General features: G+C 36.1%; 4 protein-coding genes and 1 long non-coding RNA gene across 6 annotated transcripts in view; 3 read left to right on the top strand and 2 right to left on the bottom strand.

Annotated features, from left to right (window-relative positions):
* RAP (RAP domain-containing protein) overlaps window positions 1-796 on the top strand; it is a 5250-nt gene extending 4454 nt beyond the window's left edge. Inside the window, exon 3 of the mRNA XM_028260788.2 lies at window positions 419-796. Within this exon, the coding sequence (XP_028116589.2) occupies window positions 419-487 (69 nt within the window). The 3' untranslated portion in view covers window positions 488-796. The remainder of the gene's footprint in view (window positions 1-418) is intronic.
* A 26284-nt stretch (window positions 797-27080) lies between these two features.
* On the bottom strand, window positions 27081-28709 carry LOC114314295 (protein FAR1-RELATED SEQUENCE 5-like). Its single transcript, XM_028260772.2, has one exon. It carries the CDS (start codon window positions 28707-28709, stop codon window positions 27081-27083), a length of 1629 nt encoding a protein of 542 aa, XP_028116573.2.
* Window positions 28710-29683: 974 nt separating this feature from the next.
* LOC114314315 (Late embryogenesis abundant protein, group 2) lies at window positions 29684-35290 on the top strand. Of its 2 annotated transcripts, none has more exons than XM_082872643.1 (3): window positions 29684-30005; window positions 31526-32472; window positions 35018-35290. In XM_082872643.1, the coding sequence occupies exons 2-3, from the start codon at window positions 31528-31530 to the stop codon at window positions 35081-35083; spliced, it is 1011 nt and encodes a 336-aa protein (XP_082728769.1). In that variant the 5' UTR covers window positions 29684-30005; window positions 31526-31527; the 3' UTR covers window positions 35084-35290. The 2 variants fall into 2 exon arrangements, with proteins under 2 accessions (XP_082728769.1, XP_082728770.1); XM_082872644.1 differs by having other exon boundaries at window positions 29704-30005; window positions 35012-35290.
* A 5264-nt stretch (window positions 35291-40554) lies between these two features.
* Window positions 40555-42599, top strand: LOC114314317 (uncharacterized). The gene is made up of 2 exons (XR_003647436.2): window positions 40555-41321; window positions 41583-42599. It is a non-coding gene; the product is annotated as an uncharacterized LOC114314317 (long non-coding RNA).
* A 1172-nt stretch (window positions 42600-43771) lies between these two features.
* LOC114314316 (ankyrin repeat protein SKIP35) lies at window positions 43772-48570 on the bottom strand. Its single transcript, XM_082872645.1, has 4 exons — window positions 48429-48570; window positions 47195-48231; window positions 45964-46396; window positions 43772-44940 (listed from the first exon to the last, which is right to left on the bottom strand). Exons 2-4 carry the CDS (start codon window positions 47782-47784, stop codon window positions 44122-44124), a joined length of 1842 nt encoding a protein of 613 aa, XP_082728771.1. The 5' UTR covers window positions 47785-48231; window positions 48429-48570; the 3' UTR covers window positions 43772-44121.
* Between the last annotated feature and the right edge of the window lie 23519 nt (window positions 48571-72089).

Here is a 72089-nt window from a genome sequence, read left to right on the forward strand (position 1 = left end):
TCATTATGAATAATCGACTCAAGATATCAAAAATGATCACTCTGAGTATCTTGCCATCATATTTTACTCTATCTTCATCCCTAATTCTAATATTGCTAAAGTTTCACGCTATATATTATGTCGTCATCCTACTTAACCTAAACTGTTTAGATTCTAAATTCTCTCCACGGTTCTAACTTAAAGTTTACTCTTGTTTCGTTGACTAAACTATATCGTTTGCAAATAATTATGGTATATCCTCTTGAATGTTCTTAATTTATTTTTTTCTCTCAAAATTCTTACACTAGTCATGGCTTCATCATGTGGTCTGTCTCTCTGTCTCTCTCCTTTTTTTATTTATTTAATAACTTATAAACATAATTTCAGAAATAAGGATAAGAAACTGATATGAAGCCCTTTTTTGTTATGTCTTTTGCAGTGGGAGGAAGTTCAAGGTGGGTTTGAGCAGCTAGAGTACCTAAGAAAAATTCTTAAAGATCACATATAGGAGAAGGCAGGGAGCACCAACACTTCATAAAAGTGAGAGAGGTGAAGTGGCAAGGGATATTGAGTTTGCAAAACCAAGGCATAGAAGGATTTGTGATGCACCTTTTCTTATGTTTGTTTTTTCCCCCTTCTTATAAGATCAATATACAACAGGTCTCCAGTTTTACCCACTCTTCATTCTTATAATGAAGTGCATCTGTATCTAGCACTTCACCCATAAGGCTGTGTTTGTGTCTAATTTGGGCAAAGATTTATTGCGACCCATAAAAAAAAAAAAGTATATAAATATAAATTAAACCTTTTTTCTTTTTTTTTTCTTCTATTTATCTCACATTTTCTTTCGCATTATAAGTTTCTGTCTAAATCTGACATCCAAACAAAACTTTAAAATTTTGATATTTTAAGTATATTATGTGGATAGGTGGATCTAACTATTTTTTAATAATATAAAGTTAAGGTGACCACATTATGGGTTGTTTTGGAAAGTTGATAAAAAGTTGGTTTTTGATTTTTTATCAAGTTTTTTGATTTTTTTGAAAGTGATTTGGGAAGTTGGTAAAAAGTTGGCTTTTTACTTTTTAGTTTAATATTTATTTATGGTGTTAAATCAAATTAAAATGATGAAAATACTCTTACCCAATATAAAAGATTTATTTTTTTATTTTATTTTCATAGGCCCTAATTTGTAATTTTAGGACTGCGTTTTTGGCACTTCCCAAAGGAATTTTGTTGCATTTTTGGTAGTCACGTTTTTAGATATTTTATCCAAAAACGTGACTTTTTACTATGTTCCCAAAATGACACTATATGTCACTATGGACAAATTCACTTTGATGTGCGCAAAATTTAATCAATTTGAAAATAAACACATAATTACATAATCGCTCGCACATCTTTTAACGATCCAAGTTAAAATATTTAAATATTGTTATACATAAGTAATCTTATTACACAAATTACACCTTGTCATCAATTTACTAAGAGGCAAAATTAACTTTAATTTCATGTACTTAGAATGTTTTTATCTAAATTTTCAAAATTTTGTATGTGAATTTTTTTTAAAGATTTAGATGTCAAATTGACATATACAAATTTGACATATCTAAAAAAAATGCTCCATCCGATATGTCAAATTTATTATTTAATTGTATAAACTTTAATTGTTTTTAAACTCTTTTATTGGTCTTTACTATTAAAATAATGAAAACAAAAACAATTGACATTTTCTTTTTGGTACGAGGAATTTGACATTGTTAAGACTATCTCTAATGATTACTTAAATTTATCATTAAATTTGGATTTAGTGCAAAATCACTAATTTTTCTGCTCTAACGGTTTTATCAAATAGGTATCAAATTCACAATTTTACTTTTCTTTTATCAAACTGAAAACCATATACCTTTCATCAAATCACTGTTCATAACCGTTTAATTTTCACCACCGAATGTCTTCTTAGATGACCACCTTAAGACAAAAATTACACTAACCAATTGACCTCCCGGTCGTCCACCCAGTCAACTCCCTAGATGACCACCTCAAGCCAAAAATTTGTGAAAAATTTACATTAGCTGGTCAAACAGCCAAATGCCTGCCCGATCAACCGATGATCTGATGAAGCTTAAAAAACCTCTGTTGAAGCACTTGATATTAAATGAAACTTTTATTCAAATTTGATAAAAAAAATTAATGTACTATTGGAGATACTTTAAGACGTGCCAAATTCACCTCACTTTTAAAAGATTCAAAAGGAGCACAACTAGATGTCAAATTTTGTTGTCAAAAGTGCCACCTTTTTTTTTTTATTGAAATAAATATTTCATTTAAGAAGGCTAAACGGCACTTACAAGAGTTCATCCAATCCAAAACTTACACCAAACAATGTTAAAATAAAGCAAGAAGCACTAAGGAAGAAAACTATGAAAATATTCAGATGTACATTTTGTTCTCGTGCTCGTACTGCGAAACAGAGCAGATCATAAAAGTTCAGCAGCAGAGCATGTCCGAGATAAATCATAGATTCCAACTACAATAAGGGTAAGCTTAACAAATCTGTATAGATGGACTATAAGAAACCAAACAAACCCAGAAATAGCAAACAAACAGTAGGAAAAGAAAATACAAAGGAAACAACTTGAGATTAAAACCAAACAACAAATCAAAAACAAACTCACAACCAAACAAAAATCGGCAGCGGCGTCGATGAATTTGGCAATGGAGAAGACGGCGAGGAAGAGGTGGTGAGGGTGGCGGGGAAGGCTTGGATCCGTGAAGGTCACTCCCAGAGTGAATGGGTAGGAGAAAGAAACACCTCACAAAGGAGGGAGAGGGTGGAGCCAAAGCCTTCAAGTTGTTGGAAAGTAAAGTAAGAAAAGGAAAAGAGCAAGAGAGGGGTAGGGAGAGGAGAGAGGAGGACGAAGGCCGCCGGAACCCCCTCCCCCACTGTTGGCAGCCACCAAGTCTGAAAACCCTAGAGGAAGAAAAGTTTAGAGAAAGAAGCTCTCAAACTAGAGAGAGAGAGAGAGAAAGAGTGCGACTCTCTTTACACCTCAAGTGCCACCTCAAAATTGACATTTCAGATAGAGATGCTCTTACCTCTCATGTCTTAGAATGTGTTTTATAATTACAATTAGATTAGATGAAATGTCTAATGTACATCTCAATTTACAAATCATAACAGAATTATGTATTTTTATATATATATTTAAATGGGAATGATTTAGAAATGTGTTAATTGATTTATACAATTAGATTTGTGCAAAATATCCTATAATTTGTAGAATTGTATTGATTCGTATCAATCTACACCGTTCAATCCATTAACCGAGAATTAAACTTTAAATTTTATAATCCGCATTCAAAACCGTGTTGCTCTGCTATAATTAATACATATATATTTTTTAACTTCTAATTAAATATCAAAGTAAAAATAAATATGATAAAAATTTAAAATGTTAAATTTATTACAAATTAATAGTTATACATATGAAACATATTATATAAAATTAGTTTATAATATATATATATATATATATATAAAATATTATAAATTCATATTATATTATACAAATATTTAATAATTAATTACAATATTCTTTAATCCATTCAAAATCACTCAAATTACAATTTATTAATTTATTATTCAATTTATAATTTTATTCTTCAATAATCCGAATCGCACCACAGACTTTGCATACAATACTCTTTATTCAATTTAATTTTGAATAAAATTAAGCGCAAAGAGGTCAACAAAGGGAGTTTGGATCCCCTCCTTGAGAAGCCTCCTCCACATCCTACTTGCAATAGCTGAGATCAGCCGTTGCACATCCAACGGCTGAGATAAAAAATAAAAAATAAAAAAAGAAATTGAAATTTTGGTCCATTCCCGCCCAAACAAAACACAACTCTGTATAGCCTCACATTCACGCTCACTCTCATTTTCACTCAGCCGCTCGTCCATCGAACCCACCCTCACGGGCAAACCAGCGACCCAGACGGCGAACCCACTCGTAACCCCGTAACGACCTTAGCTCCACCGCTCCAGCCCTAATATGCTACGCTTCGTGAACTATAGCTCCACCGCGACAACCACCATCGGTTGAGCAAAGAAATTCTTGACGAACCAGGTTGGTCTTCAAACGTCTGAAATTATTTTGTCAAGAATTATGTAATTGAGATTGAGATTTGGGTTTGGAATTGAGATTGAGAAGTTAGGGTTCTGTGATTTCAAAATTCGGGCTTTTAGATTTGGAATTTCAAAATTAGGGCTTTGATTTGAGATGCCAATGGCTAAAAATTTTCAGCTTTGATTTGGGTTTCTTCTTCTTCTTTTTTTTTTCATCTCTCTCCATATGTAATTACTTCTGTAATTTTCTGTCTTAAATTCTAAAGACAAGTAATTCATGGAAATATGATATGAAATATGAACAATCTGAATACCAATTCTTTAAATCAGTAGGCAATTTTTGACATATCAGTAGCCAATTCATGAAATATGCTCCCTGTTTTTGATGAAGCAGTAGTCATTTTTTGATAAATCAGTAGCTAATGAATGAGATATGCTCCCTGTATTTGAGGAATCAGTAGCCGATTTTTGATAAATCAGTAGCCAATTCATGAAATATGCTCCATGTTTTGGATGAATCAATAGCCAATTTTTTTATTATTTTTTTTTATTTTTTAGCTCATTACTTGATTGCCTCAAATTTGAACAATCTGAATAGCACTTGAACAATGTTGATGTTTACCACTCAAGTGACAATGTGGACCAATGGACTTGAGGTTGGATCATCACATCATAAAAAAAAAATTAATAACCAATGGTAATCACTTGTTCCTATGGGATGGAGCACTGATATCATATGAATGCATAATAGCTCGTTCATATCATATGAATGATCATATACAAACTGTGTTAGTATTGGTCATGGAAATATGGTTAGACATCTTCCTTAAGGCACATATGGGTGATCATCTGAAACTAGTTTGGACTTGGAAATGGGAACCATTTTGACTTAAGTTTAAGCAAGTTAAAGCCAAGTAGTAGAAATCAACTAGTTGTAGAAATGGTAACACTCATCTCAATCTCAAACTAGTTGTACAAATCAACCTATTTACGCAAGTTTAAGCCACGTGTTGACTTTGTTCGTTATGAAAATTACACTCCACTGCTGAAATGAAGTATAGAACAACTTCCATTAGCACCAAGTTAACCACACTTCATTGCTGAACTGCATTGTTAACAACAGTGTTGCTAATTCTGTTTTCAAGCTGAACTACACTTCAATGGTGAACTACATTCTGTTTTGAAGCTGAAATTCAATTGATGTACGCATAGTTACACATTGTTCCACTTCAATGCTGAACACACATTGTTCCACATTTTTCAAGCTAAACATAATTTACACTAGTTGTTCCACATTGTTCCATTTTCAGTGAAGATGTTTATAGTTTGCCTTAAATTCAAATAGGCATCACACTCTGTCCCTCTTCTCTACAGAACTGTCATTTAAAAAATGAACATGTATGCAGATTTAAAAAATGACTTCTTCTTCTAACATTAGCAACATCAGATTACAACTGAGGCTATGCAATTGTGAAAGAACCGCTGCTATACATATTGTAAGAACGAATAAGAATGGAAATCAAGGGCATTTGTTCTTTGTTTGCCCATCAAAATATGTAAGTTGTGTTGAAAAATTTCTTTCTTTAGTTGTCACCTTTTTTTATTTGTCTTATTCAACTAATTGATTCTCATGCATTGCAGAGTAACACTCCCACTCCCCATTGCAATTACTTCAAGTTCGTGGATGAATATGATGAAGACGTTACGTCCAGAATCCGTTCCAACAGTATAGCTGCTGATGGTATAACAGTAGAAGACTTTAACGATGTAAGGACGAGGCTTGATTACATGGAAAATCACTATGGTCGAAGGCTTCAAAGGATGGAAAATAATATCAAAGCGATGGTGTACTTCATTATATTTTCTATCATTTTGTATTTTATGATGTAATTTTTGTACTTTATTGTATTTTGGGAAACTGAATGGAAGTTTGTACCATTTTGGGTTTTATATACTTCATGATGTAACTTATGTTTATGGAATTAACGCAGTTATGTACTTCATTATGGAATGTTTATCTATAGAATGTTTATCTATGGAATGAACTCAGTGTTGAACTTAGTTATGTACTTCAATGTACTTCAACAATGTTGAATCCAATATGCAATGTTTATCTATGGAATGAACTCAATGTTGAACTTAGTTATGTACTTCAACAGTGTTGAATCCAATATGCAATGTTTATCTATGGAATGAACTCAGTGTTGAACTTAGTTATGTACTTCAATGTACTTCAACAGTGTTAAATCCAATATGCAATGTTTATCTATGAAATGAACTCAGTGTTGAACTTAGTTATGTATTTCAACAGTGTTGAATCCAATATGCAATGTTTATCTATGGAATGAACTCATTGTTGAACTTAGTTATGTACTTCAATGTACTTCAACAGTGTTGAATCCAATATGCAATGTTTATCTATGGAATGAACTTAGTGTTGAACTTAGTTATGTACTTCAATGTACTTCAACAATGTTGAATCCAATATGCAATGTTTATCTATGGAATGAACTCAGTTTTCAACTTAGTTATGTACTTCAATGTTTATCTGATTTCTGAACAGTGTTGATTTTTGGGAAACATTGGTTGAACTATGGAATGAACTGTGACAGAACCAATGTGATCTGATATACGCACTTGAACAGTGTTGATTTTTGGGAAACATTGCTGAATCCAATATGCACTTCAATGTTATGTATTAATGTTATCTGTTATTTATTATCTGTTATGGCTTCAATGTGATCTGATATCTGTTATGGAATGAACTATGGAATGAATTTACATTGGTTGAACATGTGGTATGCCAACAACATTTCTTAGTTAAGTTTATTATACCAGCAGATCCAGCATACCAGCAGAATTTACATTGGAATGAATTTATATGGATCTGATTTCTGAGAATGCCAGTAGCATTTCTTAGTTAAGTTTATTATACCAGAACCACATGACAGCAGATCCAGCATACCAGAACCACATGATAGAACCACCAGCAGAACATATAACAGAACCACTAGCAGCAGATCCAACAGAACTAGATAACAGCATACCAGATGATAAAATATAAATAAACCAGCATACCAGAAGCATATGTGTTCAATACAGAACCAGAACCAGAACAAATGAATAACATACCAGCAGAACCATGTGTGTTCAATACAAAACCACAACCAGCATACCAGAAGCAATACAAACATGGACACCAATACAAGTTAAATACAGTTGCAGTAGAATAAAAAAATTAACAGCATCACAACAGATGGGATAATGTTTCTAACAAATGAAAAAACTGAGTAAATGAAAATCAACTGTAAATTAACATCAACTGTAAATGAACATCAAGTGAAGTTTGCTCACATGGGTACATCTAAATTAAAACATTGGTCCATCAAAATTGACACATTGGTCCATGTAAATTAACACATTGGTCCATCTAAAATAACACAGTGGTCCATTATTCACACATTGCTTCACACATACAAGCCATTAACATTTGAACACACATTCCTCCACATCGCTTTCCAGCAACAGTTTGCTTCACAATTTCAAAGGCCATGACTTCACTTTCCAGCACAATTTTAGCATCAGTTTGCTTCTGTTTCTGCTTGTCCATAGCCTAAAAGGGAAAAAGATAGAATTTTGAGCAATTAAATACATGCTATCCCAGAATTTTCATCAATTAAAATCCCAGAATTTTCAGCAACTATAAATTAAAAAGATAGCAAGAACAAACCTGACTACACATTGGAATAGTTGATTCTTAAGAATATTGAAACCCAATGTCATATCCACATGAATCTTGAAGTAGTGACTGGAATGTTGGTTGAGCAGAATACTATTGAGGCATTGAATTTGGCAAATAATTTGGCACTACATACATCCCCCGCAAATTGTTCGCCTACAACAATTTCATATATTAGGCTTTGCAATTATCCACACAAAAAATACAATATTAAAGTAACACTTACATGATATGTGGGATACATCAATGGCAGAGGAATAGAATTACCACCCATGGGCAAAGATGGAGGAAGGGGATGAAGGGGATGAAGAGGTTGAAGAGGAGGAACATGTTAACGAACATAGATATCTCCTCTAACAGATAATGGAGAAGGTGCAACTGTTGAACTTGCAATAGATTGTAACGAAGCCAAGCTGTTAGCACGGGATTTTTTTTTTGGAGTTCGCTACCAACACCGCTTCGAATCCACCTTTTACCCTCCTTTTGCCCTTACTAGTTGCCACATTTTTCTTCAATCCTTTTGGTTGCACAACATGATTCACATCTTCGCAATCCACTTTAAAGCTTTGGGTGTCATCATCATTACCTACTTCATTTCCAACACCAAAATGAGCACTTAACTTGCCTTCAACATTTGCACCTAATATAGCAAGGTGTGCAATACAAAAATGATAAGTTTCTTCAGTTTCAGCAGCTCTACTTGCTAATGCTCTAAATGCGGTCATCAATGTCTTATACCGCGAGGCTTGTTGGAATTTCACATCTACTTGAATGTCATTTGTAACAACCCCCATTTCAACTTAGTCATACTTGCATACATTTATGTATGATCTTGTTTTGATATGTGCATTTGCAAATCTTGCCTTGTTTTGCTCGAGTGTTGCTTGCATGCTTTGTTCTTTCCTGGTGTGTTGCCGAGGCTATCTTGAGCCTAGACACCTTAGAACCTTTCCACACTTAGAACTATCTTGGAACCCCATCGGTTGACCTCCATCTTTACCCCGGCATATTGGTCAAGATGTCACCATCTAGGTCGAGGTACGCGTCGCCTAGGCCGAGATGTGCATCATCTAGGCCGAGATGTTAATATCTAGGCGTTCTAGATCCTTGATCCTCGCATTAGTGATTTTGTTCCTGGATTGGTATGACCTAGACCGAGGTGTGGCACATCTAGGCCAAGGTGTGGCACAGCTTAGTCCAGTGTTGTCCTTCCAAGCCGATGTCTTTGCCCCTTGATTGCCGGAGTCTTGTTGTTAGCCAATGTCGTTACTTGTCGGTGTGTTCTTACCGTCTAGCTTGTTGAATACACTTTGTCTTGGTCTTGTCTTGTCAAGTCAGTCACCTTTTTTAGTAGAGCCAATCAGCCGATGCCACGTGTCCCAGCAGAGGGATTAAGTCAGTGACTGTCGGGAGAAACAGATCATTTTGTAACAAATCTTGCTTTTAGAAACAGAAACTCTAGGAAGAAGGAGGAGAAGTTTTGAGTAAGAGAGTGAACTTCCAAGCTTGATCGTTGGAGCTTGAACCGTTAGATTTGAGTTTTGAGGTTAGAATCTTAATCTACTCTTGTTGTTCTTATTGATCATCTAGCTGCATTGCACGATCAAACCCGTTCTGCACGCCATTCATCGATTTAAAGTTGGTTTTAGAAAGAGAAAATGGTTTTCATGTGTTCTTGAAGAAAAGCCTCGTTTGATCCGAAAGTTTGCACTAAGACTCATGTTTTTGTGTTTGTTTTGATAAGATCCTCGAGTGTGGGTACCCAGGTCCATGTTTTTGAATTTATAACATGAAATCTCAGTTTTTGTAATAGCAAGTTTTGATCTTTACGTTCATCTCCCTCATGTTCATGTTCTTCATGTTTATCAAGAGGGAAACCCAGATTTTCCTGACTTCGCTTTTGAATGTGACCACCAAGGCCACACCGAGGCAAGGAGGTGTGGGACCTCAGCCTAGACCTGGTAGTTGCCCAGCATGTTTTTCCAAAGATAAGAAACTGTGTTTTGATTTGATTTGACTTAGTTTTTGAAGAATGCCGAGGTCATTTGCATGTATGCTAGACTTGTTTTGAGTAGTGCATTCAATAGACTTTGCCATGTGTTTGTAGGACTTGGACTTGCCTTGATCCCGACGTTTGCAAAACTATGTGAGTGGTATTTTTCATAAAGCTATGTTATATGTTTTGATAAAGACTTTGCTTTGCTTTGTTTTGAAAGTATTTGTTAAGCATGAATAATTGTCCCTATTTTGTATATCAAGCATTATCTTGTTTTGATGACCTTCTCGGAAAGTCCTTAGTGCCAGGGGACTATAATGCAACTGCACATCTTGTTTTGAAAGTCCCTTGTGCTGGAGGACTCTAAACTTTCGCAGCACATCTCGTCTTGAAAGTCCCTTGTGCTGGAGGACTCTAAACTTTCGCAGCACATCCTGTTTTAAAAGTCCCTTGTGCTGGAGGACTCTAAACTTTCGCAGTACATCCTGTTTGGAAAGTCCCTTGTGCTGGAGGACTCTAAACTTTCGCAGTACTCTCGTGTTAAAGGGCTACGGGCCTTTGTAACATAGGTCCCTTGTGCTAGAGGACTCTAAATTTTTGTAGCACCCTTATTTGAGATATCTCCCTTGTTTTGTCTTGTTTTGCCACTAACGGTTTACCGCGTGGATATGTTTGCCGGAATGTTATCATTTGTAATATGTTGATGCTAGTAAGCATCCCTTGAAGCTTTGAAGATTTGTTAAATGGACGAGGTCCATCCCCTGTTATATAAAGTTTTGACTTGTATTGTTTTGAAAGGACTTCGGCTATTATTCATGCAAACCCTTTATTATTTATACCATTCACTGAGTATCCAAGCTCACCCTCTATATATATATATATAGGTGATGAGCAAGAAGGCGGTGACGCCTAGATGTGATTCACGAGCTTGTTTTGGATTTTTGTCAAGCCGGCTTGACTTGTAATTATGTCGGTAGTCTTGAAAATTATGCTTCTCGACTTGTAATATTTGTATTTCACGCACGTCGGCTTGAGAAGCCTTTTGATCAAGATGTGTGTTTTGTATGTATGTTATGTCGGCAACGAGGATGTCGGCAACCTGGCAGACTATGTTCCTTGACCTGTAGTTTGTGCATTTTGTTTATGTCGGCTTGTGAAGCCCTTTGTTAAAATGTAATATTGTAACAACCCTCGTCACTGTTTACTGAATAACCACTGATTTCCGTTAAACTGAAACTGATTATGACTGATAAGTGAACTGAAACTGATTATGACTGATAAGTGAACTGAATAAATTACTGAACTGACTGACTGAAATTGAAACTGAATTGACTGAGTATACCTGTTTAATTATAATTCTATCTGTTTGCTTAATTGATTATCTGTTCGTGTCTTTGTGTTTAAATTGCGAATTGAAGGCCTTATCGGTGGCCGAATCTGAAATTGATTGATGTCCTATGATCGTTAGAATTAATGTGAATTTATGAAATATTTATCTGATAACTGATTTGGTATGATTAAATTAGATTAAAATGAGTTAAATTGCATCGTTACACTTATTTACAGTTTTGCCACTTAAGTGGCCTATCATCTAACCACTTGAGCCTCACACTTGACCATATAGCACACTTTATCAGCCTTTTTTCGTTGTTCTTGCCGACTTGAGAGAGAGAGAGGTAGTGAAAGCTTGAGTTCTTCACATTTGGCTTGAATCTTGAGGAATTGTAAGCTTAAGTGCATAATTAAGCCACTAGACTTGTAATTGAGGAACCTAGGTATGAATTTCATCCTCCTTATTGTGTATTTAAGTTCCTTCTAGCATGGATCATGGTAGTTTAAGGAGTTAAGTCAGGAATTGGTTCATTAATGTTGAATTGGCTTCATTTCATGCATGCATGTTTGAATTATTGAATTTTGAGTTGATTCCGTGAAGAATTGTCTCATGCATGCTCATGGTTATGTTAATTCCATGTTTTCATCTTGTTTTTGGAAGAATTGGCTCCTTAGAGAATCAAATTGAAGCTTTGAAATGGTTTTAATCCATGCATGTTTGCATGTCCTTCATATTCATGGAAATTGGTTTGAATTGGATTCATTTGAAACACCCTTGGGCTTTGATTTTACAAATTGAGCTTTGAATCATGTTAAAGTATGAGTTTTGATGTGTTTTTTGAAAAATTGTCCCAAGAGGATCAAAATTTATGGTTTAAAACTTGGTTTTGAGCTTGAGGTTCAAATCTGGAATTTCCAGAATTTGGACTCACGCTCGAGCGGGGTGACTGGCGCTCAAGCGTGGAAATCATGCTCCCAGCATTTTGTTCTGTTTTGAAGTCCGCTCGAGCGGAATAATTGACGCTCGAGCGGGACATTGTGTCTCATGCTCGAGTAGGTGTCGAGTGCCCAATCGAGCGTGATTTTCACACATCCAGCACTTTTGACTGTTTTGTAGAACGCTCGAGCGGGTAAGTATACGCTCGAGCGGAAACCTTTGTCTGCATGTTTGCTCGAGCGAAGTAACCTACGCTCGAGCGTGACCCCTGTTTTCTAAAAAGTCTAAAAATGCTTTTTCAAGTGCATCTTTGCATCCTCATCTCATCCTAGGCATTCTTAGGCCTAGTTTAAGACATCTTAATGAGGATATAGATGTAGAACACACCGAGGCAAATTAGGGATTAAGTTATTATCTTTCCCAACTGTGTAGCTTAGTGTGTGTTCAATCTGTAAACTATGTAGGGTTGGCTTTCCGAGGAGACGCTCTAGCTTACTGTAGCCCAGAACTCTATGAGTAACAACTGTGTAAAGATATGTTCAAATGATTATCTTCTGAACAACTGAACTGTACTGCTTTCTGAACTGTTACTGTTAATTGAACGAATGTATGTCCTATATTCTGAACTGGACCGTGGCATCCTTAGCAACTACTGTTTACTGATACTGTTACAGAGATCTCTGTCGATTCCCTCGTTGGAACCACTATTGTTACTGATTGATGGCCATCATTTACTGTTCGGTCTTTTAAGACCTACTGTTTACTGTACTGTTATAGCGATCCCGGGTTTACTCTTGTTGTACAGTGATCCGGACATGTGTCCGTGGATGTTGGTTGTTGTTTATTATCGTGTTTGCATCCTTTGTACTTTGTATATTGAGTTATGGGATGTGTTGGGCAGGTTTGTTACAGGTTGGTTGTGTTTGGGAGCCTAGTGTTGCTGCCCAGATTTTTGGTCCTTCGCTCGAGCGAGGAGTTTGTCGCTCGAGCGAGAGTAGTGTTGCACCTGGTTCTGGACCTGAGAGCTGTCTTTCTTGGCTCGAGCGAGCTTTCCTTCGCTCGAGCGGTCTGGGTTTTTCTTCGCTCGATCGAGAACTTCTTGGCTCGAGCGAGAGCTTTCTGTGTCTGGTCGCTCGAGCGACCAATCCTTCGCTCGAGCGAGCGTGTTTTATATCAGCGACAGCAGCGTCTAAAACATCACTTTTTCACTCTCTTTTTGATCCAAAACCCTTAATCCGAGCCCCTCTCTCTCTAAACTTGCACTCTCTCTAAGGTTTGATCTCCCTAGGGTGTTAATCTAGCCTAGGGCCTTTGTTAAAAAGATAGAGGGTGTTAAGAGCTTCGATTTAATCTGAAAAAGTTTGGATTTGGAGCAAGTTGATCTTCGAGTCTTCATCTCCTTTGTGGCTCAAACTTTGAGGTAGGGATATCCTACTCCTCTCTATGGGTTTTGTCTTTAAATTTTGGTATTTTGAGATGTTGGGCTTGGTTTGGTAATTTTGTGAAAGTTTGGGGCTTTTGTGTAATTTTACAAAAATTGGGGTTTTATTCATAATAAACCTAGATTGCATGTTTGGCATAGAAAAATGGAATGATTGTTGAATCATTGATGAAAATGGGACCTAAGGGTTGAAATGGTAATTATGGAAAATGGCCTAATTACATTGTTTAATTAATTGGGATAATTAATTGGGAGAAATGAGGAAATGAAATGTTGATTGAATATCCATTTGTGCATTTATTTTCTATTTAGAAATAACTGCTTTGGGCTATCGGTGGAGGATAGTCGTGATTGTTGTAGACAATGCATGATGATTAGGTAAACTGAAACTAATCAATGAAATGCGTCATGGAACTTGACGGTTGATAGAATACATTAACTGTATGTATTGGGTGATTGTATATAGAACCATTGTGTTTGTATACGTTATGTGTAGAGGAGGAGATAGGGGATGTACTCCGCGGTTTAGGGGAAGATAGGGGATGTACCTCTAAACCGGATAGGTATTGGGAGGAGATAGGGGATGAACTCCGTAGACACAGCTCATATGCTTGTCTAGAGAAGTGAAGATAGAGCTCATATGCTTATCTTTGTGAAGTGTGGATACAGCTTGTATGCTTATCTGTGGATATTGTTGATATACATATCTGTAGTAGAATGTGGATACAGCTTATATGCTTATCTGAGGATATTGTTGTTATACATATCTGTTGAGAACGTGGATATAGTTTTTATGCTTATCTGAATGTGAGATATAGTTTTTATACATATCTGTGGAAATGATGATAGAGCTAGCATGCTTATCTGTTGTTAAAGGGAAAAATGAAAAGTAATTGGGACTTGTAAGTCGTTGACATAAATAAGTTATTTATGTGATTGTATCAGTGTTGACCAACTATCAATTGCTAATGTTTTAGTCATTGTCCATGGTTGGTTTAGTGTATTTCTACTGGGCTGTGGCTCACCCTATATGGGAATATCATTTTCAGGTGCAGGAAGCATGCCACCTCCAAGGACATAGCTTGGGAGGCTAGAGGCGGACATAGTGTAGTTGTTTTACTTTTGATGTATTACATGTAACTTCAAGCCAAGGGCTTAATGTGTAAACGAGTTAGTACTCTTTTGTTGAAACCAAGTGTTAACTTGGAAAGCTGTAAGCCCGTAGGGCATTTTGTTTTGATGTTAACATGTAATACTTATGTAATGAAACTCAATGAAATAAAGGAATGTGGTTGGTTTATATGTAAATGCATGTCTTATCTGATGGGTTTAATGTTACTATTTTGAGGGCGTTACAACTTGGTATCAGAGCGTACCGGGTTCGAATACTTTGGGTACGTGGGAAGTGATTAGGATCACAATGGGTTTGTCTCGCTTGATAGAGACTTAAATGTGGTATCATATGCTATGGGCTTAAGTGATAACATGCTTATGTGACTATGTGGGTATGGGATTTAATTTCTGGGATATTGATTGGATCCTTGAGTTTCTGGGAGTCTTGTTGGAAAAGCACTTGATCAATGCTGTTTCTAACCGGAACTCTAGTAACGTCTCGGGACTATCATTATCCGGAAATGAAATTCGTAAGTGCTTATCTGTTTATGTGCTTATGTGGAGTGAATTACAGTGGTCCATGTATTAGGACGTGAGTGTTTAGTTTCGGCACATTTATGAATGTGCTAATGTTCTGTGTTGCCTTTATTAGGATGTCAGGACGACGAAGAGGTGCTAGGCGTGGTAGACCTGCGAGGCAGGAAGTACCGTTACCTGGTGAGATTCCGGCAGTACAGGAGGGGGTTGGGCAGGCCACTGTGGCTGAGCCAGTAGGTCAGCAGGCTATGGGTGCCTTGGCTAGAGAGATAGCGGGAGCTTTGGGTATTCTTAGAGCTGGGAACCAGGCAGCTGAGACAGGGCCTTCCTTCTTGAAGAGAGAGTTCTTTCGGTGTAATCCGGACGAGTTTATCGGGGATCCTAAAGAGCCGCTTAAGGCAGATGAATGGCTCGAACAGACAACGAAGTCGTTTGAGATGCTTGGCATCGAGGACGGAGCACTGAAAGTGACCTTGGCATCCTTCCAACTGAAGGGAGATGCGGGTCAATGGTGGAAGTACGAGAAAGCTCGTGTTGGTGGTACTTGGGAGGTGTTTGTGAATGCTTTTCAGGAGAGGTTTTTATCAGCAGCAGCTAGGGAGAAGCTGAGGGATCAGTTTAGCCGGCTTAATCAGCAGGGCTTGTCAGTGGCCGAGTTTGAGGCTACTTTTACCAGTCTGTCTAGGTTTGCACCTGAACTGGTGGCGTCTGAGGAACGCCGTTGCTATGAGTTTGAGCGGAAGTTGAGGCGGGGCCTCAAGTTGAGAATTGGTGGGTCTTATATTCGAGAGTATAGACACCTAGTGGACGCTGCAGCTCATATGGAGCTTATGATGCAGAAGGAGGATGAGGGTCAGAGAGGCTCCAAGAGGAGCCAGGATAGTCAGGGTGATGGCAGGAGACAGAAGGGTTATAACCCTCAGCAGTCTCAGGGTGCAGTCTCTAGATCGACCTTTCCAGTGCCGAGTGTAGGCTCGGGGAGAGGCAGTCAGGGGGAATTCACTTGTTACAAGTGTGGCCAGCTGGGTCACAAGGTTTCGGTTTGCCCGCAGAAGGGTGGGGGTCAGAAAGCTGCTTCTTCTTCAGCTAGACCGCTGAGTCAGAGTTTGGGCAGGGGGCAGCCCTTGACTTGTTATCAGTGTGGACAGCCTGGGCACATGAAGAGGTTTTGCCCACAGTTGAGTGCCACTTCGGGAGCGTCTGGTTCTAGGCAGACGCAGGGTTTTCAGCCAGCTCAGTCTGTGCAGGCCTCGAGGGCCAATCCGGGAGCTTCGTCATCCCAGTCTGTGCAGCAGTCTTTTGCTCCGAGAGGTGAGCAGGTAGACCAGGGGCCTACGGGGCGCGTGTATGCTGTTACCGCGCAGGATTTAGTACCAGCTCCATCAGTAGTGAGAGGTACTTTTCTGTTTTGCAACTCAGTTGCTAGTGTGTTGATAGACACGGGTGCATCTCATTCTTTTGTATCTGCTGCATTTGCATCTGTTTTGGAATTGGAGTTAGCACAGTTAGCATCTCCTATTTGTGTGGTATCGCCTTTGGGTGGTGAGTTGATTCTGAAACAGGGTGTTAGAGGATGTGATATAGAGGTCGCCGACTATAGGCTTCCTTTTCCGTTTGTTGTCATGCCCATGAAGGGTTTTGATGTTATTTTGGGTATGGACTGGCTATCGTCATACCGGGCTGTTATTGATTGCTACCGCCAGAGGGTTACGTTATGTACCTTGAGCGGGGAGTGGTTCCATTTCTTGGGAGACCGGGTTGGTAGTGTTTTGCCACCGGGGTATGATTCGCGAGGGCGAAGTGAGCTTAGTAGTCTACTTGCTAGCTATGAGAGTGGTGAGAGTGGTGAGACCCTGCATGTATTGCCGAGGGTGGTTTGTGAGTATTCGGATGTCTTTCCCGAAGATCTTGTTAGTTTGCCAACTCACCGAGAGATAGAGTTCTCTATTGATTTAGTGCCCGGCACGGCGCCGATTTCTATGGCACCTTACCGTTTTGCTCCAGCAGAGTTGGTTGAGTTGAAAGTTCAGCTCCAGGAATTGCTAGATAAGGGCTTTGTTCGCCCTAGTGTTTCACCGTGGGGAGCACCGGCCCTCTTTGTTAAAAAGAAAGATGGTGCCTTGAGATTGTGTATTGACTACCGGAAGTTGAATCGGGCTACGGTTAAGAATAAGTACCCTATGCCCCGTATAGATGATTTGTTTGACCAATTGAAGGGTTCCCGTTGTTTCTCTAAGATAGACTTGAGATCGGGTTACCACCAGTTGAGGGTCAGGGATGAGGATATTCCGAAAACGGCATTCCGTACGCGGTATGACCATTATGAGTTTCTGGTGATGCCATTTGGGCTTACCAATGCACCGGCAGTCTTTATGGACTTGATGAACCGGATTTTCCGGGAGTTCTTAGACCGATTTGTGGTCGTCTTCGTGGACGACATTCTTATCTATTCGCCTTCTGAGGAGGAGCACGAGGCACACTTGAGAGTGGTGCTTGAGTTACTTAGAGTCCATAGGCTGTATGCTAAGTTTGGGAAGTGCGAGTTCTGGCTGGGGGAAGTCAAATTCTTAAGCCACGTGGTATCCGGTGAAGGGGTGTCAGTTGATACATCCAAGGTTGAGGCAGTGCAAGATTGGGCACAACCTAAGAGTGTATTTGAGATCCGCAGTTTTCTGGGATTAGCTGGGTATTATCGTCGGTTTGTGAAAGATTTCTCCAGGTTAGCGTCACCATTGACTAGACTGACTCGGAAGGGAGTCAAGTTTGTGTGGAGTGAGACTTGTGAAAAGTCGTTCCAAGAACTGAAAGTTAGATTGACCACCGCTCCGGTGTTGATTATTCCAGAGAGAGGGTTGGGTTATGCCGTTTATTGTGATGCCTCACGAGAGGGTTTGGGTTGTGTGTTGATGCAAGAGGGGAAAGTGGTAGCTTATGGCTCACGTCAGTTGAAAATACACGAGAAGAATTACCCCACACACGACCTAGAGTTAGCAGCTGTGATCTTTGCCTTGAAAATCTAGAGGCACTACCTTTATGGTGAGAGGTTCGAGGTATTCTCGGATCATAAGAGTTTGAAGTATCTGTTTACACAGAGAGACTTGAATTTGAGGCAGAGGAGATGGATGGAGTTCATCTAGGATTATGATTTTGAGTTGCATTATCATCCGGGAAAGGCCAATGTTGTGGCCGATGCCCTTAGTAGGAAATCCATTAGTGATGTTGCTAGTATAGTCATCCGGGAATGGGAGATGTTGGGAGCACTTGGCGAGTTTGATTTGCTACTGGGCGAATCTGTCGAGGCTGCGGCCTTGTTTTCTGTTGTTGCGCAGCCTACACTTGTGATTAGAGTGTTAGAGGCACAGAGAGGTGACCTTGAGGTAGAATCCCTCCGAGAGAAGATCTCCAGTGGGAAAGTTGAGAAGGGTTTGACGGTGTATCCCGACCTGAGTGTGAGATACCGAGACCGTTTGTTTGTACCGGAGTCTTGTCGTGAGGAAGTACTCCGAGAGTTTCATCATTCGCGCCTTGCGGTGCATCCGGGAGGTACTAAGATGTATCAGGATTTGGGTCGCCAGTTTTGGTGGCGGGGTATGAAGAAAGATGTGGCTGTCTTCGTATCGAAATGCCTTACTTGCCAGCAAGTGAAGGCCGAGCATCAGAGGCCAGCGGGTTTGTTACAACCCTTGCCTATTGCCGAGTGGAAGTGGGAGCATGTCACTATGGACTTCGTTGTAGGTCTTCCGAGGACTCAGCGGGGTAGTGATGCTATTTGGGTGGTTATAGACCGGTTGACTAAGTCGGCGCACTTTATTCCTATGCGCGTGAAAGATTCGGTAGATCATCTTGCCGATTTGTATATTCGGGACATAGTGAGATTGCACGGGGTCCCAGTGACGATCGTCTCAGATAGAGATTCTCGTTTTACTGCTAGGTTGTGGCAGAGTTTGCAGAGTGCCTTGGGCACTAAGTTAACCTTTAGTACGGCTTATCATCCTCAGACTGACGGGCAGTCCGAGCGTACTATTCAGATCCTCGAGGATATGCTTCGGGGTTGTGTCCTGGATTTCAGTGGGACGTGGGAGAGGCACTTGCCATTGGTAGAGTTTGCCTACAACAACAGTTTTCAGTCTAGCATCGGTATGGCACCGTTTGAGGCCTTGTATGGCCGACCGTGTAGGTCTCCAGTTTGTTGGGCCGAGGTGGGTGATGCACCTTTGTTGGGTCCGGAGTTGGTTAGGGAGACGACGGAGAAAGTTGAGCTTATCCGTAGGAGACTTGTTACAGCCCAGAGTCGACAAAAGAGTTATGCCGACCGTAGGAGGAGGCCTTTGGCGTTTGAGGTAGGTGATCATGTCTTTCTGAAGATATCACCTAGGCGAGGTTTGATGAGGTTTGGGAAGAGTGGGAAGTTATCCCCTCAGTTTATTGGTCCTTTTGAGATCCTTGAGAGGATTGGTGAGGTTGCTTATCGATTAGCCTTACCACCGCAGTTGTCCGGAGTGCATGACGTGTTTCATGTGAGTATGCTTCGGAAGTATGAGCCAGATCCATCACATGTGTTGGATTGGACTGATTTAGAGGTAGATGAGGATGCCTCGTATAAGGAGAGACCGGTTCGGGTCTTGGATAGGCGAGATCAGGTCCTGCGTGGCAAGACCATCCCTTTGGTGAAAGTCTTGTGGAAACATCACGGAGTGGAGGAAGCCACTTGGGAACGTGAGTTGGAAGTCCGTGAGAAATATCCGGACTTGTTTGTTGATATGTAATCTTGTATTTAAATTTTACATTTTGTTGAACTTAAGAGCTTTTATATATGTCTTAAGTTGTGAAACATTGAAAATGTTTTGATTATTGGAAGTATGTTTGGAACTTGCCTCATATGGAAGTTGAATGTGACACTATATGTGTTGAATATATTGTTGAAATTGGAAAGTTAGTGCATAATGTTGATGCATGTTGAAAATACATATGTTGTTTACATATTGTGATATGTCTCTTGTTAAAGGGATGGGATGACCGGTAATGGGTCGAATTGTTGAATGTTAAATTGTAACATTGTCTAAAATGAAGGAAAACTTGTTTTTGAAAACTTATGTTTAATTTCGGGGACGAAATTCTTTAAGGGGGGGAGGTTATAGCGATCCCGGGTTTACCCTTGTTGTACAGTGATCCGGACATGTGTCCGTGGATGTTGGTTGTTGTTTATTATCGTGTTTGCATCCTTTGTACTTTGTATATTGAGTTATGGGATGTGTTGGGCAGGTTTGTTACAGGTTGGTTGTGTTTGGGAGCCTAGTGTTGCTGCCCAGATTTTTGGTCCTTCGCTCGAGCGAGGAGTTTGTCGCTCGAGCGAGAGTAGTGTTGCACCTGGTTCTGGACCTGAGAGCTGTCTTTCTTGGCTCGAGCGAGCTTTCCTTCGCTCGAGCGGTCTGGGTTTTTCTTCGCTCGATCGAGAACTTCTTGGCTCGAGCGAGAGCTTTCTGTGTCTGGTCGCTCGAGCGACCAATCCTTCGCTCGAGCGAGCGTGTTTTATATCAGCGACAGCAGCGTCTAAAACATCACTTTTTCACTCTCTTTTTGATCCAAAACCCTTAATCCGAGCCCCTCTCTCTCTAAACTTGCACTCTCTCTAAGGTTTGATCTCCCTAGGGTGTTAATCTAGCCTAGGGCCTTTGTTAAAAAGATAGAGGGTGTTAAGAGCTTCGATTTAATCTGAAAAAGTTTGGATTTGGAGCAAGTTGATCTTCGAGTCTTCATCTCCTTTGTGGCTTAAACTTTGAGGTAGGGATATCCTACTCCTCTCTATGGGTTTTGTCTTTAAATTTTGGTATTTTGAGATGTTGGGCTTGGTTTGGTAATTTTGTGAAAGTTTGGGGCTTTTGTGTAATTTTACAAAAATTGGGGTTTTATTCATAATAAACCTAGATTGCATGTTTGGCATAGAAAAATGGAATGATTGTTGAATCATTGATGAAAATGGGACCTAAGGGTTGAAATGGTAATTATGGAAAATGGCCTAATTACATTGTTTAATTAATTGGGATAATTAATTGGGAGAAATGAGGAAATGAAATGTTGATTGAATATCCATTTGTGCATTTATTTTCTATTTAGAAATAACTGCTTTGGGCTATCGGTGGAGGATAGTCGTGATTGTTGTAGACAATGCATGATGATTAAGTAAACTGAAACTAATCAATGAAATGCGTCATGGAACTTGACGGTTGATAGAATACATTAACTGTATGTATTGGGTGATTGTATATAGAACCATTGTGTTTGTATACGTTATGTGTAGAGGAGGAGATAGGGGATGTACTCCGCGGTTTAGGGGAAGATAGGGGATGTACCTCTAAACCGGATAGGTATTGGGAGGAGATAGGGGATGAACTCCGTAGACACAGCTCATATGCTTGTCTAGAGAAGTGAAGATAGAGCTCATATGCTTATCTTTGTGAAGTATGGATACAGCTTGTATGCTTATCTGTAGATATTGTTGATATACATATCTGTAGTAGAATGTGGATACAGCTTATATGCTTATCTGAGGATATTGTTGTTATACATATCTGTTGAGAATGTGGATATAGTTTTTATGCTTATCTGAATGTGAGATATAGTTTTTATACATATCTGTGGAAATGATGATAGAGCTAGCATGCTTATCTGTTGTTAAAGGGAAAAATGAAAAGTAATTGGGACTTGTAAGTCGTTGACATAAATAAGTTATTTATGTGATTGTATCAGTGTTGACCAACTATCAATTGCTAATGTTTTAGTCATTGTCCATGGTTGGTTTAGTGTATTTCTACTGGGCTGTGGCTCACCCTATATGGGAATATCATTTTCAGGTGCAGGAAGCATGCCACCTCCAAGGACATAGCTTGGGAGGCTAGAGGCGGACATAGTGTAGTTGTTTTACTTTTGATGTATTACATGTAACTTCAAGCCAAGGGCTTAATGTGTAAACGAGTTAGTACTCTTTTGTTGAAACCAAGTGTTAACTTGGAAAGCTGTAAGCCCGTAGGGCATTTTGTTTTGATGTTAACATGTAATACTTATGTAATGAAACTCAATGAAATAAAGGAATGTGGTTGGTTTATATGTAAATGCATGTCTTATCTGATGGGTTTAATGTTACTATTTTGAGGGCGTTACAACTGTTATGCTAATGGGTGTACCACATATGACTGCACTGACTGAACGACTAAAATACTGATTTAATGAACTGCTTTCATTACTGTAAGGACATTCATTCTTAACCCCTTTACGCATTGTGTTATTCACTGGGCTTTAGCTCATTGCTCATATATATATATGTAGGTGTCCAGGCACCAGACCGCAGCTAGGAGCGTCGGGGTAAACTCCAGTTTTGTCGAGCCAACCTATGTGCCTCAAAGCGAGGTTCCGAGCCTGTCAAGTTTTGGCTTAGGGGTGTTTTAGTTTCCCCTTCTGTCTCTGTAACCGTTTTGTAGACTGTACTGTACTGTTTAATAGGGATTAGGTCCTATAGACACCCCATTTTTGATCGTCTTCAAGACTTGGACGTCATCGTTTGAACACTCGATGATTACCCTTGTTTGTGTTCGTCTTGAGTTCTCGGAGGTCTCGGCTACGCGCCTTACCTCAAGACCTCTCGACTTGTTTGTTTTGTGTTTGGTTTTGCATCAAACACTTGTGGTTTTGCTTCTGAGGGTGGAAAGTAGCTTGTAGGCCATCCTCACACCTCACCGGCCATGACTTAAGGCCACCGGCCTTGTTTTCTTGCCACCGGCCATTGGTGATGGCCGGTCGACACTATTGATGGTCGGTCGGCATTATGTTTGGTCGGCCGGCCACTGTTTCTGATCAATCGGCCACTTGTCCTAGCCGAGACCTTTTCTTGAGGGAGCTTGACCCTTTTGAACCTTTTGACCCCTTTTTAGTTTCTCTAAGAAGCTTGACCCTTTTTTAGTTTCTCCAAGAAGCTTGATCCTTTTTTTAGCTTCTCCAAGAAGCTTGAACCTTTTGACCCTTTTTAGCTTCTCTAAGAAGCTTGACCTTTTTTTAGCTTCTCCAAGAAGCTTGATCCTTTTTTTAGCTTCTTGAAGAAGCTTGAACCTCTTGACCCCTTTGCCTAGCTTCTCCAAGAAGCTTGGCCCTTTTGCTCCAAGCTTTTAAGAGAAGCTTGGTCTTTTTGCTCAAAGCTTCTAAGAGAAGCTTTGCCCCCTTGGTTTCTCTATAAAAAGAGGGCCTCTCCTCCCCTTTAGAGGGTGAGAAAAATCAGATATATATGATATATATATCACTCCCTCTCTATATCTCCCTCTCTCTCTACATTTGTGTGGGTTAGAGGGTCCAAAAGGGTCTTGTTCTTGGCCTATTGCACACCACTTCATAGCCACACACTTCCATCATCACTTGGAGGTTCTTGGAGCTTGTTTTCAGAGGTTGAGGGTTGCATTTTTGGGCCTAAAGGCTGCTGGTTCTTGCTGGTCTTCAAAGGTAACCCATTTTCCCTCTTTATTTCCCGTTTTTGCACACCCTTTTAGCCTGTCTTGATTGTGGATTTGGGCTTTGTATATAACATAAAAAAGTTCTTTTTTTTTGTTTTTAAGATACTTCATTAAGGTCACTTTTGTGTTTGGGGTCGTTTACCCCCTCTTAGGCCTTGTTTGGCCCCATTTTGTGCTATTTTTGGTGAGCTTCGGGACCACCTTGTTTGGGCCTCCTCACCACTGAAATCTTGAGGGATTTCAGTGGTGAGGATGGTGGTTTAAGGTCCTAAGAAGGAGAGAGCCATCCCCTCTCCTTGTTGTCTTCAAAAAGTGCCATTTTAGCCTCATGTGTGAGCACCATTTTTAAGTTCATGTTGGCCATGTCTTAAGTGTTATTTGTGCTTATTTTGCCATGATATAACACCGTTTTTACTTGGTTTAGACACACCATGCTTGCCTTGCATACTTGTCTTCTAATGCCATGAATTGCCTTAACATCTGCTTAGCATTTAGACCACCATGCTTGCATGTGTTTGGCTTAGCTTTGTGAAGTTTTTAGTCATGTTTTAACATGTTTAAGTTCTTTTTGGTATCGTTTTGGTCATGCTTGCCATGCTTTGTATAGCCTCTTTGCATTCTAGCTTGTTAGCCTTGGGTGTGTGGGTCACTAGCATGCTTTACTTGGCTTGTTCTCATGATTTGGCATCATTGGAGACCATATTTCAGTCCATGTTCCATGCTTGCATACTTGCATTTTCCATACCTTTCATGCTTTGGAGAGTTGATGGCTTATGCTCCATGTTTAGGCCTTTGTGCATGCATGCTTGTGTGTGTGTTTTCATGCCTTTGTTGTATCATTTTGGCCGATGATTTTGGCATGCTTGAGAGCTACCTATATTGGTTTAAGTCCATTTTTGCATGATGTTGCGTGCTTGTCTTGCATATTGTCACATCCTTGCTCCATTTTGCATGATTGTTGCATGCTATACATATTCACATGTTCATGTTGCATTCTTAGCTTCCATGCCTAGGTTGCATAGCATTTTGCATGCATGCCTTGCCTCTTGAATCACCATGATAGAGGTAGGGCTTTATGTGTTTATTTGGTTTGCATGTCATTTGAAATCAAAATGCACAACTTGGTTTTTTGGGCCATCACGCATTGAAATGCGCGATTGGTGGTCCGAGAATCGAGTACCATCCCCCTTTGAGTCATAAACATGATAAGGGGTGTGTTGGTGCACATATTTGCTTGAAATGCATTGCCATGCCATGTTTTGCCCTCTGCTGCTGTCAAAACAGGTTCTGCAGGAAGCTTTGGCCGGCCGGCCATCTATACTGTCGACCGGCCATCCATTGTTGGCCGATGGCTTTACAGATGGTCGATGACCATCCGGACATGGCCGGTGGTGTTCTGTCTTAGCCGGTGGTGTTCCACAGTGTCCATAGCGTGCTCCCTGGGACTTGTGCAATTTTCAGAGGAGCAGAGCAGGAAAAACAGAGGCAAACTTGTGCATGGCGTTGGATTTCCGAGCAAACCCGAACACGCATTGCATTGGGCCCTCTTCCCGAGGCTGTTTACTGCTTTCTTAGATTAGTTAATTTTCTTAACTAGTTTTAATTTGTCTGTAATAATTAATTATCTTGTAGGTTAGTTAATTGTATTATTCTTTTGGTCCCTCCGAGCAAGGGCGAATTTGTAATAAGTGTGGGTGCGTGTGTGCATGTCTTCTAACCCCACGTCTTTCTTCCCTTTATTTACCAGCTTTCGATGGTTAGTCTAGGGCATGTTTCAATTAGCATACAGTATGATAGCATGTTTGCATCCATACATTTGTCTTGTATGCACCGGGCTCGGCGCATCATACTAACTGCATTGTATTTCAATTCCAAGTTGGATACGTGTTAGTTGTAGCATCATCATATGCCATGTTTAGAATAGCCGAGCCTATTGTAGTTGCATCTTGTATGTGTTGCATTAGCCATCTTAACATGAGCTAGGATCATGCATTGATTACTAACTAGCTTTTGTTTTGGCTCGGAGTACTAGGTAAGCATTTATGCTTTAGCATACCGCATGCGTGTGAGTGTTGCCATAATAGCATGATTACCATGAGGCTAGCTACTTATGTGATATAACTGCTTGAGTGCCTGTGGGTGGAGGTCGAATTACCTAAATTGGAATAATGCATTAAAACTGTGAGTTTAAAAGCCCACCAGATAGTGGCAAAATCATTTTTTCTAAAACCCACTCGAGGGTGGCGAAACCTACATTTTTAGCCTACTTGCGAGTAGCAAACCATTTTCAAAACAAACATACAATGTTTTGTTCCAATTTAGGCGATTTGGTCTATACTTGTTTGCTGTGCGCATAACATAGTAATTCTAGGCTAATAACTGGATTAAGAACACATAATGCTTTCAAAACAAGATATCACGGTTAGTAGAGGCCGATCTTTGATCGGGCGAGCGGGGGTGCTCATAGCTGACCTTCCCCAATCGTACCCAAGTTCCCGAGCCGAGGCAACTTTGGTGATGACGAACACGTGGCCTTAGGCAAACGAGTCAGGGTTTCCTAAATTCCCCCAAAATAAAATATTTAGGTGGCGACTCTGTATCTGGCAAAGCAGTCCATGTTTGGCACTTCTTTTCTAAAAATCTATTTTTCTCAAAATGATTTGCCAGATTTGGACTCTTTGGTTCAGATTAAGAACCGTGACAATTTGAGAGTCCTGACTGTAGTGAATCCAAAACGAACAGAACGGGACTCGTCCTCCCGGGGCGTTCGGGGACGTCTACAGGTCCCTGACTGAATGATTATACATATGTACACACTGTTTTGTCTGACTGTATATATATTTGAATGAAAAGTCTTTTTGCATACAGACTGTCACAGCTCATTGGACATTGTTTATTTACTGTATTGGCTTCCGCCAGCCCCTGTATTATGTATTACTGTATTACTGTTAAGCAGGCCTTCGGTAATCTCGGATTACTGGCCGGTTACGGTGCTAAACCCATAGGGGCGGGTTTGGGTCGTGACAAATATGTATTTTGGACCTTACTTTAATTGTATTCAAGTTGTAAAGCTGTATAAAGATATATGCCATTCCATTTGACTTATGCATTGCTCTTATGGACCACTTGTATTTTCAATTATTGCTTCCGCACATGTTAGCCCCATATATTTATACTCTGATTGTGTGTGAATTTTGAAAGTTGGCCTTTTGTAATCTCGGATTACTGGCCATCACGGCACCAAACTACTAGGGGCGGTTTGGGGTCGTGACATCATTCCCCTTAATGTCCTTCACAGTTTCGGCTCTTGCTTGTTTGGTCCACCTTTTTAGAATGTATTATGGAGGAACCTCTTTCATCTTCAATATGTCTCTAATAACCTTCAATAAGTGACAACACAAGATTCCTTCCCCTTCAAACTTTGTACAATTACAACCCAAAGAGCCATCCTCTCCATCTTCACTTTTCCTACATGTTTGTTACCAACATCAATAACTGTGTAAATGGTACTAGTCTCGCCATATTCAATTACTTCTATGTCCGATTCAATAGATCGAAAGTACTCATTTTGAAATTCCTCAAAGATCTTTTTTGTGTAGACATTACCCATTTGAATTAACATTCTTATTGTTGCTTTCACCTTTGGCAACCTCTGGCACAAAGCATATCCTGCTTTTAACTCCTTGTATCGCTTATCGTAAAGTACCCTTTCGAAATGTATGAAGAATTCATTTAAGTTAAAATCAGAACGAATGTAATCCTTCAAAAACACATTAAAAGATTCACTAAGTTGTATGGTACTCATTCCCTCAGTCCATGTTGATCTAGCATAAGGCCAGGCCCAATTTTCTTTCACCGCAAAAGTCAATTTCAACCAATGGTTTTCATGCACATCATATTTATCAAGCATTTCCGCCCACTCTAACTTCCATTGATTTGCATCTTTAATGTCAAAGAAGAATTTATTTAGTATACCCTTCACCCCCTTATCTTGGAACAAACAGTTAACATGTTTTAATGCATTTTGCATCAAATGCCAAGTACACAATCGGTGACTTGTGTCAGGCATAACGATGGGTATGGCTTTAGCCATTGCAGCATCTTGATCAGTGAACAAAGTTTTTGGTGCCTTTCTTGACATAGCCTCTAGAAAACTTTCAAACAACCATACAAACGATTCAGCAGTCTCATCATACAACAATGCTACACCAAATATAACTGTTTCCCTATGATGGTTGAATCCCACAAAAGATGCAAAGGGTCTATGTTCTTTGTTTAACTTGTAAGTCGTATCAAATGTGACAACATCACTAAATTGGGTATAATCCATGATCATTTGTGCATCGACCCAAAGCATATTGATTATTTGCTCCTCATTATCTAATTGAAAAACATAGAAGAAAGAAGGATTTTGTAAAGATTTTTCTTTAAAGTATTGCAACGCATTGCCCACTTCCCCATATGCTAAACTTTGTTGTATTTTGTTTTTCAAATAATTTTTTTGATCTAATTTCGTATACCCAAGACATTGCCTTCCACCAGCTTCCCTACCCATGAGTTCAAAACACTGCCCTAAACGAAGACCAGATTGTGCCGCCAATTCTAACTCAACTGCTTGGGTAGTCGATATCTTTCTTTGTGACGGCAACATATGGGCACACTCGGATGATACAAGATCATGGTTGTGTTTTTCTTTGAAATCAGTCACAACAAATTTCCCAGTACTCTCATCTAATTTAATATTAAGTCGAGCCTCACAACCAGTCCTAGTTTCAGCTCTAGGGTTTTTTGCTAATGGGTCTCGCTTGTCAACCTTTCGAAATCCCTCCTTGTTGCAAACCAAAAGTCTACAAATAAGTTGGTTAGTGAACTTGTTCTTCCTACAATAATCCATTCTTATGCTAAACCCCATTCTTCCTCCATATGTATTATAAAAATCATACGCACATTGTTCAGAATCAAATGTCATTCCCTGTTTCGGCTTCCAAGCACAATCATTCTCAAGTTCCATATCGATATCAAAATGAAACTGAAAACCCATATAAATAAAATCTTAGGTACATAAATTAAATCTTTATTTAACGCACAAAAAAACATAATTTCAGTTTGAAAAAATATTCTAGCCATAAAAACTTAGAGACTAAGTTCAGTTTTAAAAAATTCCAAACACACATTTTTGGGAAGAGGATATGTTTCAAGCTCAATCACACAAAATCAATAATTCATTACACAGATAGAGACAAACAAATAATCTTGTCAATTATTAGAGACATTATTTTGTCAAATAATCTTGTCAAACAATCTTGTCAGTTTGAGCTTCAAACTGAAATTGCTTTGTTAGAGACATTATTTGAGCTTAACAATGGGTTCAGCTTAACATAAAATTAGCTTAACCCATTTAGCAAATTAGCAATCTGTTTAACCCATTTCTCCTCATTATTAACAACCTCATAATTTGCTAATTTGTGATTAACAAAAAATGAGGGCAAACCAAATAATGAGGTTGTTAATTTTTTATTAGACAGAGACAAATGAGTTCAGTTTGAAGCTCAAATAATAGGTTTAGTTAGACGATATTGTATGTATGTTTGAGCTTAAATAATCTTGTCAATTAACAAATAATCTTGAGGAAAGAGACAAACTTATCAGACTAAGTTCAGTTGAAGCTCAAATAATAAATTACACAGTGCGAGGCAATGAAGAAGACTAATCTCTGGTTTGCCAAAGACCCACCCAGACAGAATCTGTATCGATTTGAGACTGGGTTACCGTCGTTGAATCTGCAACGACGTTGAGAGTGGGTCGCCGCGGGTATTGGGTCGCCGGTGAGGATGGATTCGACGAAAGAGAAGGGGTGAGTGTAGGTTGTGTGAGAGGAGTGCGCATAACCTCTATGAATGTGAGGCTATACAGAGTTGTGTTTTGTTTGAGCGGGAATGGACCAAAATTTCAAAAAAAAAAAATTTCTTGTTTATATCAATCGTTGCATCTCAGCCATTAAAAGTAAGATGGGAAGGAGACTTCTGAAGGAGAGGATCCGAACTCCAACAAAGGCCTCTTTCCATAGAAACGTGTCATCTGCGTGTGGATCACTTTGCGAACCTGAAAGCGCTCCTCCTTGTCATTTTCATTACTTAATTACTCTCTGTCTGTCTCTCTCTCTGTGGATAACAATAATCATCATTACTAATTAAAAATCATTATAAAAAAATCCCAAGTCATTCAGTTTCGTCTTCGATCCTCAAATCGAATTCCCATTCAAGTTTGTCTCGAGTCGATCACTTCGCTCACTCTTCTCAAACTAAAGGTAAAGATCACTCTGTTTACTCAAAACGAATATTAGAATCACAACGATTTTCATTTTATTATGTTTGATTGCTATCACTTTACTTTCAATTGATCTCACATACAGATCTGATCGTACTGTTAATTTATCTGATGAATCTCTGAGTTCGTTTATCAGATCCCTATTTTTCTACTATTCTCTGTCACTTTCTCGCGATTTCTTGCTTTCCCAGGTGGAAAATGTGTTGTTTCTGATTACGACAACAAATTTTCTCTCTTTTTTGTTTGTTTGTTTAAATTCAAATGTGGTGAGGTCAGATTTAGTACTTTACATTATGGATCTACTCCACTACTTGCCTCTGCCATTCGATATATGGATTTGTCTACATTTTTGTGTAGAGTAATTTGGTTGATTGGTGACAATGCGATCCTACTTGTATGTTTGGTATCTTATCATTGCAAGAGAAAGTTTTCAATTTTTTTTTTTAATGTTAATTCACCTACATTGAGACGAATCTCCATCCTTTAAGCTTTAAACCCTAGTACCCTAGCGATTTATGTTTTGGAAAAGCATGTTCCAAAACATTGTATACTTTTGTTCTAAAACGGGGAATGTAGCGATCCAAACACACTCATAGGAGACATTTGGTAGGAATTTTGGTGAAATTTTTGGGGTCTCCAGCATTTTTCTAATGCTAATATAATTGTTTTATTACATAATTAATTTTGTTTTTAAAAATTTAGTAAATTGCATTTTATTGGATGTCTAAAATGGGGAATTTTTGGGGTCTATTCCTATTGTAGCACATTTTAGAGCATGTAATGTATCATGTTTTTGTTCCCATCCCGAAAGATCCATGTTCAGGTAACATAGAACCAATGAACCACCATTTTCAGTGTGCTTGTTATTTATAATGTAATTTTTTTCCTTCTTCTGTTCTAGACAGATATCTGTCATATTTCTCTATTCAGTTTGGTTTGATTATACAGCTTATACATACAGTATGTAATCAAATGAATGAGAGCTGTTATGGAGTTTAGAATATATCTTATCATTGAAGCTAACTTCTGACTTGATTTTTCTAGTTGGTGATTCTTTGTGGTTGGCAATTGGGTTTTGATGCTTTGGGCATAGTGGGGATGGTTAGATCTAAAACTAATTTATGAAATTGAATTCGGTGGACAGGCTCGAACAGTAGTTTTCTGTAACAAGGATATGCTTAGTGTGAGCTAAGCCAAGTGACTTGTTGTAAGACTGCAAGTCATATCCTTTGAGGAGAATCATATTTTTATTCTCGAACCAATTGGCTTAAGCTTAGTTCTGCCATACAACTTACTAGAAACATTGTACATAATTTTTATGCGAAATGCAAATAGAAATTATGCGAGTGAAAGTGTATGCTTATATCTTCACAAGTTATAGTGCCGTCTCCTTGTATTTGTTGTTCATTCCCTCTGTCTGTTTCTTCTAGTTCTAACTCAATTCTTTATGGTTATTCTACAACATAATTCCTTTAACATTTGGAATTTATTATTATTAAGGTATGGCATCATCTGATAAGCCAGAGATAGTTGAAAGGGATGTGAAAGGGAAAGAACACAAAGAAGATGACAAAGATGATGGGAAGGGCGGATTTATTGATAAAGTAAAGGATTTCATTCAAGACATAGGTGAGAAGATTGAGGAAACCATTGGATTTGGCAAGCCAACTGCTGAAGTTGCAGGGATTCACTTTCCCAAAATTAATCTTGAGAAGGCAGATATAGTTGTTGACGTCCTTGTGAAAAATCCAAATCCGATTCCCATCCCTCTTATCGACATAAACTACTTAATCGAGAGCGATGGAAGGAAACTGATTTCAGGGTTGATCCCTGATGCTGGGACAATCCATGCTCATGGTTCTGAGACTGTCAAGATACCGGTTACTTTGATATATGATGACATTAAAAATACATATGCTGATATAAAGCCTGGAAGTATCATTCCTTATAAGGTCAAGGTTGACCTCATAGTTGATGTCCCGGTTTTTGGGAGGCTGACTCTGCCAATTGAGAAAACAGGAGAGATCCCCATACCTTACAAGCCTGATATTGATGTTGAGAAAATACATTTTGAGAGATTCTCTCTTGAAGAAACTGTTGCTATTCTTCATTTGAAATTGGAGAATAAGAATGACTTTGATTTGGGCCTCACTGATCTAGACTATGAGGTTTGGCTTTGTGATATGAGCATTGGAAGTGCAGATCTAGCAAAATCTACTAAGCTTGATAGAAATGGTATTAGCCGCATTGAAATTCCCATCACCTTCAGGCCCAAGGACTTTGGCTCTGCTCTTTGGGACATGATTAGAGGAAAAGGTACGGGCTACTCCATGAAAGGGAACATTAATGTGGATACACCCTTTGGAGCAATGAAGTTACCCATCAGCAAGGAGAGCGGCACAACCCGCCTTAAAAAGGATGCAGATGATGATGATGATGATGATGAGGTATGTTGACTCTGTTACTTTTTGCTGAACCCTGTTGCTTTCATCTTGTTCTGTTTAATGCTCACATAACTTTTTCTAAATTCTCCAATATTTAACTTTTAACAAAGGCTTAGGTTGGTTTGGTGTAAACATGGAGATTTTCTATGTATATACTAACCTTGTTTGCATTTTCTATGTTAATGCTTTCATCTTTCCATTGCTTGCTTACTGGCATCACTGCTTCAGTATGGCATGCTTCCTTTTCTCTACATCACTTTTAAAAAATAGTTCATTAGATGATGCTTCCTTGATAGTTTCTGACACAACGCAGGATGTATAACTATTAGATTTCAATTTTATTATGTAGAAAATGGACAAGTAAATTTCATTGGTGGACCACCAATAGATGTCAAACCTGAATGTGGGGCATTTTTGGAAATTTAAGTTTCAGATGTAATGGCATATGACACTAATAAGGGAACACAAGGCTGTGTATTTCTCATACATCAATAGAAAACAACTAGTATTTCTACTTTAAAGTGATAAGTTTAACATAAGGAGGTGATGATACTTGATGTACTATAGACTTTTGTGCAAGTAACTTTAGTCAGATCATAGAGACAGAATGGGATGTATACCTTTGTGCTTGAATATACAAGCCACATACAAAAGCTTGTCTACATACAGATACTTACCAATCAGTCCTATTAACTAAACTTATTTACCCACAGGTCGTGATTGATACAATTTATCCTTGTAAATTTATTCATAAAAACATGAGAGATTATAAATTTATCAATAAGACTTAATGGGTAATAAGTCCTAAAAGTAGGATCTATTGATAATTTACCCTTATATACAATGATTCAAAAATCAATTGCAACACTTTATGTAATGCCAGGTGCTGAAACTGATATCTGCCGCAATTGCGGTGTGAATAAAATAAAACGTGTATGGCATAATGGTGTTATGTAATAGCACTGTTACACTAGCTTTCGGCCAGATTTGTGTAGATGCACAAAAGACTCCTTTTTTCAGTTCTTTGACTCGTTTTCATAGTTTTGCTACCACAAATCTCACTATAAAGCTCCATAAAACTTGATAGAAGCTGAGATTTACTAGATTTCAAGTATAAATCTACAACTTGGGTCTCATCATTTTCAACCCAAAATTTTCGAACAACATAAGTTTTGTTTTTTTTGAACTTTTTCATTATTTTTTCAGTTGAATGTAGGTAGATTTAACCATTTAAATTAGATCTACTTGGTTTTAGGCTCTTTTTGTTGAAGAGATGTTGGATTCTACGCTCTCATCCAAACTTAATAATGATATAAACTTTACATCATATTTCAACTGGTAAACCATCTAGGAAGCACAAATATGGGATAAAGATATGATACGATACGGATACAGCGATATAATAAAATCGAAAAAAATAGAATATGGGTATGGTTAGGATATGGCGATACGACAAAATAAAAAATAAATAAATAAATAAAAAAGGTACAGAGTTAGGATACGTTTGTAAAAAAAAATATTTTTGAAAAATTATTAATAGCCAGTTAAATATGAGCTCAAAAATGTTGAGAAACCGTACTATAATTTTATGATGTAAAATATTAATCTTTAAAGCTGAAAACTAAAGACGGAAGATTAAGTATTGAATATTGAATTTATTAAGTTAAAAAGTTGTTTGATAAAAATTTAAGTGCTGAACTAAAAATAAATTGTTTGATTTGTATAAGATTAAAATTGAAATTTATTATTTTTAAATTATATATTTTAATTTTTGTATTGTGATGGTGGTGGTAGTGGTGGTGGTAATGGTATGGTGGTGGTGGTGGTGGTGGTAGCGGCAGTGGCGGTAGCGGTAGCAATGGTGGTGGCGGTAATATTAGTGGTAGTGGCGTCGTGGTGGTGGTGGTGATGGCGGTTATGATCGGTGATGGCGGCGGGCATGATGGTGGTGGTGGTAGTGAGTTTATAATTATGTATATTGATACTTATATTTAATATGTATAAATTCAATCAGAATTAAGTAAGTTTCGTATAACTTAAAATTTTCTTGAATGTTGGCTTACATTTTAAGAGACACTTCAATTTTTAAATGATATTAATTGTGGTTATCAAATAGACTTAATTGATTATCACTTAATACATTCCGTTTTAAGTACTGAATCATGTTATCAAACACTCTGTTGATAACTAGTTTACTTCTTTTAATTTTTAATGTCTTACAAATAGTTTACTTTTTTTAATTTTTAATGTCTTATAAATATTGCATTTCAATACCAAGTCTAATATGTTTATATTATAATAATAGAACAACGATATTTAATTTTACCTTCTAATTCTTACTTTCTATATAGTTATAAGAATATGTCAATTTGACAAATTATATTACTTTAATTCACTATGTTCTTATCAAAGAACTAAGTAAAGTATTGAAGAAATATTCTCGTATGTATACTTGCAAGTATATTATATTATAATGATATGTTTTCTTCTCCTGATGGATGTACTTGTATCCATGAATTAAGATGGAGCTTTCTTGATGCAGGATTAGGGAAGGCTGCCGTGGCGATTGATGATACAAGTAGCTGGTGTTCCTTTTTTTTTTTCTTTTTCGTGATGAGAATAAATTAGTTGGTGCTTGAGCTTCCGTATCTCCTTCATTAGAATGGAGATGATAATATGCATTTGGAGGAAGAGTTGGTATTGTGTTTTATGCATGTATTGTGTGTTATTGTGTTAAATATAAAAGATTGGCACTTATTTTTGCTTCCATAACCTTGTATGTTTTACTAATATGATGTTCGCACATATTATTGTTGTTTCATTTTGTTGATCAGATTATATTGTAGATGCTGGTGCAATTCCTTATGGTGTAGATAATGGTGCTACTTCTTTTATGCTTGAATCTTTGCTTGACAAGCATGCAAGCCTAAGTGATTGCTGGTGTTGATTGTGATTTGGTGTTTGGTGAGGCTTGTTTGAGAGTTGTGGGTGGAATTTGATTTGGATAACGTGAAATCTAAAGCCACTTAACGTTACAAGATGAATCGATCATTGGGCAGTGATAAGGTCCAAACAAAGTTCTGGGTATGCGCTTCGTACCACTTTCACTCTTTGGGTTAGGGTTTAATGGTCATTTTCAAGTGATAATTTTGAAGTTTGAAATTGTGGAGTGAAGAGAACCACGACTAACCACTTTCTTTTCTGGGTTAGGGTTTAATTGTCATTTTCAAGTGATAATTTTGAAGATTGAAAGTAGAGAGAAGAGAACCACAATAACCTGTATTTGGAGAGGGTGTAGATAAAATGCAGGCCCATGTGTTTCCCAGGTGGGGAAGGTAGGCATCATTGTCACTTAGATCTCCTTGGCCACAAATTTGATTAGTGTACACCATCATTTGATGGCCCACTCCACCCCCACCCCACTTAGGCAGAAATCTGCCTATTCATCTGGTCTATTATTATATGTGATTTGTCCTTTCAAACCTATTGGATCATATAATTAGTTTCTCCAACTTTTATTTTTTATATTTTAGACAAAGTAATTACTTGTCTTCTGTCCTCAAAAAAAAAAAAAAAAAAGGATTACGCGTCTTCTTGTTATAGGGCAGTTTGAGAGAATAAATCTCAACCAATTGTCAAATTCTTAACCTATTGCCAACCCACAAAACCTCAAAATCCATAGGTTGGTTCAAGTATTTTGGCAGTACAGGTTGGAAGATTGTAAATTTTAACACATTTAATAAACATATTTAAGGTCTTAAAATATTAAGAGGTTGTTTGAGATGATCTAAATAAGTGTATTTTTTATCTTTTCACGAAAAGATGTGCAGAAAAATAGAGAGGTGATGTGATGGAAAAAAGATAAAAGGATGGATTATTTTTGGATTGCCAAACTTAGCCTAAATGTAATTATGAAACTACAAAATCAAAATTAAAAAAAAAAAATTGTTTGATAATATACATGTGCCCAAGAAACTTTGATATGGTCTAGCATCTAAGTGAAAATTTTGGTATAGCTTGAATATTTTTTATTAAAAAATAATAAGCCAATTGGAGCGGAGGTAGGGTTGGGCAGGGCGGCAATTGGGATGAAAGTTAGAAAATAAAAAGATAGGTGTAGAGTTGAGATTTTAATTTTTATACATAATTACTGGCGAGTTAGATTAGTTACTTGAACAGGTTAAAAATTTTAAACTGTATGTTTGAGATGTTCTAAATAAGTATACTTTTTGACTGAATTTGAAATGATGTGATAGAGAGGTAATGTGACTTAAATAAGATGATGACTTTTGACTTATTTAGAACACCCCAAACAATGCTTAATGAAGCCTCTGTCTATCCTCTTTGAAATATTTTCTTGACTGGAGAATGGGCATTGAAGGCCGGCGGTTGATGATCATTTTAGTGGTTATCTCTATTCAAGTGAAGTGAGGTAATTATATGTTTATATTCATATTATATATATATCCTTTCTACTTTCAACTTTTCTTATGACCATTTCAAATTCATGACTTTTTAAATTATATTTGGGTGAATTAGATTGACATTTCCTATTAATAAACACTATTTAATGCAGGTGAAATATAATATTCTTGTTTAAAATTTCAATTTTCTTATTTTCCTAGCCACCAAAATGATTTAGTCATTTGATGTCATCCTTCGGTTTTTTAAAATTAATTAAAAAAAAATCTCATTTTGTCTTTTCTTGTTAATTACTAGTTAGCTTCATTTTCAACATTTTTTTATTGTCTTTCAAAAGCATATCAATTTATTTTGCTTCGGAAAACATATTTAAATTTATTTGATATTATAAGAATAAATAAAAGATGCCCCAAACGATATTGGAAATGGCCTTCGGATTTTGCAAAACTCAGGGCTTGTTTGGTTTAATTCTTAAAATATAATTTTTTTTTTTAAAATTAAAATTTTGTTTGGTTGGAAATTTTATAAAAAAAAATTCTAAAATTACTTTCACTCTCTTACACATCAATCAATCGTTTTTTCTCTCTCCTATCTCATTCTCAATTACTTTTTTTTCTCACACACATCTACTCAACTACAACAAAATATCAAATCATCTCAAACTCTCATACTTTAAAACTATTTTTAAAATATACAACTAAATAAACTAAAAAAAAAATTCTAAACTCTTTCCTTAAATTTTTTTTTTAAAAATATATCTCTCAAAATCAAATCCAACATAACTTTACAAAGAATCTTTCAACCTCCCAAAAATGGATAAAGGTCGGTACGGACCCAACCATTTCACTTCAATTACTCCTTCCGTCCCAAAATAATGGTCCCTTTTGGGGAATCTAACTTTTTTTGGTAGTACAATTATTGCATTTGAAAAAAGTTGATTTTCCAAAATTATCCTTTTGATAGTACATTTTTTGGGAATATCAATGCATAATTGTACTTTTTATGTTGTTTATTAATTTAAAAGAAGGGTAAAATAGGAAATTTATATTATTTTTGTACTTGATTTTTGAAGAGGGACTAATATTTTGGGATAATGAAAAATGGAATAAGGGACTAATATTTTGGGACGGAGGGAGTATTATTCAATAAAATGTCTATTTACTTTCACTTCAATTATTCAATAAAAAGGCTATTTACTTTAGTTTAAAATTCGTTTTCCTTCGATTACAAGATTATCCGAAGTGTGGTAAAAATATGTAGTTTTGATTAACCAATTCAAATCCAATTTTCTCAAATATGGCTCAACCTTACAATCATATATATTAGGGTTAACTATAAGAAGACTCTTTCAACTATTAGTAAATATTTTTTACCCATCTCATTTATTAATTCATATATGTTTTATCGCCTTCACTATATAAATTGTATAAATGCCACCTTTTTGGAGCAGGTCAGGAGGGAATAAAATTTTTTTTTTTTATTGTTAAGATAGCTAGAATGTACAATTTCATAAATGAATGAGTTAAAATTATATTTGCAAATAATTTAGGGAGTCCTAGTAAAATCTCAATTATTAGAGAATATCAACTTACCACTTGTCTATAAATATATACATTTTTAACTCATTCAACTAAAAAAAAAAAATTTGGTCAAAATGTATAGATATAGATGAGGGGTAAGTTAATATTTGTTAATAGTTGTGGAGATTTTAGTATAGTTAATCCAACAAAGAATGTATTATTTTTGTCCTACTAAATTATGAAGAATAGTGTTGAAGGGGTGTCTCTAATTGCACTTCGAAAAATTTATTGGACACCCAGGGTGTATGTTTGGTTTGAGTTTTAGAGATGAGTTTTAGAAAAAAAAAATTCAAAAAATTGTTTGGTTTGAGATTTTTTTCAAAAAAATTTCAAAATCACTTTCTTTCTCTTGCACATCAATCAATTACTTTTTCTCTGACACACATCTACTTAATTATAACAAAATATCAAATCATCCCAAACTTCAAAATTACTTTTAAAATATACAACTAAACAAATCAAAAAAATTTCTAAATAACTCTCTCAAATTTTTTTAAAAAACAACTCTCCCAAAAAAGAACCAAACAAGCCCCCAGTTTCTTAAGACACCTAACTCTAAAATTTGAATTTTGTTTCTTTCTTTAGACATCTCAATTAATCTCAACCTTATTCCATACCATCTCTTTCACCACCTTCATTTCCCTTATTGACGGCCTCCATCTCTCCTTTTCTCTCTCCTCAATAGTTGCTTCCTCTTCTTCATTTTTCAATGCCTCCACTCTCTCTCCGTCACCATTGCCCCTTCTTGATGTTCAGGAGAAGTGGTTGGGAAGAGTTGGTCGGACCAAAGGACTACAAATGGTAACGAGATAGTTTATAGTGGTATACTCCTATCCTGTATCATATCAGAGAGAGTAGGGTGGCAAAGTTTATTTTGTAATTTTAAAAAATGGGGATACTAAGTAAAATTAGAAAAAAAAATTATATATTACATGTAATATTTATAATTAATGAAAAATAAAAGATGCAAAATGAAAAATAAATGAGAGAAAATAAAGGTTAACTATAATATTTTAATCTTATTATATTAAAATATTATATTAAATATATATATATAAATATATTTAATAAATATAATTGAAAAGTAAATGGGGGTAGAATGGAGCGAGAGTACAACTCCGTACCCACTTCACTTTCTCATTAAGGTGGAAATTTGTCCTTTTTATTAATTTAAATTGGAGCCATTCTAAAAATCCAACAAGGGTGGTATGGAAAGTTGGTTAAAAGTTAATTTTTTTTTTAATTTTTTTATATATAAAAAATATAAGAAGTGATATGATCTAAAATAAATTAAAAGTTAAAAATTAACTTTTAGCTAACTTTCTAAATTAGCCCTAAATTATTAAATATTTTACAAAATAATCATATGATGTGGAATTCATACCACATAAAATTTATAAAAATGCTTTAGAGCTTTAATATAGGAGCTCTAATAGAAAGGTGGGTTCCACCCTGATGTGATGTTTGTGCCTTGTTTTGTTTTGTTTTTTTTTTTTTTTTGCTTTGACACATCATTAGAGCTCAAATTAGAGCTTTATATTTAGAGCTCTCTATCATTTCCCTTTATGGGTGTGTTTGATTTGCTTTTGAAAAGTGATTTTCAAAAAAAAAATTAGAGAGAGAATTTAGAAATTTTTTTAGTTTGTTTGGTTGTATATTTTGAAAATAGTTTTAGAATTTGAGAGTTTTAAATGATTTGATATTTTGTTGTAATTGAGTAAATATGTGTGAGAGAAAAAGTGATTGAAAAGGAGAGATGAGAGAAAAAAAGTGATTGATAGATGTGTAAGAGAGATAAAGTAATTTTGAATTTTTTTGAGAAAAATCACAAATCAAACAAAATTTTGAATTTTTTTTTAAAAAAACTCTCTTAAAAGCAAATCAAACAAGCCCTATACATATATAAATATTATGTAAAATATTTAATAATTATTCTAGAGTTTCTAACATTTTTATTTAAATTAGTGGTAAAATGATATTAAATTTTTTGTTAAAAAAAATAAATACTCGACAATTTATTTAATGTTTTGGGTGCACGAAGAGGCTCCTATTCTATGAATGTGGTACATGGTATTGGAATGGAAACATGATGTGATTGATGTGAAATTTTTTGAAAATAATAAAGTAGATGTTCGGTGTTGACTGATGAGGCTATCTAGAGAGAGAAAGAGAAAAAAAGATGAGAGAGAAAGAGAAAGGGAAAGAAGGTAGACATTAGAAAAAAGGAAAGAGGGCAGGGGTGAAGAACCTTGGGCGACACCATTCCAACTTGCATGTTAGCGGCCCCACTTGCTTGAGGAATTCACTGAATCCAACCCCCTCTCTCTCCCCTCTCTCTCTCTCTCTCTCCTCCCTCTACATAACTTCACATTCACATTACATACAGAACAGTGAAACAATTCCAAATCCATCAATAACTCCATCCCATCCAAATGCCCCACTCTCACCAATATCACATCAAATACACCATCCCCAAACACTCTCTTTCATTCATTTCCTTTTCACCCTTCCTCTCTCCCACCCAAATCCCCAATTATTGACCCTAACATTTGTTCATTTTCTTGTTTTTTCCTCCCCAAAACCCACCTTTGTCCTTCTAATCCACCAATTCTACTTTTTGTTTGGTTGTATTTTGATGAGCTATCATTTCATTTCTTGCTAGCTTTCTTTGAATAGGTAGATTCATTTCTGAGATAGACAAACACAATTAGAGAGATAAAGAGTTATTTTGGAAAAAACATATAGAGGTGGGAAGAGTGCTGAAATGCAAAAGTTGTATGAGGGTACTTTTGTTTCTTGTTGCCTCATTTGGAAAATTTCATCCCAAAACCACCTCCACAAACATCACAGGTACATTTTTTAAAATTTTTTATATTGATTATTTTGTATTTTAGGTTTTAGGTTTTAGGAATTTGATAATTTACTTTTCAAGAATTGGTTATGATTGCATATATGAATTGGATTACCTTCTTTTGTAGATTTATTGTTTTGATTTTTTCTAGTCTAAGTAGTTGTATGAGCTTTATTATAAAAATAAATAAATTAATTAATCATTACAATTCATTGAATCTGAACTTTGTTTTATAATTTGATCTTAAATTTGGACTACAGTTGTTGGAGTTGGTTCATCATCGGCGACAACGTTTCGTGGTTTGTAGAATTGAGATCGGCTTGAATTTTACTTTGTGAATACATGCTGCATAGTACAAATGAAATTGAAATGGTTTTCTGAGATGGTTGAGGTAGAAATTTGTGTTTTCTTAGATGATATCCTCAATTATTAATTCAAACAGATCAGATCCACTTGTCAAGAATTGTTCAATTTGATTATATTCTATTGAAGAAGAATTCAGAAAGTTTGGTGGAATTTGGTACAAGGGAAAGTATTATTGGAGTTGTTGGATTCAAGAAAACACAAAACTCATCAAATTCACATCTGATCTGAGAAACAATTGGGTTTGTGGGATTCAAGAAAATACAAAACTCAGCAAATTCACTTCTTGATTGATTGAATCCTGTTTGGAGAGAGTTGCAGTTGCATTCTAGATCTGTTGTATTGGTGAGATTTCCGATAATTTCAGAATTTGGATCTTAAGCAAAACTAGTGTGTTTGTAGTGATAATCAAATATTGTTAGCAGCAACGTCAAAAAACTGCATCATGGACGTGAGAATGAACAATAACAACAATAAGGCAGCTGCTCCTTTTTCTTTTCCTAAAATGAGGCCTACTACTACTCCTCCTTTGGTGGTTGATGGAAAAAAAGTGTTGTATCATCGGTCTTTCTCGCAAGGGCAAGGGCACGCCAGAAGAATTTTCCCGTTCAGTATAGAGTCGTCGCTATTACTCGTTTGTCTGACAGCTTCGCTGCTGATTCTGCCACTGATTCTTCCGCCATTGCCGCCACCGCCTTTCATGCTGCTGCTGCTCCCCATTGGGATTCTGGCTGTGCTTATGATATTGGCTTTTATGCCTTCTTCTGATGTCCGCCATATTACTACTACTGCTACTTATACATATATGTAAAAATGGTGTTAAAAAGAAGTGAATTGAATTTGCCAATTTTTGTTCACCCGAATTGTTCAAAAAGGATCATAAGAAATAACAAACACATAATTGAGTTCTTTTATTTCTTGAATTCATTCTCTTTTCAGTCAGATAATCTAACATCCAACTCCAGTTTTGAGAATACTTTGTTGCATTGCTTACATTGTTCTTGTGTTGTAAACATCTTTGTTGTTTTGTTTTGTTTTATTTTTTTCTTGCAAAAAACCATTCTCATATTGAATGCTGTGTTCTGTTTCTGATATGTGATGTATAACATTCATGGAAAACTTTTATTTAATGATGAAAATGAACAAAATTATACTTAAAACTACTGCTTACTCTTCATAAACATCTAGGAATATTTGCCATTTCTAAATATTTGTTACCATTTCTAACACGTTCTAGCGGAATCATCAAGAATTAAAGATCCATCAAGAACGAGCTTTCAAGGGGGGAAAAAAGTCACAACAATCAAATGAACAAAAGCATCCAAAGTCTCTGAAGAGACTTGAATCATTGCTACTATCTTCAACATCTTTTCTGCTTTTTCCTGGCATAACTCTGAAGTGGCTGAGCACCATACTTAGCAATATGATCTTCACACCTGTGGTCTAGTTTTCGAATTCTAGATTGAAATTTGCAACTAGCAGACCCCCACTTTTTCTTAGTTCCTCCATCAATACGACTAGCAAACTTCTAACGGCCCAACTTAAACCCTAGGCAGTAGGTTTCAAAACCAGACAGTGTCTTCTTCTTCCATATTGACTCCAAATCTCTTCCTTGGGTTTCCACACGACCTTCCATAAGAAGATTGATAAATAACACTAGCTGATATGAGGAAGCAGACGTCAAGTATTTTATTACAAGTTTGTGTTTTTAATTTACTTTCTATACCACACTAAACAATAACACTATCTCATTATGAAAGAATATAAAATAAATCTATTTTTAAAAAATCTACACGGTTGTGCCAAGCCAACATGCCAGCTGCACATAGTAATGAATAATTACTCAAGAAACGGAAATAACTTAATATCATAATAATAGTGAAAATTGAATCTTTTTTGTTTTGATAATCTATACAAAATCTCATAGCATAACAAGTCCAAGTGGCAAAATTATATTTCTAGGCATATTTTATCTAGTACTTTCTATTTTCTATTTGCATCCGTTGCAAATTCCAATGAGTAGAAAATTACCATGATGCCATTCTCAGTAACAGTAACAGAGCCTTCCACAAAAGATAGCAAATAATTACTCCCGAAGTGAAAATGACATTCCATAAGCAATAATCAGCTAATAATAATAATATCATCCAGGAAAATACAATATACTCTCCATTGCTCAAAATATATATCCACCCTTCTGTGAGTAATTTCTATCCATTTTTACATTAACAGATGAACATGCACATCCAAATATGAGAATTTGCATTTGCAGAAATACCTGATTGAGACAAATATAACCCCAATCAATCCACCATTCTGACGGAAAAGAAAAATTGTCAAATCTCCATAGCTTTCTCACCTAAAACTCAACTATAAGCATTATTCATATCATATGGGGAGAAAAAAGAGAAGCGAAAATCCGAATGATCCAACAGACTAAGCAGTTGTAGAAGCACCATGGAGAAAAAACGGAGGAATGTAATGCTCCAAAACAGCCATGAGCTCCCTCCACCTGCCTGCCTCCTCTTCCACAACCGCCTCGTTTCCTCCTAGCCTTCTAGAAGCTTCCAGAAGCTTTCCCCTTAGACGTTGTGACAACAAGCAGCCACTTGCTTTGACACACTCTCTATGCAGCGGCAGGTACGCTATTGCCACCCTCAATGGGGCCGGAAGATCCCTCAAGCAAATTGGAGATCCACCCCACTTCAAAATCCTCACAATGTTCAAGTAATGTTCTTGTCCTTCCTTCACTCCTTCCGAAAAAGCCGCTTCCGACCAGTGCTCTTGAAGGAAAACCCTAAGCTCAGGAGCAACCACCTCGTCATCAGACCTAGCAATGCTGTCGGCAACGGCGTAAGTAGCAGCCGGATCGCCTAAGAAGTTTGAACGAAGAAGAAATGCTACCCCATCAAGGGACCCACCACTACGTTCTCCAGCAGCCTTGAGAATTTCAACGCTGAGGGCTGCTAGGACGTGGTGAGGAACGTGAGGGAGGAGATAAGAGGCAATCTCGACTTGGCTGCTTGAAGTGGCAGCAGTTAGGGCAAGACAAAGTTCCATGTCTCGGCAGCCCCTTTTCACAAACCATTGGACAACCTGCATGCTACCCCTCTCGGCTGCTCTCATCAAAGGACCCAAGAAAGCCATGGCATTACCTTCCTCCACTAAACATTCCATCGTGCCGATCTTGCCGTAGTGTGAAGCAAAGCCCAACGCCAGGTCAACATCAACATCCAGACTATTCCTTTGGGCAATCTATGAAAACAAATTTCAAATCCCAGAGAGAGAGAGAGCGATGAATGATAGAATATTAGTGAAAATAAAAATTACGTAATAAAAGGATGTACAAATATTAACAAACTAGAAAGAATATCTATTTGTCAATATTGCATGCTTTGATGATACTTACAGTTATGTAATAACAGAGACAATGTACACATTCCTATCCACTTTTGGAATGAACTACATAGTAACCTTGTAAGCACAAAACAGAAACCTCCAATAAGCTCTATGGACATCGTAACCTTGTAAGCACACTGAGGAACAGGTGATATAATTCTAGGGACTGATTGAGTAATTCAATTTGCAGGGAAAATAATCTTCAGACAAAACTGAAGCAGATTTCCTTCAACGTAATTTGTTTTTTTAGTCTTACGTAAAATCAAACTAATGATCCTTAATAAGCAATGCCAGCGTTATCATTCTTATGTTCCTTCTCAATCTATGGATTTTATTGTTCTATCTGTTTGTTTATTATGGTAACCAAGGGGAATCAAGCGTATAATTGATTGATTTCGCATGAGTGCAAAGAAACACAAATTGGTTCGAAAAGATGGAGCTTATAACAAGAAGAGCTCATTCACAGAACCCTCTTATTAAATCATTTGACAATGGTACCGATAAAGAAGGAAACAAGATGACCAACGAACTTTTGACTTCTAAGATTTTAATATGCAGCAATAATTAATTTCTTTTCCATTTTGTATTCAGTTTTTCAAACCCTATGATGTATCAATGTTTTTCTGGACCCTAATTTCATAATGACGATGTTCACTATGCAAAAGGAAACCATTTAAGGCATAATCTACCATTAGGGTAGCCTCTTACTATTTCACTAAAAAACTTGAAGCTCTTACCATTTAGCGTAGATCCGGTCCCTCCGTAACCAATTCGGTCCCTCTTAATATCAAAATCAATTTCATCTTTGGTAATCCTAGCCTATTGTAAATGACAATTGCATGATGTCCAGCAATGATGACTGAAAATAGCTACCATTACCTGCAACAATATGCGAACAAGCTCTGTGCTCCCAAAACGTGAGGCTTCAAGAAAACATTGGTTCACATTGTCTGCACCTCCTTCTACCAACATAACCAGCAACCCTTGAATTGCAGTTGCAGATATGCCAGATGCCCAACCAGGGTCAAATGAACTAGAGAAGAGAGTAAGGGGAAAACAAGCTGCATCAAAGGCCTCCGTGAAGTCCTTCCCAGTAAGATGGTTTCCTGCTAGATCTAGAAATATCTTGAATGCCGATAATTGGAGTTGAATCTCAACAGCCGAGCTTTGACTCACTTTGTCCTTATTACCCTGACTACGAGAATGAAAGCCTATACATTTCAGAGCCCATTCGGTAAACTTCTGAACCTTGGCAGCAGCTTCTGCCTTCAACACTTCATCCCCATTGCATTCTTTGAGACGCTCATGCAACCTGCCAAAAAAAAGTAATGATAAAACAAAATGGCACATTTGCTTCATGCAAAAGTTAACAAAAATAACAAACAAAAACTCATATATATATATATACAAAAGTGGGGTTTTAACAATAAGGATAGAGTGTTCCAAAGTCATAAATTGAATTTCTCAATTATTGGACTTTAAAAAGAAGTGTGGCATAAAATTATCAGTTCATTTAACCATATTTAATTTGAAGTTTTTACAATCTTTAAAACTCTCGGTCCATCTAATCGTATCTAATTTGAAATTTTGAAATCCTTTAAATGACATTATCAAAAAAAAAAAAAAAAAATTAGTCACATGTAATTTTCCCTTAATTGATCTATAGTTTTTGTTTTTTAACAAATTAGTATAGCTATAGTTAAATCCAAATAATTTTAGTCTACAAATACAATACATTATGGTATGTTGGGAGGTTACGAAGTTGAAAGCTTCAATTTAAAGCAGAACACGCAAATTTAGCATAGGATCAAGAAATTGACCTTGTCAGAAAGCAGTCTAAAACCTACAGTGCATAAAGCAGTCTAAAATCTACAGTGCATATGATCATGCATCATAGCCTATGGCCTTGATTTCAGAATTCCTTGTTGGGTGCATTAAATTATATGTTGATGTATAATTTAATGCGCCCAACAAAGAAAGAATTCTGAAAGGAAAGAAAAAATGCCACAGGGAGGTATTGCTGTTTTTCATTCACGATTGTTTTATCCTCAATAAATATAGATATTGGATACACAAGGCACCGAAAACTAAGCAATCATATGATATTTACCTTTGGGCCATTACAGTCACGGTGTCTGCCAAACTCATTGTTCTGCTCTGGCAAGCAGAAACACATGAAGCAAGGAAAGAAGTCCTAAGAGCAGATCTTGTGAAGTCATAAGCACCGTTGGCAATGATCTTCTTAATTAAACCAGTTATCCCATCTAGCTCCTGTTGTGTGCTCAAGAACCAGATTGAATCCAAGGCAATGCACAAGGCATCGTTCAGTGTTTGTGGATCTGCCAAAAAGATCAAACTTTCTGCGAGTTCCCAATCATGGGAACTCACAGCACCCTGAAACAATCGCCCCAGCTCGATCCTGTCTTGCCTACTGAGTTTCTTCTCATGCCCAACTTTCTCATTCTTGCTAATCTCAGAATCTTCACTGAGCATCCCAGATTTAGCTTTCTTTGCACCGCAAGTACACCCACTAGATACTCTCGGTTCCTTACTCACAAGAGGTTCTTCTCTTGAGAATACTACATCGCTCGACTCACCTTTTTCTGGCGTAAAATCTACCATCTCATTCTGTGGACTTGCAGTTCCATTCGCTAAATTCAACCCATCGCTTCCCATGACTGACTTTTTTTCATCTTCCATTTTGACCCTCCCAAACCCACTAAATTTTATCCAAAATCAGAGCAAAAACACTCAATTATTCCAAACAGAACAAGGGATTCATATTAATTCAAAACCCAACTCAAGAGTCTTCTATATTATCTTTACAGGTACAACCCAAATTTTTTTCGTTGTTTTTTCTCACCCAAAACCCCAATTTTTTTTTTTTTTTTAAAGACTATTCAGAAATGAATTTTACAACACCATCTTCTATTCTGGGACGACGATCTAAATACAAATCAGATGATCAAAACAGCTAAACGCATGAGAGAGAAAGAGGTGACAATATACCAACACATATATTATATATGTATCAACCATCAGATACCTCTCTCCAGACGAATAGCTTCATCAGTAGAAACCCTAAAAACCCTCATCAAAATGAGATTTGCAAGAAATGGACATCAAGGATCTCCAGTGGCAACAACCCTAGAATATCAAAAACCCAAAATTATCATCATGAAAAAATAAACAAAAAAATAATTAAAAAATAATAATTTGTGGGTTGAGACAAAGCAATCAGAAAAGGTAAAGAGAACAAAAGAAGAACGTAAACTGAAAAACTTAATGCAGAATATAGAAACCAGTTAACAAAATTTAAGAGACAGAGGGCACAGAAAGCAAACCTGATTAATTAGAGAAGAGAGAGAGGGTGTGAAAGAGAAAAAACCTGAGAGTCATCGACTATTTTGGCAATCTTATATAGATGTCCCTCGTTCATTTATTTGTTCATTTATTCCTTTTTATTAATTTATTTTATCTTTACAGCTTTTTTTTATTTTATTTTATTTTTTATTTTTTATTTTTTATTTTTTATAGAACTTTCGCCAATTTTAAGAAGGATGTTAAAAATTAATTTTAATTTTTTCCGGTTAAAAATATTTTTAAAAAATTAAAGAGGTGATATCACTTAAAAAAAAAATTAAAAACTAAAAAATTGATTTTTAACTGTGTTGTCAAAATAAGCTGGAGAGAAGTGAAATGTTGCTGAAAAAACAAAATTAAAAGAAATTTTTAAAAAATCAATAAAGAGATAAATCTCTCTATACTATTATTAAGTGAAAGTCTAAATTGGTTTAGTAAAACCTTCTTCTCCTCATGTCACGTGGCGACTTTATATATGTTAAAATAAAAAAATATTCTACAGCGTAAGTAAGTTTTGAACTCAAAACCTTGAGTTTCATTAAGAACATATTTATCTATCTATTAAATTGGTTCAGTGAAGTATTTTTCTCCTCATGTCACGTGACAACTTTATATATGCTAAATAAAAAAAAATATTATACACAACATAAGCAAGTTTTGAATTTAAGATTTTGGGTTTCATTAAGAACATACTTATCTATCTATCTATATTATTATTAAGCGAAGACTTAAATTGGTTTAGTGAAACATTCTTCTCTTTATGTCACGTGGTAACTTTATATATACTGAAATTTATCTATCTATCTATACTATTGTTAAGTGAAGGCTTAAATTGATTTAGTAAAACATTCTTCTCCTTATGTCATGTGGGTGGTAACTTTATATATACTAAAATTTATCTATTTATCTATACTATTATTAAGTGAATGCTTAAATTGGTTTAGTGAAACATTCTTCTCCTTATATCATGTGGGAACTTTATATATACTAAAAAAAAATTAGCACAGCGTTAATAAGTTTTGAACTTAAGACTTTGAGTTTCATTAAAAACATACTTATTATTAATGCAACATACATATTATGATATTAAATTCTTTACTATTTATTTTTAGTATTAGTTATTTGAATTGCACACGTATCACATGTGCCACCCACTAGTAAATAAATAAGATAGAGTGGCCTATTTAATAAAAAATAATTCTTCTCTTTATTTTATTTTTTTTACATATTTTTTTCGTAAAAAATTAAAAATTAATTGAAATAATTAATTTTCCGGACAACTGCTTTTCAAATTTTTTTTGTCCTCCATTGCAATTTATGTCTACATTAGTTGAAATCCTACCAAAACTGAAGTATCTTCCTTTTTTAAATTCAGGGAACAAAGTCCATCTTCTATGTTTAGAATTAAAATCCTACAAAAACTGAATAATAATGTATTTATCACAAAATTAAAGTTTTAATCAATACTTAAGCACAAACTTCTAAAGTTTAAGATGTCTGAAAATTAGGTTTAGGAGCATCATTGAAAGCCCAAACAAAAGGAAATCAATTAGGGTTGTTTTAGAAAGTTGGTTAAAAGTTAATTTTTTAATTTTTTTTTTGGAAAAACATGTAAAAACGTAAAAAGATGATATGGCCCAAAATAAGTTAAAAGCTGAAAAATAATTTTTAACTATCTTTCCAAAAATGTCTTAGTTTGAACTAAAATTACTACTCATGGTTTGTGAGTCATGAACTAAGTAGCACAGACACAATATTGACACGACACAAACATTTTGACACATTGATTTTGGAAAAAAATAAGAAACAACACGTTTAAGACATATTAAAATATTATATATTTATAAATTTATTATATGTCATATATAAATAATTTATTAAAAATTTAAAAAAAATTGTAACATTACACTAAATATATTTTAAAAATTATATATTTTTCATAATTTAAAATTCAATATATCATTTACATAAGAATTATATTCTAAATAATGTAAAAAAAATTGCTGAATATTATAAAATATATAATGTATTCATTTTATAAATGTTTCAAAATATATTTATAATACATAAATTGTATTTTGGAAAATGTAAAATATTATTATTGTAAAGTGATTCATAACAAGGACATGTTCAAAGGGCTTAAAATGTGCCGCTAAAGTGTCCAATAATTGAGTATAATTTTTTAATTAAGACATATTGAAAGTGCGTTTTTAAAAAGTGTTTGGCTTCTCTTGAGTGTTTAGATTTTGTAGACTCATTTTAAAATTAATTTTTGATAATATGAATTGTTCGTTTTTTTGGACTCATTGAATAGAATATACATATAAAAAATCAAAATAATTGAAAATCGGTAGCTATATATTTTAATTATATATGTTTAAAAAAAATGAACGACAGATATGATTTTAAGAATAATCATTCATTTTTCGTAATATAAAATTGATTCAAACATATAACTACTAATATCTGATCATTTTGATTTTTTACTTGGATATTCTACATAATAAAACTTAAAAAGTAACGGTTTGAATTATCGAAACGAGACATGTGGTCGGCTCCACAAGTCCCTCAAATTTTCTCATATTGAAATGTGAATATAAAAGAAGCCTAATCCTTTTAAAATATCAGTGTCCAACACACACTTCGGCTTATTTTGAAAAGTAAAAAAGAAAAATCCAACTTTTTATTTATTTTATTTTAAAAAAATACGTAAAAAAATAAAGAAATAATATGACCTAAATAAATTAATAAGTCAATAAACTAATTAATAAGTCAATAAACTAACTCTTCTTGCTTTTCTTAATTATCAAAATAGGCCTTTCTCTTTAAAACATATCCATGCTTCTTAGACCATCTCTAACGGTGGAGCATATCATCACCAAATTTGAATTTGGTGAAAAAGGATAACTTTTTTGCTTTCAATGGTTTTATCAAAATGAGAACGGCCCAAAGATTTCACCAAACTGAGCAGCTGGGCAGATTTCATCAAAATACTGTGTCTTTACGTTAGAGGTGGGTCCCAATATCTGGCCGGTTGTCCCATCGGTCATCCGGAATACACAGAAAATTCATAGCAGCAGCCATGGTTAAACGTAGATATCAGCCGAACTGGGTATTGCTAGGACAAATAGACGCACTTTCGTATTCATATTCGTACCCTAGAGAGAGAAACTTCACAGAGCTAGAGAGAGAGAAAAAAAAATTCCTCTCTACTTGTTCTTCTACTCTGCTAATTTTCTGGATTTTTGTTCTTCATGATCGTGCTTTTCTTCAACAGAACTTGATGAAAGGTATGGCTCAAACAATTCTTTGTATCAAAAGACTGAGAGGGTAATTTTTGTGAAAATTGGGCCGAGCTGGGAGATGGTCATTATGGCCCACAATACGAAGGGCTGAGTAAAAAAGCCGCAAAGTTACTCCGGCCCAAGAGAGGTACAAAATTACTCCGGCCCGAGAGAAATGTAAAGTTACTCCGGCCCGGAAGCGACTTAGAGTTTGGCCGGTCTCAGAGTTAGTCCGGTCATGGCGTATTGTGGTTAGAACGGTCAGAACCTTACTACTCGGTAGCTCGGTCTAAACACACCATGGGTTGTACATGAGAGAACCGAGATAAGGAGGAGTAAAAGGAAGAACCAAACTAATTATAGTTCGGCCTACTCTGTGGCTTAGCATAACCATGATTACTTCGGTCATGTTGGAGTTCGGCCATGGTAAAAACCATCTCACTTGGTTTAAGCAGTGAGGGGGTGTTAAAAGATAAGCATTATCTTTTAGGAGTATGAATCCTAGGAGGACTCTGCATGGAGGAGTAGAAGTCCTACTAGGATTGTGTCACACGAAACCTATTAAAGCTCACAAACATCACCTTTGGAGAGGTAACACACCAACTTTGTTTTCTGAATACACAGAACTTTGTCTATTTGTCAAGCTTGCTGACTTAGGCATCGGAGAGGTTTCCGGCACACACCCGCCGGCTAGCTCACGTTTGTGTTTTCAAGTGATAAAGCGACGACATACGGAGGAGAGTAGACTTGGTCAACAGGATTATACGAGAAGGTTTATTTCTTTCCCGTACAAAGACCAACATCGATGAGAATTCAAAAAATAATTCTCAACATGAAACTAAGCTCCTAAATTCTAACTGGGTATTATACAAATTGGCCTACTCCAGAAATGAAAAAAAAAAGAAAAAAAAAAGAGTTGACTCAAGGTCAAGAAGTGCAAAGACCACAACAATTGTTGATAGATTCAAAACCCATTTAAAAACCCAGTTGAATTCAAGCCACAATCAATCACGTTCCAAGAGTAAGCAACAAAGAAAAAAGAAAAAAGAAACAGCAGAAACAAAAAAAAACTTCCAAATATGTTGCTATATATAGATGCATTCATCAGAGGCGTCAAAGATGAAAGGCTTATTTCAAGGATTATACAGTGTTGAAGCCATTCATCCTCGTCCAACACGTGTCATGAGGAAGATTCATTTTCACTTTCTGGTTGTCCCTCGAACGTTCACTTAGATTTGATGAAAGGTATAGTACACCGTTGGAGCCGCTTATATCAGATTGAAAGAATCATCATTTTTTTACTCAAATTTAATGAAAAAAATACTGAACCGTTGGAGATACTCTTAGGTCGAGACGTCCAGCAATATCCTTCAAATATGTCATCAGGTTAAATTGCGTTTTAGTGGCATAAAAACGTGGATGGCTTGCACAAGTTTAGGCAGTCAGAAGTGGAAAGAATGCGAGAGATGACGGATGGGTAAATGTCAAGACCAGAGAGGATCGGATTAGCAGTGCTGACTCTAGCCTCATTTCGATTGGAAACTTCATTATTTTAATTATTTTTTTTGTTATTAACTATTTTAATTTAGTTAACATTTTTGTAATTGGAATAATAATTAATTTTTTTTATAATTGATTTGATAGTTGTAAAAAAAAATAATAATTATGATTTAAATATGATATTTTATTTTATTAACTATTTTAACCTATTTTATTTCCATTAACTATTTTGGTCTAAAAAAAATTATATCCCAAACAGGGCGAAAGAATTTAAAGTTGTAAGAAAATTGTGGTTGATGAGTTTGAAACAAATTAAATTTAGGTATCATTTGGAAACATATTATTTTAGTAATTTTTTAGTTTTTTGACTAAAATATCATGAGGTAAAAAATTTTGTATATTTAGAATGATTTTTTGATTTTTTACGAGAAGATGTACAAAAGTAGAGAGAAAAGAGAATTATTGATTTTTTGATATAAGTTGTTGGCTTTTTAATTTTTCTAATAACTTTTTAACTTTTATATTAAAATATTAAGTTGTCAAACGAGGTTTTAGAAAACGGATAAATATAAGAGAAAATTTAGGCCAAGTTTGGCAACTCTTAAAAAATTTAAAAAGTCAAAAAGTCACTATCTTATTTAAATCACATCATCTTATTTAAGTCACATCACCTCTCTAACACATCACTTCAAACCCAACCCAACCCATATTTCATAAAAAGTCAAAAAGTACACTTATTTAGTCTTCCCAAACTTGGCCTTAGTGAAGGAAAATATTTTTTTACAATTGTCAGTGTACGAGTGATTTTATTTGTAATAAAAGAAGGGATTAAAATAATCACTAAAAGATAAAATAAATTAAAATTTTAATAAAATAAAATATCACATTTAAATTATAATTATTTTATTTTTCTTTTATAAAAATAAAAAAATAAAAAATACAACTCAAACAAACTTTTTAATTCTAAATTAAAATAGTCAAAAAAAAAATAAAAAAAATCAATTGTAAAATAAAAAAAATCAATTGTCAAACCGCGACTGATACCACTTCTAGTGTTTGGGAAGTGAGTTTTTATGTAGATTTTATTAGATGTAGGTTTTTATGATATAAAAAATTTTTGGTGTTTGGAAAGATAGTTGGGTTTTTATGTGGTTGGATGTGATGTTTGTGAGAGAAAAAGTAAAATGATTATGGGGTTGGATATGGTATTTTGTTTGGATGTGTTTTTTTTAATTTTGTAAAATTTTTGTCTTTTAGTGAAAAAAATGAGAAAAAAATTTGGAAACTTGCTTCCCAAACACAGTATTTGAGTTTGCCTTCTTGGTGAATAAAGCTAAAACAGTGTGTTTTGTGTTCCCTGAAACTTTTTAATGAATTTTCAAGTTTTCATTAATGACTATTAACTCTAAAATGTTTCAAATATGAAAAGTAGATTTCATTGAAGAAGATGAAATCAATAAACTACCAAAACTATACCTAGTAGCGTGTGTGGTGTGATTTAAACAGTTTTCGAGTAAAATTATAAATTAAATGGTAAATTGACAGATAAGCAGATTCGCAAATCACAGTTTGAACAATTTTGGACGAATTAAAAAATATTTTAACTAATTATTAAGTATTTGTATAATATATAATATTAATTTACATAATATTTTTATATATATACCACAAACTAATTTTATATAATATTTTATATGTATATATAATTATTAATTTGTAACAAATTTCACATTTTAAATTTTTCACACTCATTTTTACTTTGATATTTTCTTAGAGGTTAAAAAATATATATGTATTAACTATAGTGGAACGGAACGGGTTTGAAGGCCGATTATAAAATTTAAGCTAGTAGATCGGTGTGGTTTTAGTGGAATGGGTGGTATTTTGTACACCAACACAATGTATAACATTGCAATTTCAAAATTATGGACTTTACTTATTATACAAATTATAAATATTCAAAATTAATAAAATTATATCACATCATTAATTAACATACTAATTAATACATCAATTAATGCGTATAACTTCCCCTTTGTCATTATATGAAAGATGATACGACAGGTGAGGAGGAGATTTGAAGGTAAAATTATCATATCTCAATAATTTGTGTCCCACCCTTCATACATTGGTGTACCATTCATTACTTTCTTTGATATTTTTTAAAATAAATTGTTTATTTTTATAAAAAATTATGTGTACTTGATTTATTTATTATATTTTAATTTTATAAACAAAATTAAATTTAATATATCTATTCATTTATTTTTATAAATATTATTTCATCAATTATTGTTTATTATAAAGCTTCTAAATGGGAATTTTATTGATAAATCCACTTTAGAGTTGTTGTAACCCATTAGGTCCATGAAGGATTAGTATAGTCTGATTAGTCTCACGTATTTATCTTTTTATTCCACGAGATTCTTCTTCCTCATTTTATTGTTTTTAATGGACTATTATGCCCTTATATATATATTGTTGATACATTTAACAGATATAAGCGTTTCCTTGTTTTTTTATTAATTCTATTTTGGTAGGTTGTTGTATTCACGCTTGCCCTTCTTATTCTGATTCGGTTGGATACGTTTCAATTTTGTTGGCTCGTTTGAAGGCTGGTGTGTGCTAGGGTTTCATCGTTGTTGTTGTGGCTTGATCAAACGGTGTTTGGTTGTAACATTGTTTAGAGTATAACTAGTTCAAATCAGTCATTTTCGAGATAGAGGACGAGTGCAAGATTCAATGATCAAGGTTAATATCATTTTGATGTTGAATGCATGTTTAGTTTATGTTTTGATTTATGTGATGGATTGGATGATATGGTGTTTGAAGTATGTAGATTGGATGCTCTGTTTTTTATTTTATTTATATGCATTTTGCGTGGCTCTGTGATGGGGAGCTAATTCGGATTAAGTGAACAATGTGAATGTTCACATCTTATTGGTAATGATGATGGTGATATTTTGGGTTTGGATTTAGCAGTGTAAAATATATATATAGGCATATACATTATGTAAGAATATATGTTCGTTTTATGTTATGTTTTTGATGTATGTAGTAATGCAAGTGCTTTTTTGATGAGTTTTTGATGCCTGCTTAATGCGGATGTTCACATTTTATTAATATGAGGTTATGGAGGGCTATATGCATGTTATGTACTATGACATTATTCTGGTGGTGTGATTTTGAACTTGTAAAATGTTTTATGTTGTGCAAGGATGTTGGTGGTAGTTTTCATTATGGATTTAGTAGTGGAACTATACATATAGGCATTTAGTTTGCATAATGTGAATGTTCATATAGTATTGATTATTGTATGTATTGTTGTTCGTAGAGTTGTTACGTGGTTGTTGAGTTTTGTTTTGTTGTGCTTTTATAGGAGATGGATAACTTTATGATGTTGGTATGCACATATGGTTGTAATTCAACTGTAATAAATGTGATTCGCGCATTGTGTTATTCGCATTTGGTGGAGTGTTTATGTGAGAAATGAGATGAGTTGTCTGCTTGTTCTGTTTCAGTGTTCTGTCAACTAGCAGGGATTAATATGTGTGATTTAGACAATGACAAAGAATTTCAGAACATGTTATTGCTTGCCAAATCAATGGGGTTACACCATGTAGAGGTTGTCGTTGATTTCAAAAGTGATATTGGTTAGTCGAGTAGCTTTGGGTTGCTGCATATGGGAGGTGATGCACTCTTGAGATTTTGCCACCATAAGGAGAAAGTGTTGTTGTTAGCCCCTTGGGCAAATGGTATCACTCATGTGGGACAACGGTTTGTAGGAGGTACATAAGAATTTCGTGATGTTTTATGTAAGTATGCAATCCAATGCGGGTTTCAGTTTAAGTATGTCAAGAACGAGACAACAAGGGTTACTGCGGTGTGTGCAATGCAAGAGGAGAGAGGTTGTTTGTGGACTATACATTGTAGTGCACAACGAGCAAGTGATTTTTTCTACATTAAGAGGTTCAGTGATATGCATAGTTGTGGTACGGATGTCCGAACATCGAAGAATCCGAGAGTTAGTTCTGATTGGTGTCGAGTACTATATCTGAAATTGTGAGGGACAAGCCGTTGACTCAGCCATGTGAGGTGGTGACTATTTTGAAGAGGGATTATGGGTTAGATGTGATTTACCACATGGTATGGTTCAACGTGGAGAAAGCAAAGGCTGTTATTTATAGAGATCACTCATTATCGTTTGACTAGTTACGGTGGTATTCGGATGCTGTGATGCGTTACAATCTGGGGAGTTATGTCGACATTGACTATGACGCGAGTAGTCAACAATTTTGTCTTTTCTTTGTATCATTCGTTGCGTGTATTTTTGGATACAATTCTTGTCGGCCTTTGTTATTCTTGGATGGAACATTTCTCAAAGGAAAGTACAAAGGTCAATTACTTGCGACAACGGCGAAAGATGGAAACAATGGTTAGTATTTTTTTTAGTTGTGTATGCATGTAAATATTCACATTGAACAACATAGTGTGAATATATGACTGATAATTACACATTGTGAACATTCATTGCCTCGTTTGCTTTATAGTGTTTTTGTACACTACTTGTGTTAATATTTATGTTGGAATATTGTGATTAATTGTTTAATGGTGTTGTATTGTAGGTCTATTCCCTGTTGCATTTGCAATTGTTGATTCACAGACCACGGCCAATTGGTTGTTGTTCTTGCACGAACTTGGGAAGGTTGTTAATGGTAAGCGTCGGATTACTTTTATTTCGGACCGTAATCTTGGTCTGTTAGAAACGATGCCGAAAGTGTTCCTATCGGCTCATCACGGTTATTGCTTACAACACTTGAAGAACAATTTAAGATACCGGACGAAGGGAATTGATAATGGATTTAGGGACCACCTAGTTAGTAGTTTGGATGATTGTGTTTACGAGCCAACTGTGGTAGGGTACTATGAAAAGTTTAAGAAATTAAAAGAGAAGGGTAAGCAATGAACACATAATTTTTTCAAGAAGTTGGCACCTAAGCACTGGGCGAATTCATACTTCAGGTAATAGCAATTTCCTAATGTATTCAATTTCAAGTTTAGAATGATAGCGATGTGAAATTTTAGTTATGTTTTATGGCGATGTGAAATTTCATATTCAGTTTCGAAGAAAATAAATTCAGTATTGTACAATGTTTGTGATGTTGTGCAAGGGCATGCGTTATGGGGAGATGACATCCAATGCGGCAGAGTCATTTAATAATTGGATTAAAGAAGCACACAATCTTTCTATCACTCGGATCATAGACACAATTTGTACTCAGTTGATGCGGCAAATGTTTGCGCTATGTGACCAACCAAACAAGTGGAATAAGCATATTTGTCCTACATTCTGTAACAACCCATATTTATGTCATAGTCATGTTCATGTTCATTTACATAACTTTGTCTTGTTAAGTTTGCATTCATGAATTTTGTCTTGTTTTGCTTAAGTGTTGCTTGCATGCTTTGTTCCTTCCCTGCTATGTTAAGCCTAGGTCATGCCAAGCCTAGGTCACACCTTTGAACCTCTTACCCCTAGGACCATCTTGGAACCACTTTGGTTGACCTCCTCCATCACCTAGGCATATTGGCCGAGATGTCATCATCTAGGTCGAGGTGTGCATCATCTAGGCCGAGATGTTATCATCTAGGCGTCCTAGATCCTTGATCCTTACACCTAGTGATCTTGTTCCGGGACTGGAATGACCTAGATCGAGATGTGACACATCTAGGCAGAGGTGTGGCACAGCTTGGCCAAGTGTTATCCTTCCTAGCCGAGATCATTGAGACCTTACTTGCCGAAGCCTATGTCCTTAGTCGAGATCATTACCTACCGGAGTGCCCAAGTCGCCTAGCTTGTTGTATACACTTTGTCTTACACATGTCTTGTCTTTCTATCACCTTTTGAGGAGAACCAACCCGGTAGTGCCACGTGTCCCAGCAGAGAGTTAAATCAGCCGATAAAGAGAGAAAACCTATCATTTCTATATCCTTGTTCTAGGTAGAGAGAGAAGCTATAGGAAGAGGAGTTCTTAAAAGAGGAGTAGATTTCCAAGCTTGATCCCTAGAGATCGAACCGTTAGATCCGTGTTTTAAGGTTAGATTCTTGGTCTACTCTTGTTATTCTTATTGTTCATCTAGCTGCATTGCATGATCTAACATGTTTCATGAGCATTGCTTTGAAGTTCGGTTTTAGAAAGAGAAAGTGATATTCATGTGTTCTTGAGGAAAAGCCATGTTTTGATCCGAAAGTTTGTATCAAGATCCATGTTTTTGTGTTTGTTTTCATATGATCTTCAAGTATGGGTACCAAGGTCCATGTTTTCGAACTCATAGCATGAAATCCCAGATCTTGTAATAACAAGTTATGATTTTAGCATTCATGTTCTTCATGTTCTTCAAGGAGGAAACCCAGATTTCCAGGCTTCATTTCCCTAGGTGTGATCACCGAGACCACTCTTGCCTAGATCACACACTTAGGCCAAGCATCGTATCTCACCTTAGCCTACCTTGCATGATCACTTGCACGTTAGTTTATCTTGCATGCACACCTAGGCCAACCTCTGCACACCTAGGCTAACCACTGCACACCTAGGCTGACCATGGTACACCCTTGCCGACTGCACACTGAAGCCTAGGTAACTATACCTCGGCCAAAAGGTGTGGGACCTTGGCTAAGACCTCATGAGTTCACCCAGCTAGGTCATTTTAGCCTAGATCATCTCTGTGCATCCATTCTAGGACCTGGTTGGTACCCAGCATGTTTTCCCTAGAAGAACCCAGCATGTTTTCCCTAGATGAAAAACAGTGTTTTAACTTCCAGCATGTTTTCCCTAGATCATTTGCATTCATGTAAAGTTTGTTTTTAAGAGTACATTCAATAGACTTTGCAATGTGTTTGTAGGACTTGGACCTTTGCCTTGATCCCGACGTCCGAAGAGCTATGTGAGTGGCATTTTTAATAAAGCTATGTTATTGTGTTTTGATAAGCTTTGCTTAACCTTGTTTTGAAAAGTATTTGATCAAGCATGAATGATTATCCTTATTTTGTATATCAAGTATTATCTTGTTTTGATGACATTCTTGGAAAGTCCGTACGTGCTAGGGGACTATAAGCACTTGTAGCACATTCTTAGAAAGTTCGTACGTGCTAGGGGACTATAAGCACTTGTAGTACACTCTTGGAAAGTCCGTACGTGCTAGGGGACTATAAGCACTTGTAGCACATTCTTGGAAAGTCCGTACGTGCTAGGGGACTATAAGCACTTGTAGCACAACCTTTGAAAGTCCGTACGTGCTAGGGGACTATAAGCATTTGTAGCACAACCTTGTTAATGTCATCCCTTGTATTATGTAGATGTTTTTAACATCCAAAGTAAGCAAGTAAGTTTTGTAAGATCAAGATTGATGAACTAGATTCATCCCATGTTTTGTACAAGCTATGATATGTATGTTTTGCAAAGATCTCGATTATCATTCATTTAAAACCTTTATCACTTATACCATTCACTGAGTATCCAAGCTCACCCTCTCCTTATATATATGTAGGTAACAAACATGAAGGCGGTGACACTGAGATGTGTTAATTGCAAGATGATGTTTGATGTCAGCAACCTTGAAGATTATGCTTTTTAGTTGTATTTCATGTATTTTGTATATGTCGGCTTGAGAAACCTTTTAGTCAAGGTGTAATATGTATTTTATTTTGCTTATATTCAAGTTGTAAAGCTATGTAAAGATGTATGCCATTTCATTTGACTTACGCACAGCTCTTATGGACTAATTAGATTTGTATATATTGCTTCCGCACATGTTAGCCCCATATGTAATACTCTGATTGTGTGTGAATTTTGAAAGTTGGCCTTCGGTAATCTCGGATTACTGGCCATCACGGCACCATTCTACTAGGGGCGGAATGGGGTCATGACAGAATGGTATCAGAGCACGCGTTCCTTATAGTACGTTATTCACACACTTTGAGTCCTAAAGAGCATAGGATGTCCCTTAGAATGATGTTAGGATTGCATCATGTTGCTTGCTACTTGACAAGGTGTGCATCATCTCGGCATGATCATTTATTACTTGCATGCATGTTTACTTGCTCATTTTGTTTAAGAGTCACATTTTGCATACCTCCTAGCATCATGAGGAGGGGTAGACCTCCAGTTGGCCGAGATTATCTCGAGGATAGAATAGACAGATTAGAAAGACTGGTCGAAGGTTTGGCACACGAGTTAAGGCAGGCAAGACAGCAGAACACTGGTACCATGTCTACTTAGGCCGAGCCGACAAATGGCTGACATGCAGTTCCACCTCCACTTCCTCCAGTGCCATAAGTGCCTCCGCAGCCAGCTTCGTATGGAGGTGGCACATTGCTTAACACGCCGACGCATGCCGGAGTACTAGACAAGGCCATCTTGGCAGAAGCCAACTTGAACAAGAGTCAGAGTTTGGAGGAGGAGCAGAAAAAGAGACAGACCTATGATGATCGCCCAGACTCGTGTGGTGCCGAGAAGAAGACAAGTGTGGACAGTTCCGACAGAGTGAATCAGGAAGGTGGCACTAGGCCGACATGTACAAGTTACAGGAGGTGACATTTTGGAGTTTGTCATTGGGCATTGGGGGCTTGCTTTGAATGTGGCGAGATGGGTCACCATGTGAAAGACTGTCCAAGGGTAAAGGCTAGAAAAGATAAGAAGAGATGAGAACCTGATGCTCGGAAATTGTTTTGAGGACATGGTAAGCTAAGTTTGGAGGACCAAACTTCTTTAAGGATGTAACAACCCATATTCATGTCATAGTCATGTTCATGTTCATTTACATAACTTTGTCTTGTTAAGTTTACATTCACGAATCTTGTCTTGTTTTCCTTAAGTGTTGATTGTATGCTTTGTTCCTTCCCTGCTATGTTAAGCATAGGTCATGCCAAGCCTAGGTCATGTCAAGCCTAGGTCACACCTTTGAACCTCTTATCCCTAGGACCATCTTGGAACCACTTTGGTTGACCTCCCCCATCACCTAGGCATATTGGCCGAGATGTCATCATCTAGGCCGAGATGTGCATCACCTAGGCCGAGATGTTATCATCTAGGCGTCCTAGATCCTTGATCCTTGCACCTAGTGATCTTGTTCCGGGACTGGAACGACCTAGACTGAGGTGTGGCACATCTAGGCCGAGGTGTGGCACAGCTTGGCCAAGTGTTATCCTTCCTAGCCGAGATCATTGAGACCTTACTTGCCAAAGCCTATGTCCTTAGCCGAGATCATTACCTGCCGGAGTGCCCATGTCACCTAGCTTGTTGTATACACTTTGTCTTACACATGTCTTGTTTTTCTATCACCTTTTGAGGAGAACCAACCCGGTAGTGCCACGTGTCCCAACAGAGAGTCAAATCAGCCGATAGAGAGAGAAAACCTATCATTTCTATATCCTTGTTCTAGGTAAAGAGAGAAGCTCTAGGAAAAGGAGTTCTTGAGAGAGGAGCAGATTTCCAAGCTTGATCCCTAGAGATCGAACTGTTAGATCCGTGTTTTAAGGTTAGATTCTTAGTCTACTTTTGTTGTTCTTATTGTTCATCTAGCTGCATTGCATGATCTAACATGTTTCATGAGCCATGCATTGCTTTGAAGTTCGGTTTTAGAAAGAGAAAGTGATATTCATGTGTTCTTGAGGAAAAACCATGTTTTGATCCGAAAGTTTGTATCAAGATCCATGTTTTCGTGTTTGTTTTCATATGATCTTCAAGTATGGGTACCAAGGTCCATGTTTTCGAACTCATAGCATGAAATCCCAGATCTTGTAATAACAAGTTATGATTTTAGCATTCATGTTCTTCATGTTCTTCAAGGAGGAAACCCAGATTTCCAGGCTTCATTTCCCTAGGTGTGATCACCGAGACCACTCTTGCCTAGATCACACACTTAGGCCAAGCATCGTATCTCACCTTAGCCTACCTTGCATGATCACTTGCACGTTAGTTTATCTTGCATGCATACCTAGGCCAACCTCTGCACACCTAGGCTAACCACTGCACACCTAGGCTGACCATGGTACACCCTTGCCGGCTGCACACTGAAGCCTAGGTAACTATACCTCGGCCAAAAGGTGTGGGACCTTGGCTAAGACCTCCTGAGTTCACCCAGCTAGGTCATTTTAGCCTAGATCATCTCTGTGCATCCATTCTAGGACCTGGTTGGTACCCAGCATGTTTTCCCTAGATGAAAAACAGTGTTTTAACTTCCAGCATGTTTTCCCTAGATCATTTGCATTCATGTAAAGCTTGTTTTTAAGAGTACATTCAATAGACTTTGCCATGTGTTTGTAGGACTTGGACCTTTGCCTTGATCCTAACGTCCGAAGAGCTATGTGAGTGGTATTTTTAATAAAGGTATGTTATCATGTTTTGATAAGCTTTGCTTTACCTTGTTTTGAAAAGTATTTGATCAAGCATGAATGATTATCCCTATTTTGTATATCAAGTATTATCTTGTTTTGATGATATTTTTGGAAAGTCCGTACGTGCTAGGGGACTATAAGCACTTGTAGCACATTCTTGGAAAGTCCGTACGTGCTAGGGGACTATAAGCACTTGTAGCACAACCTTTGAAAGTCCGTACGTGCTAGGGGACTATAAGCATTTGTAGCACAACCTTGTTAATGTCATCCCTTGTATTATGTAGATGTTTTTAACATCCAAAGTAAGCAAGTAAGTTTTGTAAGATCAAGATTGATGAACTAGATTCATCCCATGTTTTGTACAAGCTATGATATGTATGTTTTGCAAAGATCTCGATTATCATTCATTTAAAACCTTTATCACTTATACCATTCACTGAGTATCCAAGCTCACCCTCTCCTTATATATATGTAGGTAACAAACATGAAGGCGGTGACACCGAGATGTGTTAATTGCAAGATGATGTTTGATGTTGGCAATCTTGAAGATTATGCTTCTTAGTTGTATTTCATGTATTTTGTATATGTCGGCTTGAGAAGCCTTTTAGTCAAGGTGTAATATGTATTTTATTTTGCTTATATTCAAGTTGTAAAGCTATGTAAAGATGTATGCCATTTCATTTGACTTACGCACAACTCTTATGGACTAATTAGATTTGTATATATTGCTTCCACACATGTTAGCCCCATATGTAATACTCTGATTGTGTGTGAATTTTGAAAGTTGACCTTCAGTAATCTCGGATTACTGGCCATCACGGCACCATTCTACTAGGGGCGGAATGGGGTCGTGACACATTCGAAACAATGCTTCTTGATTCGTTCAACGATAGTAGGTCTTGGCAGGTTAGTAAAGCCAATGAGGATATGTTTGAAGTTCATTTGATACCATCTGTTACAGTTAATATTGCAAGGCGTATGTGTTCTTGCTTCAAATGAAAAATCAACGGATTTCGTTGTGATCATGCTATTATTGCTATTCAGAAGAGTTGCTACAATCTCAATAATTGTGTGGAACATTACTTTCATGTAGAGATGTATCGTGTAGCCTATTCGGGTGCCATATTCCCTATACCGTTGGTGGAAAAGTCGGCTTTTGATCCCACGAACTTCACAATATACCTACCAATTGTGAAAAGGCCACCCAGCAGGCCGAAAAATAATAGAATCCCATCAAGGGTGAGAAACTGAAGCAAATAAGGTGTAGGAGATGTGATAAGTTGGGAAGCCACAATCAAAAATCATGCGAGGAGTCAATATAGGGTGTACATTTTTCATTTCAACATTGCGTTTTACATGAGAATCTCATTTTTCTAGGTAGCAAACTGATATGTTGTTGGTGTTTTAATGATGAATATATGATGTGAACATTCACACTTGTGTAAAATAATCACATTATGTGAATACTCGCACATGGGTTGAACTTTTTACATTATTGTTGTCAATGTTGATATGAATATAAAATGGGATGTGAACTTTCACATGCATACAGATTGACATGGTGTGAACATTCACAATTGTTGTGAATAAGAACAAATGTGAATATTCACACCTGTGTATGTCCTCCGTAATGATGTCCTGTAGACAACGTGAACATTCCTGCACAAAATATGTGTGTTATAGAACAATCTGGTTCAAACAAGCATATAAATTAACATAACGACACCAAATGTAGATCAAAATGTGCAAGTGGCATATTGGAACATTAATAGATGTCATATCGCTGATTTACAATCAATTGTTGTTTGTCAAAATGTCAAAACAATTGATATTAACATTCACATCGAGTGTTGGTTAGTTTGTAGGTGGACATCCTCCGCCTATAGGTTTTAATGACACTCTGTTTTTCTATGATTCAAAAAGTTGTGTACTAATAAGTCTCGTAGTCCACACCATTCAGAACTAGTGAGGCTGCCAACAATTTCTTCATGATATATGTGCACTCACATGATGTAACATACTGCAAGCCCGAAGTCCACCCTATAAATGCAAAATGGTTATGATTAGCACTTGACATGTATGTTTACATAATGGTTATAGACGATTTGTACAAAATGTTGTGAGGCTTATGAGGTGTCGCCCTGCCGAGGACAAATATCAACTGATATGATTGGTTGTGACGGATCTTAGCCTGTGAACTTAGTCCATAGCGATGATGACTCACCAATAACATGCACAACGTTCTCGATGCACTCCCTCTATGTAGGGAATTTCACATTAGGCAACAAAGAACATATGTGTGTGTACATTAATTTTGAAATTTAACACATGACAACAATTCATATTTGTGTACAATAAGAGCCACTTACAACTTCTTGTGCTTGGTCGACATGTGGGTCATGTATGCTAGGCCTTGGTCACAGTGAGTTATAATGCCTTCACAAATTGTCTTTAGCGTCATACACAACGATCGTCCAGTGGAAGTCATGGTGCAATGAGAATAGTAGGTATCTCTCTTCTTGGTAGTTTTTCACATGTGCATCAATGTGTTTAATTCTTTTGCGATGAGGGTACTCTCGTATAATTTTCTGCACACATTGGACAAATAATTAATGTACTGTGAAGTTTCATATTCATATTAGCAAAAATGGAATGTTAGGGCTTTTACCAAACACATGCTCGTGAAAATAAATGAGGCTTCATCTGAAGTTGGGTTGACCACCTCTTGTTGTTCATGTAATAGCTCGGCATATGCATCTATCAGCTGCACAAACATAGGGTCGTATTATATTATTTGTGGTGGGTGAACAATGTATGTATGTGTGTGTGTGTGTGTTTGTGTGTAGATGCATGAACAGTGAATCATTTTGGTAATGGCATATATTGTTGTGTATCGATTCCTCCTTGATAAGGTACACGATGTCATCAAAATATACGTATGTAGACTTCGAGTCTCCTTTCCACACAAGCAACCTGTGCATTTTTAGTAAACCAATGTGAATATTAACATTGCACGTAATTGAATAAGTCAAATCAATAAGCACATATGTGAATATTCACAATTATGGAATGTGAATGTTCATATTAGATGTTCATATGGTTACTTACTCATCGCCTCCACTCTTTTGTTAAGTCTGGACCTTTTGCTTGTTGTGTTTGGACATTATGCTCCAGACTTTGAACTTGTTAGTAAATGTCAATAATTTTTTGGGGTGCTTTGCCGATGGATGTTTGTCTACATCTTCAACTATGTGGACTGTATGGGGTTGGTTTGGACCTCGATCATGCTCTTTTTTTTGGCCAGGTAAGTCTGGGTACTGGAAGTCAGGCAAGTAGTGCTCTTTTCAATCTTTCTCCTTAATACGCTTTACCCTAGAAGGTGGGTTGAGATTGTGTTGCATTGGGGCAAGGGGTTGCTTTTGCGCCTTGGCCTGTGTGATAATGTGGACTAACTGACCATCGTAAAGGTCCTGAAGAACTATTTTCTTGCATTCTAAGTCGATGACCAGCTACGTTAAGTGCTTAATTTCTGCATCCTTCTGCTCCATGCACTTTTTTATTTCAATGTTCATGTTGGATGGGCTTGACTGGTTGAACAGTTTATATTCAAGATCAACTATCACTCTTGCCCTTAATTCCCATGAGAATTTAAGGTGTTTGTATTTTTCTTCCCATTGCCTTATAATGCCCCAAGCCTCCAAATTTTCTTTGACAAGCATATCGATGATGTCGGGTTGGCTTGTGCTTACTATGACAATAGCTCTCTCATTAGGTGGGCCGCTTAAGGGAATGTGAATGTCCTCATTACTGTCATTTAGCTCTCTCATCATGAAATTCAGAGTTGCTGCCACTATGTTGTTCTTCCTTAATGTTAGAGAGGTCGGGAGATGTAGTGGTTGGTCCATGACATTCGGGCTCCACCTTTAATGTTGTACCCCTAAACTTTTGGAATTTTGTTGGGATTACGAAGAGTTCGCCGACATTAACCTGAAATGAAAAAGTTATGTTAGTTAACGTATATATTTGGGTGGTGTCATGATGTAAATGTTTTGAACAACAATTAAAGGTCATACATTATTAAAACCAAGATTAGCTAAAGAGGTGGATTTCATCTTCTTCTATAAAAGCAGTCAAGTCCCACCTGACACAACGAGGAATGGCATTGGGCTTGTGGGGTTGTAGGATGGTTGTGTGTTCACGCAACCAGTACTTCAACAAAACAAGAAAGACATATGTTATTTAGCATTTGCAGAGTAGTCAACAAATGTGAATATTCATAACAGTGGCACAGTTGTGAACATTCATAGCAGTAGAGCAAAAGTGGATATGAATATTTACATCAGTGGTAAAGTTGTGAACATTCACAATAGTAAAGCAAAAGTGAATATGAACATTCACATCAGTGAGACAGAATTGAATGTTCATATTTGGCAGAGATGAACAAAAGTTAAGAAGATGTGAATGTTATTATTTGAGAACATGGGTACTTACCATCAATAAGATGACACAGTCGGTGACTTTTGTCGACTTTTTGTCGTTTTGGGAAATGGAGGATGTCAGCGTTGTTTTAATTTGTTTGGCCCAATCATATTCTTGCATACTTTCCAATGAAACCATATGTGCATAGTAGCCCATCATATTGTCTTGCCATGTGTCGAAAAAAAAAGTTTTTGGCAAGCATACATTCAGACCAGTCAGGCGACTTCTTCGTTGTTATCTTTCTTTTTACCTTTCAATGCCTCGGTCAAAAGGGTGCGTATCTATTTTGAAGCCAACCGGCTGACATTTTTACACCTTTTGTTTGTAATGCCAGTCTTTGGTTTCACACCATATGATATGTCCATTGGTTTGGTGTCACAGTCCATACCAAAAATCAGCTTAATGTCACTATTGTGTATGTTCATTTTCTTCTCTCCAATGTAGAAGGCATTTTTTGAAGCCTTGTACATTTATAGGACATGTACAATAACATCATCGTACTTCATGCATTAGTCAAGGTCAATCTCACCATTTCTCAATACATCTAATAAATGCCAGAAAGGTGTTTATCGCAGGCAGTTGAGCTGTGATTGTGTGAATTTGGTGCTTTTCATTAATTTCACCAGTTCGGTCATGTTAGATCTGTAGTTAACACGCCGCATGTTAACTGTGATACTCAAGTCCCAAATATTTCACTAACTTCAACTAAACATTTAATGTTTATCACAAAATAAATAAATAAATAAATAAAATAAAGAAAATAATAATAATAAATAAATAAATAAATAAAACAAAATACTAGGAGTATAAAACGTAATTAAGAGCCATTAGTTTTACCAAACTATAAAACGTAACCTTCAAAGAAAAAATAAATAAATAAAACGAAATAATAAGAATAATAATAATTACTCAACAAAGTATACAGGTGGCCCTAGTAGTTTGCTACACTAGTATGTTTTAAATACTTAGGATAGGCTAGTATGTTCTAGGTAGGCTTTGCTGGGCATCCAAAAATGTGCCACTTAAAGATCTTGCTAAATATGAGATCTGCCACCTGCAGAAAAAATCATTAATGGATGAGTTGGCTTAGGGGTCTCAGCATTTGCGCAAGTATATAAAGAGGGGAGAAGTGATAAGCGAAGGCCACACAAAAAAAGGGAGAAAAGAAAGTGGAGCAAAGAGGAACTCGAAGGGATCGGGAAGAGGAAACAGTAAGGGTCAATATTAAAGTGAGTAATATTATACCTTGAGTCACCATAACATATTTTACAAATGTTTTGAGTTACCATTAATTATTTTATATAATTTATGTTTTATGGTTATATTAATGTTTCAATTACGTGGATTATTTTCTGAACTCTATTTGCTTAAATTGAAACCCATAGATATGTTTGTTTAAATTTTAGAAAATATTTGACAATGATTTTATAAACATTTGTTTTGAATAAGTACCACCACGGAGGTCCCATGTTTTAGGGGACTTAAATAATTACTGGCCCTCTGAATTGTCACTTTAGTAACCCTCTGACAGTCCCATGCCTTGGGGGACTTAAATAACCTTTGGCCTTCTGATTAGTCACTTCGTGACCCTCTGTCTGTCATGGATCCATTGACCCTCTATTTTGTTCTGTACCGTGATTATAATTATTTTGTTTGTATGATTTTGTGTTATATGTCTATTATTAAAAATAATTTATTTGAACCAAACTATTAATTATCCATAGTGATTTTATATCCTCATGTTCTCAGTTTAATATTTCTCACTCTGCCATGTGCTTATAACTGTTAAAACCACTTTCAGGACAAGAAATTTAAAGAATGATGGTTTTGTTCTGTGGATCAGAACCTCAAATTTGATATGGATATCATGTTTTTTTTTTCTTCTTGTAATCATTATCCGACTAATGTTATATCTTTACATAAATAATAATTTCCATGTACGCTTCAGATATTAATCTACCTCTTTTATTTTATTCCACTGCATTATTTAAATTAATTACTTGAAATTACTCTAAGGGATTTTAGGACACTACAACAAAAGTAACCTATGGTGACGAAAACTAGTGAAGAAAATAAGATTCGTCACTAAATAAAAATAATTCGTGAGGAATTTATAAATTGTCACATATAATAAAAAAATGAAAATGATAGGTGACAAAATTTATTTTCGTCAATAAATACTTCATTTTAAGTGAGGTAAAATTAAGTTTCGTCACCAAAAATTTTTCCGCTATTTTTTTTTTTGGTGGCGCCAAAATTTTGGGACTTTTGGTGAGAAAAAAATTTGTCACTAATTATAAAATTATTTGTGAGGAATATATTTTCGTCACCAAAACGTTTTAATATTTTTGATATCTTCTGGTGAGGAAATAATATTGTCACCAATTTTGGTGGGAAATTTTTGATATATTGAGCGGCAATTAAAAAAAACATAGGGTATTAATTTTTTTTACCCCTTTTCTGTTTATCATCTCTATCTCTCTCTCTCTCTCTCTCTCTCTCTCTCTCTCTCTCTCAAAATAGGGTATTAATTTGTCTTACCTCTTGCTCCTCCCCCACGCCGATCGCCATCATCGCCTCTATTAGCCTTGCCGATCGTCGCCGCCACTAGTAGCCTTGCCGGTAACCGCCATATCTTCTTCGCTCGGTGATTTGGTACGTGATTTATCTTTGCTCTTTTTCTGGTGTCTCTTTCTCTTATTCTCTGTATTGGTATGGTGACGAAAATTAATGAAGAAAACAAATTTCGTCACTAAATAAGAATAATCCATGAGGAATTATAAATTTTGTCACGTATAATAAAAATATAAAAATAATAGGTGACGAAATTTATTTCCGTCAACAAATACTTACTTTTAGGTGAGAAAAAAAAAAGTTTTGTCACCTAAATTTTTCCCACTAATTTTTTTTGATGGTGCCAAAATTTTGAAACTTTTGGTGAGAATTTTTTTTTTCAACAATTAAAAAATTATTAATGAGGAATATATTTGTGTCACTAATAATCTTTTTTTTTTTGAAAAATTGATTTTAAATATTTTAAGACCATTTGATGAGAAATATATTTTCGTCACTAATATTTTTTAATATTTTTAGGTTTTTTAGTGAGAAAATTGTTTTGTCACTAATTTTGAAAGAAGAATTTTGACATATTAAGCAATAATGAAAAAAAATAGTCTATTATTTTTCCCTCCCTCCCTTCTTTTTTTTTTTTGGGGATCAGTTTTTCTAAATTATTTTTCCCTTTTTTTTTATCAGTTTATTTTTCCCTTTTTTTTTTTTGGATCAGTCTTCGTATCAGTCTGTTTCTCTATCTGTCTCTCCCTCTCAAAACAAAACACAAGGGTTGAGTGTTTTGTTTATTGACGAATCAGTTTCACTATCAATCTCTATCTCTCCCTCTCTCCCTCTCCCTCTCCCTCTCAAAACACAAGTATTGTGTGTTCTTCTTCGGTGCCCCTTCAATGTGTTCTTTTCCGGCGCTGCTGCCAACGTCCCTGCTCTCCTCCTTCACGCTATGTTTGGGAACTTAGGAGAGAAAAGAAAAGAAATGATTACTTAAGCAATAAGAGAAAAGAAAAGAAAAGAAATGATTGTAATTTCTCTCCTTCTTGTTTGGATAAGTAAGAAATAAAAGAAAAGAAATGATTGTGATTTCTCTCCTTCTTGTTTGGTTAGATTTCATAAGAGAAAAGAAAAGAAAAGAAAAGAAACTGTTTTATGTTATATTACCAAAATAACATTTTTATATTTTGTCACATTTTTACCAAACTGTTTTACATTTTTATATTTTATATTTTGTCACTATATAAGAGCATCTCCAATCTTCACTTTTTTTTTTCTTTTTTTTTTTCATTCAATTTTGAGAATTTTTTTTTATATTTTTTCATAGGTGCATGACTCTAATGATATCATGACTTTGCATTCAACTTTAGTAATAACACATATATAATCAACATAACTATTTTCTATCAAGTGTTGTTCCC

Source organism: Camellia sinensis, chromosome 6 (genome assembly GCF_055761805.1).
Source record: "Camellia sinensis isolate YWXY chromosome 6, ASM5576180v1, whole genome shotgun sequence".
NCBI classification, from domain to species: domain Eukaryota; kingdom Viridiplantae; phylum Streptophyta; class Magnoliopsida; order Ericales; family Theaceae; genus Camellia; species Camellia sinensis.

Coding starts and splice junctions, on each gene's coding strand:
- LOC114314295 (XM_028260772.2), bottom strand. CDS start 28,709: ATGGAACTTGAGAATGATTGTGCTTGGAAGCCGAAACAGGGAATGACA.
- LOC114314315 (XM_082872643.1), top strand. CDS start 31,528: ATGGCATCATCTGATAAGCCAGAGATAGTTGAAAGGGATGTGAAAGGG. Junction 32,473..35,017: donor ATGATGATGATGATGATGAG/GTATGTTGACTC, acceptor ATGCAGGATTAG/GGAAGGCTGCCGTGGCGATT.
- LOC114314316 (XM_082872645.1), bottom strand. CDS start 47,784: ATGGAAGATGAAAAAAAGTCAGTCATGGGAAGCGATGGGTTGAATTTA. Junction 46,397..47,194: donor GTGACTGTAATGGCCCAAAG/GTAAATATCATA, acceptor TTTTTTTGGCAG/GTTGCATGAGCGTCTCAAAG. Junction 44,941..45,963: donor TTGTTCGCATATTGTTGCAG/GTAATGGTAGCT, acceptor TTGTTTTCATAG/ATTGCCCAAAGGAATAGTCT.